The sequence below is a fragment of the Esox lucius genome, chromosome 8 (genome assembly GCF_011004845.1).
Source record: "Esox lucius isolate fEsoLuc1 chromosome 8, fEsoLuc1.pri, whole genome shotgun sequence".
NCBI classification, from domain to species: domain Eukaryota; kingdom Metazoa; phylum Chordata; class Actinopteri; order Esociformes; family Esocidae; genus Esox; species Esox lucius.
Window position 1 is genome coordinate 23,313,177 of NC_047576.1, and position 72,089 is coordinate 23,385,265.

At 43.4% G+C, this 72,089-nt stretch overlaps 1 long non-coding RNA gene across 1 annotated transcript; it reads right to left on the reverse strand.

The window, feature by feature from the left end:
• Positions 1-7,832: 7,832 nt before the first annotated feature.
• LOC117594833 lies at positions 7,833-43,470 on the reverse strand. Its single transcript, XR_004576091.1, has 3 exons — positions 43,340-43,470; positions 8,099-8,234; positions 7,833-7,915 (listed from the first exon to the last, which is right to left on the reverse strand). It is a non-coding gene; the product is annotated as an uncharacterized LOC117594833 (long non-coding RNA).
• Between the last annotated feature and the right edge of the window lie 28,619 nt (positions 43,471-72,089).

Consider the following 72,089-nt stretch of genomic DNA (forward strand, 5'->3'; position numbering starts at 1 on the left):
AATAAGTGCCTTTTGAAAACTAAGAACTAAAATAATACATGACTTTGATGTGGATACAATCAGCTTTGCAACTGAATATATTATAAGCCTATGCCGTCTCCTTCAAATAATTATAAAGAAATTCTATAAGGAAAAAATATGAATTACAATCACATACAAACTCCAAATGATTATTTCATTTAATATGTAGAAGGACTGCAGTGTTGTTTCGACTGAGATTAATTAACTGCAGTGTTCTTTTCTACCGTTCATGCAGCACTGGGTTAGTGTGTGTCCTAAGGCCCTGGCCATCTGACTCTGTTCATTACTGGGGTGGAAAACACCTCCACATACACCTTGGAACTGAGCTCCATTAGAGTAAATTACTTTTTCTACTTAAAAGGTGAGGGCCAGGCACACTCTAATTGGTCCTATTCAAATGTATAATCTTAGCCAATTAGTAGCTGACACTGTGCTCCTGGCAAAGTAATTGGCTTTATCTTTCCGTGTTAAGTTGTCAAGTGTCTCGTAGCAATGGGTAGATGAGGAGCGGTAGTAGGGTGAGCTAATTTCATTTCCATTGACTGTAAATTGGACATGCTTCTCCCAATCAGGGAGATCTACTACTGAGAGTGCTCAACTTCACAGTGGGCGTCTGATGAGATTTGGGATACATCTGTCAATCTGCAGTGGTGTCCCAAATGATTCCCTGTTTCCTATTCAGCATACTTGTTTTATGACTAGTAAAAAAGTAGCTCCCTGTTTTAAGGAATAGTGTGCTTTTTAGGATGCTGATTACAACATGTAGCCATGCAAATGAGTGGACATGAACGATCCTTCGAAAATACAAAGAGAAAACGCATCCAGAGGAAAGCTTTGACTCCTTTTTGTGAACAGATGGGTATGCGCCACAGAGAGAAGTCAACTGTAGCCGGCTAATGCTACATCTTTGACTGCATTCTCAGTTGATGTAATGGGTTTATATTGTGTATTGCACGTCCCCGGAGCAGAGAATGGGAAAAACGATTTCCCTGTGGAATGGAAGGGTTTTCAAGAGGCAGGCAGATGGAGAAAACACTGTTGACATTAAACTGTTCCTCTTTTAAGGAATTGTTGTGACAAGGTGGAGCTCCAATCACTCGGAATAGCAGCTGGGTAGCTACTGTTTACAAAGAGGCCTAAAGCATTGTTTGTTTCCATCAAAATGGAGGCAACTATTTTCTATCTCTCTCTCTCTCTCTCTTTATAACGAAGGTGCTTTTGGAATTAGATTTTTCCTTCATGTCTGTTGTCATTAGAATAATATCTTAACACTACTGTAAATTCAACAATATACTGTAGCATTTGAGTACTATTACCAATAATATACTACCATGCTGCATAACTGTTTTAATTAGATTACTGCTTGAATTTCTGTATGGTGCTGTACTATGCAATACTTCTACTATTAGTGTTATTATAATAAAATCCAACATGTAATAACATATGTATAACTAGAAGTAATACGTATAATTATAAGTATTATTAGTCATTGTGCAATATTCAATATTAATCACAATTTGTTCAGAATTTTTTTAAATATTTTTGTGTACGGTTGTGTTATGCTGTGGATGTAGTCCTGTAAGGCAAGCGAAAACACAACCTGAGGTTAACTGATCGAGCCCTAGAGAAGCCCTAGCTAGGTCTGTGAAGACTGTCAATGTGAGCCTGTCTCCGATGGGACGTCAAATCAATGAGCTGGTCTAGGCTCATAATTACTGCTCCTAACGCCAGAGTAAGGAGAAATCAATAGAGTCAAGTATACAAAGCAAGAGACGGCACACTGTTCGACACAAAGCAGACACACTTGATAACCCACACTCACTCAGCAGTCACAGCACAACTACAAGGCTGTCTTCGCTTACTCAAACACACATATATGAGTAATACACACTCATTGTAATGCAATGCCTGTGAGCAAGTGAATTCACACAGGTGTGTTATAATTGACTCCAATTTTATGATTAAACGAGAAAACAGGAGTCAAATAAATTAAGTACAACTATTTCTCTTGTGTGCATTATTGAGTTACTAGGTCACTACAGTGCAGAAATGGAAAATGCTATGCACTCTAGATCTATATCCTATTTAGAAGCTATACAATTATTTTAACTTCTTTAATTACACTTCAATTACAAACGGCTCACTTTTCTCACCTCTCTTCTGCTCTCCTAAATGTGTCCAGCTGATGACCAACCTTGTGCACTTTTGGCCTATGTTCCATGGCAGCCGGCAGCCAATTCTCCCTATAGGGCTCTGATTAAAGGTAGTGCAGTATTTATTGTAGCAGTGCCATTTGGAACACACATTCCTCTCAAATCATCGGGACCACACTAACAGCAGGAAGCTGATAATGCTGCGTTTCACCCATCTGCTCTCGTTAATGTATGCATCTGCCCATCCCATCCTCACAAGGAGGTTGCTCTGTCGCGTTAAACACAACAAGTGTACCACAAAGAATAAATCATTATGAAGCTATCCTACTCTCCTCATTCGTGTCATTCTCCCATGTGCACGGATAGCGTACAGAGGTTTTGTGTGCCAGAGCCGAAAAGCTATATTTCTCTATTAGTTGGGGTTGGCAGTCAATCTATAGCTGGGTGATAGATTTAGAAGTGCAGGTACTTTATGAAATACTTGTGGACAGCTTTTTCATTTGTACTCCCCTGTTTATAGCCAGGCACTGTATCACTGTAAGAACATGTTGAGGAGAAGGGATTAGGCCTAGTAGGACTGGTGGTTTACAGGAAGAGGGTTCAGAAGGCCCAGTACGTTACCTTCATACTGTACATATCCCCCTGGTAAACTGATACCACATAACATAGACGGGCTAACATTGATACACACATCAACATGCAGATGTTTTCTCGCCATTCTTCCTTTAGGTCAAGAATTTATTCAAAGGCACATTGTCGACAAATGCACTGCTCTCTCAACAATGTATATTTTACATAACATTTTCAATGAATTCTTTTAAACTGCATTTGGGTCTCAGCAATATCTACAGACCTTGAGTCAAGTGAAAATTACCTTAGCCTTGTTTGCTTGTCGACAATGCCTTTCTTATTTGAATCCTGGCCTTATATGTGTGGTAATGATGACTAAAACTACAGCACAGTTACATCTGAGTTGTAGACAACTTGAGCTTTAATGCTAATGACAGTTGTTCTGTCAGTGTACATAATATTTAAAATAATAATTTCCAATTAACAATGCAGATGTATCATTAGCACTTAGAAAGAACGTTGCGATTACAGAAACTGACCCGTCTTGTTACACTAATGGAATTAGCAGGGCTGTGTTACTCATGCATAACTAGTGTCACTGTCATCTAGTAATGTGCTGTGTTTAATCAACTTGGCGCAGCTTAATAACACCTAGTCACCATGTCACTTCGGCAAGTATTCTAACACAAACTGGTATAACACTATCATCATCATTAGCTTGCATAGTCCTTCATAATGTGATGGCATATAATGAGCTATATATTAAAATCTGTATAGATGCTTGCTATGTATATCTATATTTATGTATGTGTGTGTGCATGTCAGAGGCGTCGCTAGGATCACAATACATTCCGGCCCATTTGAGACCCGGATTTCCAGGGCTAATGATGCCGCAAGTGTGTGTGTGTGTGTTTGCATTAAGTGCACTGAAAAACATAGTGTTAGACTAAGAACGCAATCAGTAAATTACATGGCATAAAGCAGCTCACCAGAAGCTACTTAAATAAGACTAATGATTTTAAATTACTTTAATGTTTAAATAAAATAAAAAGCTGAGGGCTTCGGGGGCATATTCACATTTACTAGAGTTTATTGAAACAAAATGTAAATAACACATAGAAAAATCCTGCTCAGGGATTTGCCCAGCAATCCTACAGAAGGCAGTGGAACTGATCTGCACCATCCAGGTCCGAGGGTTCATAATGAAATATTGTTGCCTTGCCTCATCACTCAGCAGTTTGAATGCTTGTGAGATCAATCAAGGTATTTCCAGTGCATTCCCTCTGGCGCGTAAGGATTCTAGACTAGATTTCCTAATTTATTGAGTGGCGTCTCAAAAAACAGAATGGCATCGGATGTGCTTTCGGAGGACACATATCTGAAGTTGCTGCAATCTCAATGGATATTATGAAACTGAAGATAACACTGGATAAAAGTAAAAGTCCACTCTCTCACAGAAGACCTAACGGTTTCTGAATGCCTGTGTTCAAATCAAGCAGGATGAAATTAGAGACAAAAATTATTCAACAAGTAACACAAGTCAGTCAGCCATCAGTGTATGTACAGTAGAGAAGTGCTTAAAGCACACATCATTTCAAAGAACATATTTAACACGGCTAATAACTGAGCGCATATATCTCCCACTGGTCAGCTACTCTAAACTGCTGAAATTATTATTCCAAATCCACATGTCAACAATCACTCACACATTTTTGCCCACCTTCACTGGACATTAGTTCTGCTCTATGCTTACTTTATTGCTCATTATGTCTGTCTAATTTATTAATTTATTTTTCATTGTAAGGCAATCAATCACTGACTTGGAACAAACTGGAATTAGGCAACATGGATTCTGACGTCATCATTGATCCTGTTTGCCCATGTAAAAATGTAGACAAAATAACTCCCTTGAAAACCGTTTCGCTCTATGTGACAGCCCTGCTTAAGGCCCCAGAGCAACAGAGAGACCCTTCAATGCTCTCGTCACCACTCAGCGCCCCATGGCATGGCCTGACACGCCTTCTCATTGACTTCCCCCCAACACTGAAGGTCAGGGCCAAAATAATTTGTATCTGTTCAATAAAGCATTAAAGACAATCATGCCATGTCGGGCCCTCTTTCTCTCTGCCTCCCCTTTTCCCCTCAACCATCCTTCACTCTCAAAGGTCTTGTTAATGTTTCAAAACTGCACATAAGATAGACCAACCGACGATTAATTTCAAAGATACCCACAGGGCACCTTCAGGATCTTTCTCTGGCTCTACTCGTCTTCTGTAGTGTTAAGACCCGGCTCTGCTCCCTCTCTTTCTCTCTTCAAAAAGCAGAATGAAGGGTGGAGGTTAGCGGGGCAGGTGAGGAGAGAGTGGAGGGGCGAGGGTAGGGGGGTGAGTGGGGAAAAAGCGTACAAAGTATACCCTGCAGTTATAAAGAGCAGAGCTCTTTTCAAAAACAGCCTTTTGATGTGTGCAATATGTTGAAGCAAAATGGGTTAAATGCTATTAATGCAACGGTTGTTACTTGTAAGGTTAGGGAGAGAGTCAGAAATCCACCCTAAGTGGTAAATCACTTCAACTTTCTGCTAATCTGACCTGTTTTTGGCCTTTTAGTCAGTCCTAATGAGATCTGAAGACCACTACGTTTTATTACAGTCATGATGCTTTCTCATTTCTCCAAATTGAGATTCATGTTGGATATGATGTGCCTCATAGCTTCTGGGTAGGTTCCTTATATGGCTATATCATTAAACATAATCACTTCTGGGCCAAAAGTTCATAAATATGATGTGTTCTCGCTTGCTGTGCACATTTATAAGACTTTGATAAGATATAAGTTGGTAAATACTTGGCTGCTAAGAAATTCATTTGATTCCAAAAGGGGGAGAATCACTTTGGGAAATGGAAAATGTATGCATTAAATAGTCATGTTGTCTTGTTATGATGTGTTTGCTGACTCATACAAAAGGCGTCTTGACGAGTCAATTTAAGATGCACCAACTAATGAAGTGAAGAAAAATGCTTTTTTATGCATTAAACGCCTCTCTGAGACAGTCAATATCCTTAAAAAGTATAATGATTTTTTATCAGGGCTTGAATGAACCGTAAAACCACCTTTTGAGTTATTGACATTTACACTTCTCTGAGCACAATAACAATTTCCGTCTCTCTGAAAAACAGCTGATGGCTGCTTGTTATTTCCAAAATACTTCCCTTAAAATTGTTAAAAGTCCCTTAAAAAGTGCTGAGCTATAAAAAGCATTGCTGGGTGCATTCAATTTAGATAAATAGTTTACGCCCTGGCGAGTAAATAATTTATTTATTATACTCATTAATAATTAGATACAAATATCCCAAAGCAGTTTTTGCCTTATTGTACATCATTTCTCTAAGTATGTCAGATGAGCCTCATTTATTTTCTAATCTCACACCATGTCTCTGTTGTAAATATGGATACTGGTCTTTCTATTTATTTATTTTACACGGCTGGTTTTAATATTTCATTTCTCAGCAGCAGAAACTTCTATTTGTTTCTGAGTGGGAGCATGATACTATGAAATAAATATCAGAAACTGCAATTCACAGTCCTTAGCATACTGGAAGGATATAAATGATTAAACAGGAACTAGAACTTGTACATAGAGCCAGGGTCTAATTTTTCTGAGCAGTGTGAGAGGGTTTAGCCAAGCAATAAACTAAACCCATCCATTGCAGCACGTTTCTGAGGCTACAGTCTGACGGGTTAGTTTAGGCAGATTAGATGGCTGCAGGTTCAAACCATGTGCTTAGCCATTAGATTAGCCATTTATTGTCAATTGCTTTAGTAAGCATTCCCTCTTGAAAGCTGCATAAAAGATGTGAACATTTTTTAAAGTATATCTACCCATACTACAACACATTACTACCTCTGGATGTGCCATTGAAATGTCTCCTACTATTACCTTCTGTTGATCGCGTATGTTTCATTTTGATATGGACTGTACTGTATATAGACTCTACACAAACACTACTTCGGGAGCGGTTCTTCAATGATAGCAGCTTTTCTGTGAACAAGTGTGCGCTTCACGTTGACACATTTTATGTTGTTCCATTAACCTTCCGAACAATTGTTGGGGTTAGGGAGTAACGGGTCACGTGGGGCATTGGAAAGGGAGGACGTCTCATACAGGTTATTGGGTTATTGAAGGCTTCTTAAAGCGTTAGTTATGCTCAGTCGCCTGACGAGAAATCAAATCTTCCAATGTTCTCTGCTGCCCCTCAGTCTGACGTGTGGCCGGTCAGGTCACAGCAAGACATCAAGTGTGGTGGTGTTGATCACACAGTGCACCTGATTTAGTCCATTTGACTAACTACTGGTTTGGGGAGAAGGGATAAACGCCATTCCTTCCACAACGTTTACCAACCCAACCTAAACAAGCATCCTTGGGTTGTGTCCCAAATGGCACCCTGTTCAACATGAGAACACCACGAAGGGACTAGGGTAGCATTTGGGATGCCACCTTTGGGGAGACAGCTTTTGTGTCTCTCACACAGGGAAGAGGTGACAAAATGACATGAGTCTAGTTAATTTCTGTGGTATTACAGACATTCAAATAAAGTTGGTATATCTCTCAGGAATATTTTTCTAGTTGGAGTCAGTTTATTCAGTTCTCATCACCAAATTTTAAGAGCTGTTAGAGCATTCAAACCATGAACAGAAGTTTCAATGTCAAGCATCTGAAGTGGTGGGCATTACAAGTGACTGGTGAAATACAAGTGAGGAAAGATGTTAATTATACCTTTAAAAATACTATGTTTGGCAGGACATAACCAACACCTATTGATTAATGAGCAGTTAGCTGTTTGTAAGAATATCAATACATTTCAGGTCACATTTAAGAGGAGTCATTAAAATGGCTGAGAGGACCTTGACTCTGCAATCTCAACTAACGCATGAAGGAAACCAGAACCTAAAGACTGAAAGGGAGAGTGACAGGGAAAGAGGGTCAGGGTTAAAAACTGAGGGGAAGATGTAGATAGAGAGAGAGGGACAGGGTTAAGGACTGAGAGGGAGAGGAAGGGAGAGGAGTGGTCTTGGCCTGCCCCTGTTGTCTCCTCCTCTCTCCATCTCTTCACATCAAACTGCTACACCACGCCAAGTAGCAATGTAGCATCAGGCTCAAACACCCTCTTGTTCGTCTGGATAGGACATGGGAGGAGACAGGAGAAGATGGGAATGGGAGAAAAGAGGGGAGGGAGGCACTGATGAGGTTATAAGAATATAAAAAGGAAGCACATGTGGAAAATGGCCCTCTATTCCCCAGATGACCTATCACCCCTGCAGTATGGTGGCACCTGAAGGCAGCGCCAAAAGATACTCACTTTTGGGTTTACTGTTATCTTTTCCAGAGGATTCTGTTCTCCTTCTCTCAGTAGGCAACTCCATCCCAGACCTGCCTGATCCTGTCCCCTTGGCGTTCTAGGAGGGGTGCAGAATCCATTCCCATCATGCATTGCTCTGATTATTTAAGACACAGACAGTTGTGGGTTTAGGGCTGCAGTGGTTTGGGAAAACACCAGGCCTGCTCAATTATAATAGAGATTGGGGTGGAGGACGAAGGATGGGAGGAGGAGAGGGGGTGACTGGCCTAGGGTAGCCACAGGGGAGGGTCCTTTTCCAGGCCAGGCAGTGTAAAGGAAACAAGGGAGGAGAAGGGAGGGGAGCACAAGGGAGGAATCAGGGTCTTTCTGTATCTACAGGACACAGCCTAACGCCATCTCACCTGCTGCCATCATTACTATTTGGAGTATGCCTCCTGCTACCACCGACTCCTGCCACCTACTGCCTGTGTCCAAGATGGCACTCTATCGCTAAATAGTGAACTACAAGCCATACTGCTCTGTTACAAAGTAATGCATTAGGAAATAGGCCCTGGTCAGAAGTAATTCATCATGGTGAATAGGGTGCCATTGAAATTCAGCTCATGACACTCCCCTGCTACAGTAGCTCCTTTCCTTTGTTCCATACTCATTTTTATGTCATCATTATTTATCTCGGTAAGTATGTTGAGCACCTATTCTTATTTTCAATGATTTGCCTAAAAGAGTGAGCTGGGGTGGAGGGCATGGATGTAGCGCAGGATAAACACAGAAATCCCGTTTGCTCTCCTTTCCATTTGTTAATGATCATGTGCCCACTTATTAATGCTTTCCCAGAGTTTTTCCATGTTGAGAATGTTAATACTCTTGATCTAAATTCTAACTGCGTGAGAATCATTGCGAACATCTGGGATAATTTATCAAGTGTGCTCGTCATGTTCGCCTGGATTTGCTTCGCAAGCAGTGCATTTGTTCACCACTTTTATCCAACAGCAAACTCCGCCTACCCGCACTACTGCGTCAGACAGAATCAAACTCCCTCAACCCAGACCAGCGCTGACACTGGCTAAGTTAAGGTGCAATACATACAGACGTTTTTAAACAGCAATTCGTTTTAAAACTGATGTATGAAATTGAAGAGGCACCCAAACAAACTACACTCACGGAAAAGTGCTCAAATGCTTAATGAAAAATGTGCTGATATTTCAGTCAGATTGCTAGCTAGCTCAATGCAGAACGCTAGGCATGTACAGTGGGGAGAACAAGTATTTGATACACTGCAGATTATACAGGTTAACCTACTTACAAAGCATGTAGAGGTCTGTCATTTTTTATCATAGGTACACTTCAACTGTGAGAGATGGAATCTAAAACAAAAATCAAGAAAATCACATTGTATGATTTTTTAATAATTCATTTGCTTTTTATTGCATGACATAAGTATTTGATCACCTACCAACCAGTAAGAATTCTGTCTCTCACAGACCTGTTAGTTTTTCTTATAAGAAGCCCTCCTGTTCTCCACCCATTATCTGTATTAACTGCACCTGTTTGAACTCGTTACCTGTATAAAAGACACCTGTCAACACACTCAGTCAGACTCCAACCTCTCCACAATGGCCAAAACCAGAGAGCTGTGTAAGGACATCAGGGATAAAATTGTAGACCTGCATAAGGCTGGGATGGGCTACAGGACAATAGGCAAGCAGCTTGGTGAGAAGGCAACAACTGTTGGCGCAATTATTAGAAAATGGAAGAAGTTCAAGATGACTGTCAATCTCCTTCAGTCTGAGGCTCCATGAAAAATCTCACCTCGTGGGGCATCAATGATCATGAGGAAGGTGAGGGATCAGCCCAGAACTACACAGCAGGACCTGGTCAATGACCTGAAGAGAGCGTGTTTGGAGGAAGAATAAAGATGAGTACAACCCCAAGAACACCATCCCAATCGTGAAGCATGGAGGTGGAAACATCATTTTTTGGGGATTATTTTCTGAAAAGGGGACAGGACGACGGCACCGTATTGAGGGGAGGATGGATGGGGACATGTATCGTGAGATCTTGGCCAACAACCTCCTTCCCTCAGTAAGAGCATTGAAGATGGGTCGTGGCTGGGTCTTCCAGCATGACAATGACCCGAAACACACAGCCAGGGTTACTAAGGAGTGGCTCCGTATGAAGCATCTCAAGGTCCTGGAGTTGCCTAGCCAGTCTCCAGACCTGAACCCAATAGAAAATCTTTGGAGGGAGCTGAAAGTCCGTATTGCCCAGCGATAGCCCCGAAACCTGAAGGATCTGGAGAAGGTCTGTATGGAGGAGTGGGCCAAAATCCCTGCTGCAGTGTGTGCAAACCTGGTCAAGAACTACAGGAAACGTATGATCTCTGTAATTGCAAAAACAAAGATTTCTGTACCAAATATTGAGTTCTGCTTTTCAGATGTATCAAATACTTATGTCATGCAATAAATTCCAATTAATTACTTAAAAATCATACAGTGGGATTTTATGTTTTAGATTCCGTCACTCACAGTTGAAGAGTACCTATGATAAAAATTACAGACTTCTACATGCTTTGTAAGTGGGAAAATCGGCAGTGTATCAAATACTTGTTCTCCCCACTGTAGCTAGATACTGTGTAAGCAACTAGCATCTTTTAACTAACTGAAAAAGGCTACTGGAATACAAAACAATTTAATATATTTCCCATGCCAATACAAATACAATTTCATAATGTTTTTTAGAGGAGATTTAAAAAGCATGAGCAACACTGTAGTGCTGAGGCAGGCAACACGGCAGGAAAAGATAGAGAGTGGTTAGTGTTTTGGTAGTTCAATTAATATATTAAGTGCAAAGGCCTACATACTGCTCTGGAAAAAATACAGAGACCACTGCACTTTTTTCTTTCCTTTCCAAAAAAGTTGAAAAATAATCTTTTGAGTGAGGAACAGCAGCATTCAATTTGTCTCCTTATTTTAACCTTTCTGTTCCTCACTCAAAACCTTCCTTTTCGACTTTTTTGGAAGGGAAAGAAAAAGTTGCAGTGGTTTCTTAATTTTTTCACCTAATGCATTAAAGTGGGTGAATAAAGGAAGTGTACAGTAATCTGTCTTGGTACGGTGAGCAGCAGCACCACCGTTCCATAAACCTTCAGTTCCTATCATCACATGAACGCATCCCAGACTTTTTCTGTGTCACGTCTTCAATCATCATGCACACCAGGTCCCTATCTACTCATTTGTATGTGTTTAAATGTTTCCCCTCTGCTCCCCACAGGGTGGATCATTGTTATTGTCGTGTTTGCTGTTGTGTGTTGCTGTTCAATGTACGTTTTTCAGAACCATTTGTAAAGTATTTTTGCTGCTTTAGTCAGCCATTTGCTTTCGTGTGTTTTGTTGTGCTCTGTGTTTGTTTGTTTCTTGTATTAAAAAGAACTACAATGACTACCTCTGCCTGCACCTGGTTTCTTGCTCCCGCAACACCGCATTCATTGCATAATCAAATACTTATCCTTTCAAACCGTCCTTACTGAGAGTAGAGACATGTTGATTGAATATTGATTGTTACTGGTTTCACAACAGATCCCCCTTTTTACCTACCTTTTTAACCACTAGGTGATTGATGGAGGGGGAATGTACAGTACCTAAAATTGTAAATAAGTTGGGGCATCAGGGTCACAGCAATGAGTGTGGAAAGAGGGAACTGGTGAAAATCCAGGTGCCAGTGGGGTGAAGGACATGTATGTATTCATCATGTTGACGGTACATGTGAGGATCATCAAATTCCTGAGCCCACTCTGAAGAAGGTCAAGAAAGTCACCCTGCTTGTTTCCCCCGACCACTCAATAACCTTCGTAATACCATCCAACTCGGCAGGAAATCAACGTTCGTTTTATCTTGAATCGCTCGGTTTTGTTGTTAAAATCTCATACAGACTGACAAATAACAACTCCTTACAAGTTAATAAGCTCTACCACTTGTGACCGAGCTTGTTTGTGGCAGGGCTCTCTACACAGCTAACCATGGCAGACCACTCCACACGTCTAAAAGAACAGCAGACCTCCTGTTCTCGTGGGTGTTAGGCTACTGCTACCAACATGGAACAATGCAGTAAAGCCACCTTAAATAAGCAGATACTTTAGCCCAGGCCCTCTGTGCAGCCCAGGATCATTATTTTGAAGCAGAAAAACCCAGTTTGACAGATAAACCAAGGCCACAGAGAGGCCCGGCACCACTCCGCCACATAACAAGCTCTCAGAAGAGATACAACACAGACTCATTACCATGGCAACTGCATCAAAACACACTTCCAGGGAGGATTTCTTTGTTTTGTTACAGGAAGGGTGATGATTCTATTTGATGGCAGCCTGAGCCGTGCGCTAGCAAGCGAGACAACACCAGGTTCAGGGGTATTAGAGCTGAGCAGCGCCAGGCCTCTGTGATTAGTTAAATAGTCCAAGGCAAAGAAGCCTGCCTGCCCAAACTGGGAATACTACAGCCAGAGCAGGATCAGTAAAGGAGTCTGAGTAACTTAATGGGGGTGTTATATTGTTATACTGATATTACTTCAGGCAAGAAGGGAAGCGGGGGGCCTGAGCTGGGGTGAAAGAGTGGTGGGAGGGAGTGAAAAACTTCAAACCTGCCGACCTCGGACATACTATGTCTCCCTGTACGCACAACAGCCTTTTCAATCTCTCTCCCATCCTATCTTTTTCTCTAATGGCTCGTTCAACCTTCTCACCTTCCAGGCATCATTGAGCGTGTGTCTTCTGTTTTCTTAGATTAGCTTTGTTTTGACAGCAGACAGAGCCATGAAGAATGCTCATTATTGTACTGAAGGCCTGGATACAAATTGGTTTTGATTAAATAGGATACTGTCAATGCGTTGTCACATGACCGGCTTGCCACTGACGCTTATCCAAAACACTGTAGCCCACCTGGTGTTCAACCTTGCCAAGTTTTACTGCAGAACTGCAAGGAGAACTGCCCCATATACAGCTAAAGGAATGCTCAATCATTACATCCACATAGAGTACATTTAAAAAAAATTCACCCTAAAATTGAAAATATACTACACATAATTGTAGTTTTCAAATTATTTGTACATTAACATAATTCCTGAGAGGTACGGTTGGGGTTATGGCTTTGATTCCCACTTAAGACAAGTATAAAAATATGTCATCACTGATTTAGATAGGTTGCAGTGGATTTCATTGTCCATGCTCTTATTTCTAGGCATCAACAAATGCAATAAAAGTGTTGTGCTGCATGTATGCCTGCTTGTTTGTAATTTAAAAACATGTATTCATTCAACACAAACACAAAATCTAAACTGCACCAAAGACCTGTGTGCCATTCGTTCACTGAAGGAACTGTATTCAGTAAACTAGTGTAGCTCCCATCTACATCATTAATCATTTACATTCAGAACTCAGTAATGAAATCAGCTGCAGCTTCTTTGATTTCAGTTAGGAGGTACAGCAAAGATCCTTCCTTATCAATCAATCTGTTCCATTTTTAAAGCAGGCTATAGAAATATTTGGCACCTGGTGCTGGGGGATCAGGGCAAATCAAATTGTATAAATAATTAGTTTTAATTAGCAGTGTGTGGGAGAGGTGTGATGTGTGTCTTCATAGTTGCGCTCCTCTACTCTCTTCCTGACTTTATCAGCTCTGCACATCAGCGGCTGTGAGAGACCACGCTCTGCACTGTTGAAGTTCAACTTCTACAGAGAACGAGAAGGGGGGGGGGGTTAACAAGAGCGAAGGGGTGGGGTTAAACTTTTTGGCGGTGACATCAAGCTAATTGAAACACACACAAGAGAGCAAACATTAGGATGTGTGTCCGTTTATTGTAACAGTTTAATCACACTTCCTGGGTTGCACAGAGGTGTTCAAAGCACCTGTCCATTGAAACAATTGTAAGTGCATTATGGGGTGTGATTCAGGGCATAAACTGAGCGTAATGAATCTCCTTGCAGAGAACAGCACACACAAACATGCACACACAAATACACATGCCATCACTCACACAGAGCCACTCTTGCACAAATTGTCAAGACACACACACAGACCTATATACTGTATTTACATACTGTATACGTCAGCTTCTAGTCCCCGCCAAATGGCCGCGGAGGTTAAGGACCCTGGAGAACACGCACCTGGAAAATGCTGGAAGGTTCCGGAATGGGGAGAGTGTGTGCCAGTCATGCACGGCTGGGTGCCAGAACATTTGAGAGACAGCTGGGAGGGCCAACTCCACCCCTCCACACCTGCCTTTCAGGAAAGCTGAACAGAGCAACTATAAAGGGCGGAAGAAGGAGCATAATTTGCGCACTAACAGCCTGTGTTGGGTTTTTCCTACAGACTATGAGACTGACTAGATGGGACAGCAATGCCAGCCGAATTATGCCTCGCAGGCTGTAGAAGCCGACAGAAATTCTGTTTAGTTTCATCTGGAGTTGGTAGCAGAGTAAAAGGTTTCATTATCTCTCTTTTGTTCTTTTCTTGGGAGTTCACTAAATGTTATAGAGTAAATAAACTGCCCGCAGTCTTTGCACCTCAAATTGTCTTTGTGTACTTGCACTGCTCCCGTTACCTATAATAATGAAAAGACCACTGCACCTTTTTCTTTCCTTTACAAAAAAGTTGAAAAATTTACTTTTGAGTGAGGAACAGAAGTGTTCAATTTGCAGTGGTCTCTTAAATTTAACCCTTCTGTTCCTCACTCAAAAACTGTATATACACCGATCAGCCATAACATTAAGACCACCTGCCTAATATTGTGTGGGTCCCCCTTTTGCCGCCAAAACAGCCCTGACCCATCGAGGCATGGAATTCATTAGACCTCGGAAGATGTGCTGTGGTATTTGTTAGCAGCAGATCCTTTAAGTCCAGGAAGTTGCGAGGTGGAGATCCATGGACCGGACCTGTTTGTCCAGCACATCCCACAGATGCTCAATTGGATTGAGATCTGGGGAATTTGGAGGTCAAATCAACACCTTGAACTCAAATCAGCCAATCAGCATTGAGGATCTTAAATATAACTGATTTAATATACGAGCAAGCATACACAAAAAAAACGGCAAGATCAACATACATACAAATAAAGTGATGAACGACACATGCACTGCTAGGCAGTGTATTATATTTCAGGGGGTTGCATCATCATAGATTATCTAACGAGCACCAGTGACACTAAGCCAACAAATAACGCTGGGACCTGCAGGGGTAAATTAGTTTCCTGCCTCACATCCAAACCAATGACGGGTACAAAAGAATACATCTCCCACTGTTCATCTCATTTACAGCAGCTGGGGGCCAACAGCATCACTAGCTTTTTTAATGAGAAGCTGTATATTTGTTTTAACCCCCCCAGCATGTTTTCACAGATTCATCTGGCTAGAGTGGATAATTTATCTTATGTTTAAAAAAAAATCTGATTAGGCCTAACACTTTGGCCCTCTTTCTGCGTGATGAATAGTACGAGTCATGTATACAGATTTTGATTTATCTTCCTGACCTTTTATATGCAAAGGAGAGACATTCTGTACCATCATAATGTGACACGTCAGAAAAAGAGGTCAGGGCTATGAGAAAACAGAAGCAGCTCCCCCCTCCTCTCTGCCTCTCCTTTTTTCTGTGATGACTATTGTTTTGCTGTGGCTAGGTCCATTTATGGAATGGTGAACTGTGTTCTTATGAGTTCACCATATTTATTTGTTTCCTTTGATTTGAAAAAAAAAAATAATACATGACTTTCTCACTTTCAAATAACCAGAGAAAACAGCTGAAGGTTTCAATAATCAGATCTTCAGTGGAATTGGAGACATTGCTTAACTGTTCCCCAGAATTCCTGGCAACCAATTGCTGCATTTTAAGAGCCTGATACATCAGGCAGAAAGATTTTTCTGAACGCTACAGAAATGTTTATGGGTAGTTCAGTTATTCCCTTTGAGTAGTTTTGAATGTGCGACAGAGTAACAGCCATGGGCATATGACTGTATGAAGAAACTGGCAACAGGTCTGGGGCTTTCCCCCCTGATAAGTTTAGCATTTTTAAGACAGTTTCTATGTTGTTTCTTAATTTATGTGACCGATTTGGAGCAGATAACTGATTTACCTCCTTCCTTGATTCTCTCGGTGAGGCAAGATCAGAGGAGTTCACATTAACCTGTGGTGTCCCACAAGGGTCACTGCTAGGTCCTATTCGCATCGCATCGCATCATCTTCCGCTTAATCCGGGGCCGGGTCGCGGGGGCAGCAGTCTAAGCAGGGATGCCCAGACTTCCCTCTCCCCAGACACTTCCTCCAGCTCTTCCGGGGGGACACCGAGGCGTTCCCAGGCCAGCCGGGAGACATAGTCCCTCCAGCGTGTCCTAGGTCTTCCCCGGGGTCTCTTCCCGGTGGGACGGGACCGGAACACCTTCCCAGGAAGGCGTTCCGGAGGCATCCGAAACAGATGCCCAAGCCACCTCAGCTGACCCCTCTCGATGTGGAGGAGCAGCGGCTCTACTCTGAGCTCCTCCCGGGTGACCGAGCTTCTCACCCTATCTCTAAGGGATCGCCCAGCCACCCTGCGGAGAAAGCTCATTTCGGCCGCCTGTATCCGGGATCTTGTCCTTTCGGTCATGACCCAAAGCTCATGACCATAGGTGAGAGTAGGAACGTAGATTGACCGGTAAATCGATCCTTGAACTGCCACCTTAACGTGGTGGAGGGGTTTGAGTACCCGAGTGACCCTAGGAGCTATGTTGTCTGGGGCTATATGCCCCTGGTAGGGTCTCCCAAGGCAAACAGGTCTTAGGCGACGGGTCAGACTAAGAGCGGTTCAAACCCCCCTTAATGATGAAAAAAATATTGAGTACCGTGACGTCGCCCGGTATGGCGCAGCCGGGGCCCCACCCTGGAGCCAGGCCCGGGGTTGGGGCTCGTATGCGAGCGCCTGGTGGCCGGGCCTTCCCCCATGGGGCCCGGCCGGGCTCAGCCCGAACGGGCGACGTGGGGCCGCCCTCCCGTGGGCTCACCACCCACAGGAGGGACCATAAGGGGCCGGTGCGAAGAGGATCGGGCGGCAGTCGAAGGCAGGGGCCTAGACAACCCGATCTCTGGACACGGAAACTAGCTCTAGGGACGTGGAATGTCACCTCGCTGGCGGGGAAGGAGCCTGAGCTAGTGCGTGAGGTTGAGAGGTTCCGATTAGAGGTAGTCGGGATCACCTCTACGCACGGCTTGGGCTCTGGAACCACACTCCTTGAGAGAGGATGGACTCTTCACCACTCTGGAGTTGCCCATGGTGAGAGGCGGCGGGCTGGTGTGGGTTTGCTTATAGCTCCCCAGCTCTGCCGCCATGTGTTGGAGTTTACCCCGGTGAACGAGAGGGTCGTTTCCCTGCGCCTACGGGTCGGGGATAGGTCTCTCACTGTTGTTTGTGCCTACGGGCCGAACGGCAGTGCAGAGTACCCGACCTTCTTGGAGTCTCTGGGAGGGGTGCTGGAAAGTGCTCCGACTGGGGACTCTATTGTTCTACTGGGGGACTTCAACGCCCACGTGGGCAACGACAGTGACACCTGGAGGGGCGTGATTGGGAGGAACGGCCCCCCTGATCTGAACCCGAGTGGTGTTCAGTTATTGGACTTCTGTGCTAGTCACAGTTTGTCCATAACGAACACCATGTTCAAGCATAAGGGTGTCCATCAGTGCACGTGGCACCAGGACACCCTAGGCCGCAGGTCGATGATCGACTTTGTTGTCGTCTCATCTGACCTGCGGCCGTATGTCTTGGACACTCGGGTGAAGAGAGGGGCGGAGCTGTCAACTGATCACCACCTGGTGGTGAGTTGGATCCGATGGCGGGGGAGAAAGCTGGACAGACTCGGCAGGCCCAAGCGAACTGTAAGGGTCTGCTGGGAACGTCTGGCCGAGTCTCCTGTCAGAGAGATCTTTAACTCCCACCTCCGGCAGAGCTTCGACTGGATCCCGAGGGAGGTTGGAGATATTGAGTCCGAGTGGACCATGTTCTCCACCGCCATTGTCGAAGCGGCCGCTCGGAGCTGTGGCCGTAAGGTCTCCGGTGCCTGTCGAGGCGGCAATCCCCGAACCCGGTGGTGGACACCGGAAGTAAGGGATGCCGTCAAGCTGAAGAAGGAGTCCTATCAGGCCTGGTTGGCTTGTGGGACTCCTGACGCAGCTGACGGGTACCGACAGGCCAAGCGGGCTGCAGCCCGGGTGGTTGTGGAGGCAAAAACTCGGGCCTGGGAGGAGTTCGGTGAGGCCATGGAGAAGGACTATCGGCTGGCCTCGAAGAGATTCTGGCAAACCATCCGGCGCCTCAGGAGAGGGAAACAGTGCCCTACCAACGCTGTTTACAGTAGAGGTGGGCAGCTGTTGACCTCAACTGAGGATGTCGTCGGGCGGTGGAAGGAATACTTCGAGGATCTCCTCAATCCCGCCGTCACGTCTTCCATTGAGGAAGCAGAGGATGAGGGCTCAGATGTGGACTCGTCCATCACCCGGGCTGAAGTCACCGAGGTGGTTAAGAAACTCCTCGGTGGCAAGGCACCGGGGGTGGATGAGATCCGCCCTGAGTACCTCAAGTCTCTGGATGTTGTGGGGCTGTCTTGGCTGACACGCCTGTGCAACATCGCGTGGCAGTCGGGGACAGTGCCTCTGGGATGGCAGACCGGGGTGGTGGTCCCTCTTTATAAGAAGGGGGACCGGAGGGTGTGTTCCAACTATAGGGGGATCACACTTCTCAGCCTCCCCGGGAAAGTCTATGCCAGGGTTCTGGAGAGGAGAATACGGCCGATAGTAGAACCTCGGATTCAGGAGGAACAGTGTGGTTTTCGTCCAGGCCGCGGAACACTGGACCAGCTCTATACCCTCTACAGGGTGATGGAGGGTTCATGGGAGTTTGCCCAACCAGTCCACATGTGTTTTGTGGATTTGGAGAAGGCATTCGACTGTGTCCCTCGTGGCATCCTGTGGAGGGTGCTTCGGGAATATGGGGTCCTGGGTCCTTTGCTAAGGGCTGTCAGGTCCCTGTACGACCGAAGCAGGAGCTTGGTCCGCATTGCCGGCAGTAAGTCAGACTTGTTCCCTGTGCATGTTGGACTCCGGCAGGGCTGCCCTTTGTCACCGGTTCTGTTCGTAATTTTTATGGACAGAATTTCTAGGCGCAGCCAGGGGCCGGAGGGTGTCAGGTTTGGGGACCACACGATTTCGTCTCTGCTCTTTGCGGATGATGTTGTCGTGTTGGCCCCTTCAAGCCAGGACCTCCAGCATGCACTTGGACGGTTTGCAGCCGAGTGTGAAGTGGTGGGGATGAAAATCAGTACCTCCAAATCCGAGGCCATGGTCATCAGTCGGAAAAGGGTGGCTTGCCCACTTCAGGTTGGTGGAGAGTGCCTGCCTCAAGTGGAGGAGTTTAAGTATCTAGGGGTCCTGTTCACGAGTGAGGGAAGGATGGAACGGGAGATTGACAGACGGATCGGTGCAGCTTCTGCAGTAATGCGGTCGATGTATCGGTCTGTCGTGGTGAAGAAAGAGCTGAGCCGTAAGGCGAAGCTCTCGATTTACCGGTCAATCTACGTTCCTACTCTCACCTATGGTCATGAGCTTTAGGTCCTATTCTCTTCCTGATATACAATAGGGAGAACAAGCATTCGATACACTGCTAATTTTGCAGGTTTTACTACTTACAAAGCATGTAGAACTCTGTATCATAGGTACTCTTCAACTGTGAAACAAAAATCCAGAAAATCACATTGTATGATTTTTAAGTAATACATTTGCATTTTATTACATCAGAAAAGCAGAACTTAATATTTGGTACAGAAACCTTTGTTTGCAATTACAGAGATCATATGTTTCCTGTATTTCTTGAACAGGTTTGCACACACTGCAGCAGAGATATTGGCCCACTCGCAATACATGGCCCCATCCATCCTCCCCTCAATACGGTGCAGTCGTCCTGTCCCCTTTGCAGAAAAGCATCCCCAAAGAATGATGTTTCCACCTCCATGCTTCACGGTTGGGATGGTGTTCTTGGGGTTGTACTCATCCTTCTTCTTCCTCCAAACACGGCGAGTGGAGTTTAGACCAAAAAGCTCTATTTATGTCTCATCAGACCAGATGACCTTCTCCCATTCCTCCTCTGGATCATCCAGATGGTCATTGGCAAACTTCAGACAGGCCAGGACATGCACTGGCTTGAGCAGGGGGACCTTGCGTGCGCTGCAGGATTTTAATCCATGATGGCGTTGTGTGTTACTAATGGTTTTCTTTGAGACTGTGGTCCCAGCTCTCTTCAGGTCATTGACCAGGTCCTGCTGTGTAGTTCTGGGCTGATCCCTCACCTTCCTCATGATCATTGATGCCCCACGAGGTGAGATCTTGCATGGAACCCCAGACCGAGGGAGATTGACCGTCATCTTGAACTTCTTCCATTTTCTAATAATTGCACCAACAGTTGTTGCATTCTCACCAAGCTGCTTGCCTATTGTCCTGTAGCCCATCCCAGCCTTGTGCAGGTCTACAATTTTATCCCTGATGTCCTTACACAGCTCTCTAGTCTTGGCCATTCTGGAGATGTTGGAATCTGTTTGATTGAGTGTGTTGACAGGTGTCTTTTATACAGGTAACAAGTTCAAACAGGTGTAGTTAATACAGGTAATAAGTGGAGAATAGGAGGGCTTCTTAAAGAAAAACTAACAGGTCTGTGAGAGCCGGAATTCTTACTGGTTGGTAGGTGATCAAATACTTATGTATTGCAAATTAATTATAAAAAAATCATACAATGTGATTTTCTGGATTTTTAGATTCCGTCTCTCACAGTTGAAGTGTACCTATGATAAAAATGACAGGCCTCTACATGCTTTGTAAGTAGAAAACCTGCAAAATCGGCAGTGTATCAAATACTTGTTCTCCCCACTGTACATGCTCCCACTTGGCCAGATCTTCAGACATCAAAGTGTTTAATTCCACTGCTATACTGATGACTCACAGGCATATATTGAAAACATACCTGACACAACATCTGCCATGTCAACCTTGTCCAACAGTTTGGATGCAGAACAAATTCCTCCAACTCAATAGCAGCAAGACAAACACAATGCTTATAGGCACTCAACAGCAAATTACCAACTCCTACAGCATCTGCTGTGTCTTTGACGGCCACATCAATCCCCTCTCCTCAGTCATCACCAGTCTGGGTGTGAAATTTGACCCTACTCTCTCTTTTAATCCCCACATTAGACATATCTGTAAAACATACATTTTTCACCTTAAGAAAATTTACCTCCAAAGACCTTCTCTCGCCTTCTCTGATGCAGAAAAGCTTATCAATTTTTTTGTTTTCTCCAGAATTGAGGATGGGAAAAATCAGCTCATCCAAAACAGTGCTGCAAGGATCCTAAAACAATCTCAATACATCTGCCCACATCACACCTCTCCTTGCTGACCTTCATTGGCTTCCTGTCCATCAAAGAATTGACCTTAAAATGTACTTATCTGACCTGCTCTTCCCCTATGAACCTTCAGGCCCCCTATGATCTAGCAATGCCAATCTGCTAAGTGAACCAAGAACCCGGTACAGAAAAATGGGAGACGGTGCCTTTTCTTCCATTTGGACCTGACATCTGGAACTTGAAATCAGGCCTTAAGACACACCTCTATCGGTTGGCCTACCCTTCTCTTTACTCAAATTAAACTCTACATTATTATATAATATTAGTTCTTTATAATATTATAAATAAGTAATATTCTGCCCAAGTCAAAGACGTAGCGTTAGATGTAGTGTCCAGGACACGACTATTGGTGACTCTATTACTTTCTCAAACACTGTAGATTCCGGCTCGGCCTCTGTTCACTACCTAGATACTCTTTGCCTAGTTAAAAACATTGGGTGTTTATTCTCCATTTGTCATTTCGTTATAGTAGACTAGTTGCAGCTGTCAGCATAATCTCTACCCCCCTCCCATGAAGTTTCTTGCAGGCTGCTCGATTTGATCTACCTCGTGAAGAGTGAATGTCTCTTACTGAGTGAGTGAGTGAGTGACTGACTGATGACCCCTTGTTAAATAGCATAGTGGTTAGAGATGCAGCCCTTCAAAAGATAGGTCCTGTGTTCAAATCTTGTCACAGTCAAAACCAAATATGCATTAGGATTTGTTCTGGTTAGAAAAAAACGTTGCTGGCTACAACCTTCAGTAGCTATGTTATAGTAAGCCCAAAATAAAACTGCTTATGGTTATAATGTGACTATTTCTGGTGGATTTTCAAAGTACACATCTGTGCTTGCTTTTTGGATCAGGATAGACAAAAACTTTTCTTGCTACAACCTGAAATTCTTGAACTGATGTATACTTGGTCTTATACATGAATATGCATTGCCATCACAAACCTTCAGCAGCTATGTTATAGTAAGCCTAAACTAAAACTGTTTACGGTTATACAATATTACAACTATTTCTGGTGGATTTTCGAAGTACGCATCCATGGATGCTTTTTTGGGTTAAATAGGCTTGATCAAAACCCATTGGGCAGTAAAAGCGCATGGGTTTCCACGATTCACTCGTCTTTTCACTTGACAAAAAAGTTAGTTATCGATTCATAGTTATTCTATAAATGCCATTCACGAATGAAAGAAAAACAAATGTTTTTGTGCCGTGAAATAAAATAGCTTTGGCAGTGTAATCTTCAGTCTCACTACCAATTGCTAAATTCTTATGACTATTTTAAGTAGTAAGTTAGTAGATACAGGTCTATTACTGGCTAATTAGATGATGAATCATCCAGGGGCAAAAGCCATACAGTTCATAGATGCTATTTGTGGTGGAGGAAAACTTAATACGAAACGATTGTCAGTTTAAAATAACGTCTAGCGAAATATTCAAACTGGCGTGATTTTAATGCTTGAAAAAATTATCTAATGTCGAGATGCTAAACGGATATTTGGCAAGTGTATAACTTCGTGGCATGGGGGTTGAAGACACAGCCTCTCACGTGGGTTTAAATGCAGTGAGGGAATCACATTTATTGCTTTTAATTGAGGGCCGGCTGAACTAGGCTTACCTGGTTCCTTTTCTGGTTACATTCACAGTTGTCACGAAGTGCCTCTATAAACACCCAGACTGAAACCCCAAAGGCCAAGCAACAATAGGGTTGATGCACGGTGGCTAGGAATAACTTCCAAATAGGGTCAAAACCTAAGGAGGAACCAGGCTCTGAGGGGTGGCCAGTCCCCTTCTGGCTGTGTCAGGTGAAGATTGTAAGAGTACAAATTGTAATAATAAAAAAACGCATCTGGGCAGAGTATAGAAAAAACACTCCAAGACAGATGCATGACCAGATGGACAAGGACAGGCTCAATCTGGTGGGGTCAGCGGCAGTACCATGAACAGACCTTCCGAGAGGCATGGGCTGAATCTGAAAAAGGGGGCGGAGTTGTCAGCTTACACGGACGGACGATCTGTTGGAGTGAGTGACGCACGTAAAAAAGACAGATGACCCATGCCCATCGGTGTGCGACGCACGACACCAAGGTGGATTGGGCACATGTCAACAGGAAAGGGCCCTACATAGCAGGGGGCATGTGTTATGCACAGGTTGAGCCATACCTGTGCACGTGCCTGGTCAAGCGGAGTGGCAGCTGGAAACGTCAGGTATCGTCAGCTATTTGATCTGCAACACAACCAGGAGGACTACGGACAGGAACAGGTATGAGTGCTTCGGGCCCAATAGTCCTGAGGTGCGGTCCAAGGTCTCATGTCCTCCTAAGTTTAAACGGAACAGGACACAAGGAAAGTTAGATAGCCCTACTCCCTTACTCCCCCGGCACAATAAAACAGCCTCAGGGCTGAACTAAACCTGAATGCCCATCGCTATGACTCACAAAAAGAAGGTTCCGTTCATTAACTGGCTAATACCATCCCTACGGTGAAGCATGGTGGTGGGAGAATCATGTTTCTCCATGCCAGGAAGTGGGAGACTAGTGAGGATTGAGAGAAAAATACAAAGAATTCCTTGAAGAAAACTTACGACCTTGGAACGTGGGCAAATATTCCTTTTTCAGCATGACAACAACCCTAATCACACAGCTTAGACAACACTGAAGTAACTTCAGGCCAAGTCTGTGAATGTCCTTGAGTGGCCCAGCCAAAGCATTAACTCGAACATCTATAGTAAGACTTGTAGTAAAAGACTGCAGTTCAATGTAAGATATTGAGAGGACCTAGCAGGAAGAATGACACAATCTGTCCAAATCCTGTTGTGTAAAGCTGATAGAGACAACCAAGAGGACATGATGCAGTGATCACTGCTAAAGGTGCTTCTACGAAGTGATAAACAAAGGCTCTAAATACTTGCGTGCATAAAGATTTTACTTTTCCTTTTCTTCAATAAATTGTCATAATTTTCAAAAACATGTTATTTGTTCTGTCATTACTCAGTATTGTGAGTAGACTGATGGAAAAACCATGAAACTATACATTTAGTTAATGACAAAATGTGTATGAATACTTTTTGAAGGCACTGTACATATTTCAGAGACCTCCCACCATCTTATATATTAGTTTTTAACTCTCTCAAGACACCTGTTTTTTTGGGCGAGACAACTTGATGTCATCAAATGCATTTCTCCATAGGTCATTGAGTGTTTGTGATAGAAACATACTGTGTCAGTCTGTCTACTGTGTCTCATGAACCCACCTATACTGTATAAGGCATTAATGTATTACATTTTGTAGAATGTCCCATTTTGTTGTGTTTTATCGGACTCATCATGGAAGAATAAGACACAGAAATGTCTGCAATTCTCCAAACAAGTATATTAAAACTTCCGGATCCTGGGGAACACGCTGGTGTTTGCGGTTTATGGCTGTGATTTTCACAGCTGGATAACATACATTTGTTCAGAGTTGTCAGCAACTGTTTTCTAGGAGGAAAGGAATTGTCACAAAAAAATCCAATGCCATAACAAACAGAGTATTCAGACTCAGTAGAGAATCTAAGACATGAGGGTTTTGGTTTGCCAGTACAACGGGCACAATACTAACTGTCAATTTTGAAGTTAAGTACTTTCTAAAAAGGTAAGTTTGGTTGCTGTAAAAGTGGGTAAAATGTGTAAGGAAGCATTACCTCTGTATTCTTATTTATTTTTTCTGATTGAGTCAAGATGTGCACTGCAAAACAATTTCCCCATAAAAGTGTTTGGACTAGCTGTTTAACAAAGTAAAGAATTTGTAAAAAAAAAAAAAGATTCTTTATAGCAGTCACTGCTATTTTATTTTATTTGGATACAGACTGTTTAGAGTCCTCTAGAAGTGGCTGTAATGAAGTTCTTCACAATTTGGACATCCCAACATTTTGGAGAAATCCCCCTGTGTCAACTTCATGAATGGGTGTATAAAAATGACTTGCATGGCTTACAGCTTTGAACACAAACTGCTAACGGGTTTATTGAAGGTGGATCTGTCTGTCTATGGGTGTGTAACATGACGTAGTATCTCAAACTAAACAGATTTTGATGGAATTTCAGTGAATTCTATATTATCTTGCCAGAGACATCCAGCATTTACAAAGATTTGACTGATTGGCCGGATGGTGTCACTATAATGATCCATTCACTTTGGTTCACACTATGTAGGTTGCTTTGTCACAGAGGACAGATTTGCTACATTTGGTCCACGCTGTCGCAATGGATTTTCAATCATTTTTTATTTAGTGAAAGATGAGTCAAAACCCTACTCTGTCATTGAATGATCAACCTGTACGAAACTTTGTGTGGCATCTGTAGGCAAATGTATTTCAAAGCAATATTTTTGAGACTACTAAAACAACAAGGCTACTGTTGACCAACAAAGAATTGACAAAGCTTAATCGGGCACATACATGCATGAAAAATCATCCACGGATTCTTGCATTTTTAAACAATTTGGTACACTTGTTTCAAACACTATCAAGACATATGCAATAATATAGACCACACAAACACCATTGGCCCAATGTCAACTAAATGTGTGTTACTGGTGTGTCTTGCCAAAATGAATCTGCATTTACTCAACAAAACTACAGTGTCTGGCCATCTAGGTCATTATAACATTATACTGATTGGACAAAAAGGGCATGAGGGTGGCGGGGCATGTTTTCTGTTTTAATGCTTAAATTTTTTTTTGGGGTGACGACATCAGTTTACACCTCTTCTCTACTATCACTTACGTTCCCTAACCAAAAATGCAGTATACTTAGTGTGTTATTTTGGAACTACTTAGGTTGTACTTTAGTATAGTGTTACAATAGTATTTAAGTACAACACCCTTTCCAGAAAATTTGTGACACTGTGTAAAAAATAAACAAAAACAGAATACAGTGATGTGCATATCATTTAAACCCTACAGTATATTCAATAGAACTTAGTACAAAGACAACATATCAAATGTTGTTCACCATACTGTGAAAGACTTGCACAGGCAAATAGTCCAACAATTTAAGAATACGTTTCTCAACATAAAATTGCAAAGAGTATGGGGATCTCATCATCTACAGTACATAATATAATTAAAAGATTCAGAGAATCCGGATAAATCTCTATATACAAGGGACAAGACCAAAACCCACTATTGGATGGACGTGATCTTCGGGCCCTCAGGCGGCACTGCATTAAAAACAGACACGATTCTGTAGTGGACTTCACCACCTGGGCTCAGGAACACTGGTTTTCCCAAAACAATGCAATTTCTCAGTCTCAACATTTTATATGATGCCATTGTACAATTAAATATAGGGTTAAATGATTTGCATATCATCACTGCATCCCACCTTTTTGGGAAACGGAATTGTACTGTTTAATTAGTAATATGTATACGTCAGTGTTATAAAATGGACCTACTTATTACTTTAGTAAATGTATAATAGATGATAGGAAATAGCATTTTATTAAACTTAAAATATACTGTTAATGTATTTTCGAACACATAATATATTTATTTAAACCTAGATGCAGAGAGAAGGGACTTATGTGTTTATACAGTATGTGTGTATATGTTGGGATTTTAAACATTAATATATGTATTATATATTTATTTATTTTCCTGTGATACTTCAAAAACATTTGTGGTTCTTAAGATGTACCCCTCTTACTCCAGAGAACCCTATGAGTGTGATTGTGTGTATGTGTGTGTAAGTGTGTGTGTCATAGTGTAATTAAACATGCATGGGTGTTTTTTTCACTGTGTTTTTTTCCACTTGCCTAGGTTTTGACAGGACTCAACAACAAGCCCAGGTGGATCCAGGCGTGCAAACATGCTTGTGAGTACAGCCATGAAACCGACACATTAGCACCTAGACTAGATGAATATGCACACGCCACTGGGAGCTTGGCCAGAACACCAAAGCATGCAATAAAAAAAGAAGTCAGTGAAGCAGTTCGGTTCTGTGCAGAAACGCATACCCTGTCCACAGATAAGGCTCTTCAAAAATAGGTACAGCATTGTTATTGCAGTCCAACCCACTGAAGGCACTTAATTCATAGAACCTCAACACTAGTAACCTTAGATTTCCACTATTTTGCAGTTCAGTATAGAACTCCTCTAATTTATTCCAGTAAAAATGACTGTATCTTTCAAATGGTTAGCATTATTACATGTAGCTTTAATAAGTCACTACTGTAGGTCGCTCTGGATAATAATTTTTGGAAACTGGGTTTGGCCTCATGACAAAGCTACTAGTTCATATATGAGAAAATAATTTCAACCAAATTCAAAGGCTGAATACTACAACATTGGAACCAAAATCTACAAATGTGTTTACTAAATAATAAATTAAATGACAGTAAAACTATTTTTAATCTATTGGAAATTATAAAATAACCAAGGCCATTAATGTTTGAGTAAAATAGAGAAAATCAGCTTGTAATCTAAATGTTGTAATCAAAGCCATAAAAGTAGATAAATAAAATATACCTTTCATGGAATAATCTAGTGTCAAAGTATGTATTTTCTTTCCAACAAAACGGTTGATGTATGCAAATAGTTAAAACATACCCAACCAATTAAAACATACTTTCGAGCAAGAGGTCGACCCAACGCAAAAAGAGTTTAGGTTTTCCTGCTGGCTACTTGTATGCAGCTTCATTTACCCGTAAGAATTACCTGAAGACTTACCCAAAGTATTCCCTGCAGGTAATGAGTGCTTTGATTATGCCTCGGCAGCTTTCTTAACTCTTCAGCACTAAAAAGATGTCGGCTGCTTGCCTTATTAGATGCCTTATTAGTTGTCTGCCTACTGAACACCCTCTCCTCAAGTCAAGATGTAATTTCTGCCTTATTTTGGAAGGGTAACTTCTTCAGGCATTACCTTTGAATATTTTTGAATCATGGCCCAGAGACTATTATTACTTTTAATTTATTCTCCTAATTAATATGAGGGGGGCTTTTAAGGCCCCTATTTGCCACTTGTTGCACACCCCTGACTTAAATTGTCTGTTTCAATCCACAATGTCTACAGTATGTATAAAATGGCTATTGAAAAAAATGCATCTTTCATTCCTCGCGCACAGATTGCTAAATGATTTTCCATGGAATTTCTGAGAAATGTAAAATACCATTCTGAAACATTTGAGTTAGCTGGCAACATTTATGAACACTGAATAAGACATTTTATTTGTAACTGACATTTGATTTGTAAAGAAACATAATATGTTCTGTGGTTAATAAGAACCACATCACATTTTCTTGACAAATGTTTTTAGCCGAAATTCTAAGGGTTAGCATAGGACACTCAAAAGATTTCTTGCCTCCACCTAGTGAGGTTTCTAGACATTGCAATAATATCCGACTAGCTTCCATAAAGTCACCAATAGACATATTATAACCTGTTCCTAATAAGTCTATTGTAAGTGCTAGAGTTTTTAAAACATTTAGTATGTATTGTATTTTATGTGTTTTTTTGTAAAGGAAATTAACTATGTTCAAAGTTTTGATAACATCATTTTCTGCTGAATCATTTTCTGCTGAATCCTGCTTCACAGCAAATAGAAGCCAGTTTAACAAATAAATATACAAAAGTGCAGTTTCATGAACAGATGAGATGAAACAAATCCTTTATGGGAAGGCAAAAGCGTGGCATCAAATGATCCAAAGCATACCACCTCATCTGTGAAGCATAGTGGAGGTAGGCTCATAGAATGGGCATGAATGGTTGCTTCTATAAGGGGCTCACTCATCTTTACTGACAATGTAAAGAATGAAAGAAGCAGCAGTATGAAATCAAGTGAAGAATCATCTGGGATACCAATGTACAAGAAAATGCCACCCGACTCATTGGGCAGCACTTAACAATGTGACCAGACACTGCCAACACAACCCAGGACTGCTTCACAATGTGACCAGACACTGCCAACACAACCCAGGACTGCTTCACAATGCGACCAGACACTGCCAACACAACCCAGGACTGCTTCACAATGTGACCAGACACTGCCAACACAACCCAGGACTGCTTCACAATGCGACCCAAAACACGCCACCAACACAACCCAGGAAAAACATTTAGACGGGAACATTTTAGACTGGCCAAGTCAATCCCCTGTTTCAATCTGAATGAACATCCATTTCACGTGCTGAAGAGGAGACTGAATTCAGATACTCCTCAAAACAAATAACACCTGAAAATGGCTGCAGTAATGGCTGTGCATAGCAACTGTCATTGATTCGCTGCTGTTGTTTCATGCAAGGGATTAAAGTGATTAAATTCTAGCTTTTATGATTGTTACATTTGCTTTCAGGTGAATTGTCCCAATACTTATGCTCACTTGACATGGACGGATGGAACTCTGAAAGTGCTGTTATTCGTTTTGGTAAAACGTGTTGAAACAGCCAGAAATGAAAGAAGACAGTGTGTACTCCACTTTTGCCTAAAATTTGTCTTTTAATCATCTTTTCATATGCCTTGAGTGTAAAGCAAAAATTGCTAATTTGACTATGCTGTCCCAAAACTTATGGAGGGCACTGTACCTAAAATTCTATCTAGATTCTTCCAAAAGGCTAGCTAGCTAAAGTTTAGCACACGTTACAAAAGTAATTCATGAAAAATGTAAACAGCTGCATAGGCACCACATCCTTTAAGTTAAGGAAAGAACTAGCCAGTCTTGAGAGCACGTTTAATACAATATATTCTTCAGGTAATATAGTTTGAAGGTTTCTATAGTACTGTCATATATACAAACATAAAACAATATATATCAGAGACACATCACACATGACCATAGAAGACTTGAATGGGTTAAAAAACTTTCCTTTCAGTGGGCCACTTCAGGAGGACACATACGAGATATTGCTCTCACCACATGCACAACCTGAACACAAAATGCAATCACGTCTTTCAAGACCAGTGGAAGTTCCAACCCACACCCTCTGCTCTTCATTGCTAATAAATAGAAGGTCACTTGCTTTTTTGCCTGAAAAGAAAAAAGCTCTTATCTTGGAAAATATTTTTCAACAATCACTTGGTTATACCTCACTGGGTACTGTTGCTGAAAGCAGTTACTCAGATTCTCCTTAATCTAAATATGCTCTTCCTTGATGCCAGACAAGTCCTGTTACGGAGTAAAAAGCTCTAGCTAGAACAAGCCACTAAAGGCTTCCTAGCCTGCTTCGCGTTCTACACTATGTCCATATCATGCAGCCTGGACAATCACTTTCCATTGTTTGTTTATGAGAATCAACCTTGTTTGTTTGTCTTGGTTCCATGCTTCAACTGTCCTTGCCTATCTCTGCCAATAACCGCCGCCATTTACATCCTAGACGCAGTTTGCGTTACTGCAAAAAAAAAGGTAAAAGACCAGGGGAAAATGTCAAAGACCAGCTGCAGCACACAGCAGCATATTCGCTTTTTTTCTATGTAAAGCTGCAGTAATACTTGCTCAGCAATACCTTTTAGAAGACAGTGAGAAAAGGGACAAACGATTGCTAATTATTTCTCCCATGGGAAGTTCAAAAAGCTCACTCAATACGGCTCAAGGATTGGTTTACAACCATGTTTCTGAGGAATGCGCCAATGAGCCAGTTTATCCCCAGCATAAGAGATTTGTTGAAGCCTGGCACCAATGAGATGCAGGGGGCTCAGTGTGTTGGCTTGTAGGGGCAGAGTCACGCTTCTCTCCCACATTCTGTTCTTGGTTCTGGACCTGGACTCAGTATGGAACCACGCGTTTGTATCCATATGCACAGTGTTTGCAGAATGAGTGGTTTCACCTCCCTCCATTAGCTGTCGCTCCCTAAGGGCTGTTACGGACGCGACCGGTTCGGCACTGGACATTTTCCATGTGCCTGAATTCATTTCACCAACTTAATTGGAGGCTCCAAGTATCCCCATCCTGCCTCGGGGCATTGGCTCCTTGGAGGGTACCTTTAAACGTTTTAACAGGGTGCTCCAATGGGCATGGTCATGCGCGGCGGAAGACTCATTAAGGTTAAAGTGGTCTGAGGCACAAAAAGTGCAACATATAAAATACCTGGAGCTCCTAGACATTTTCCTGACGCTAAGTCATTTTCAACTGACTTGCTTGAACCAGCATGTGCTAGTTTGCAATGACAACAGGAAAGACGCATGTCCCCTGTCCTCTCACTGTTGACTGCTGCTTGTTCCCATCTTTGTGTGGAACAATGTGCTCCTTTGGCTTGTGATTAGTCTCCACCAGGAATAGCAACCTGTTTGGAGATCTACTTGCCAGCCAAGAGCCATGTTGTTCAGAATATAGGCTTTATTCTTTAGTAAAGTCATGGATTTGGGAGTGGTTTGGAAAGGCTGGTGTGAATAAAACATACATTGTCTGGTGTACTTCAATTGGAATCCAGGTTGTAATGTACATCTCTATTAGAAAAACTTGGCACCTAAGAGCAATTTATTTCAGGAATAATATAAACTACTAGACAAGTGGCATGGATAAAATCCCCAGTGTAGATTAAAGATCATAATGAAGTCAATTCATTTGTACCAATTTTGTAAAAGCTTTGTTATGTACTGTGGCTCACATTTGACGTCATATTTTTATGTACAGTATCTCACAAAAGTGAGTACCCCTCACAAATATTTGATTATATATTTTTTTTTATGTGACAACACTGAAGAAATGACACTTTGCTACAGTATAAAGTAGTGAGTGTATAGCTTGTATAACAGTGTAAATTTGCTGTCCCCTCAAAATAATTAAACACACAGCCATTAATGTCTGAACCGCTGGCAACAAAAGTGAGTACACCACTAAGTGAAAATGTCTAAATTGGGCCCAATTAGCCATTTTCCCTCCCTGTTGTCATGTGACTCATTAGCGTTACAAGGTCTCAGGTGTGAATGGGGAGCAGGTGTGTTAAATTTGGTGTCATCGCTCTCACACTCCCTCATACTGTTCACTTGAAGTTCAATATGGCACCTCATGGCAAAGAACTCTCTGAGGATCTGAAAAAAAGAATTGTTACTCTACATGGCCTAGGCTATAAGAAGATTGCCAAGATCTTGAAACTGAGCTGCAGCACGGTGGCCAAGACCATACAGCGGTTTAACAGGACAGGTTCCACTCAGAACAGGCCTCGCCATGGTCGACCAAAGAAGTTGAGTGCATGTGTTTAGCGTCATATCCAGAGGAAATAGACGTATGAGTGCTGCCAACATTGCTGCAGAGGTTGAAGGGGTGGGGGTCAGCCTGTCAGTGCTCAGACCATACGCCGCACACTGCATCAAATTGGTCTGCATGGCTGTTGTCCCAGAAGGAAGCCCCTTCTAAAGATGATGCACAAGAAAGCCTGCAAACAGTTTGCTGAAGACATGGATTACTGGAACCATGTCCTGTGGTCTGATGAAACCAAGATAAACTTGGTTCAGATGGTGTCAAGCGTGTGTGGCGGCAACCAGGTGAGGAGTGCAAAGACAAGTGTGTCTTACCCACAGTCAAGCATGGTGGTGGGAGTGTCATGGTCTGGGGCTGCATGAGTGCTGCCGGCACTGGGGAACTACAGTTCATTGAGGGAACCATGAATGCCAACATGTACTGTGACATATTGAAGCAGAGCATGATCCCCTCCTTTCAGAGACTGGGCCACAGGGCAGTATTCCAACATGAAAACAACCCCAAACACACCTCCAAGACGACCACTGCCTTGCTAAAGAAGCTGAGGGTAAATGTGATGAATTGGCCAAGCATGTCTCCAGACCTAAACTCTATTGAGCGGAAGGTGGAGGATTGCAATGTCTCTAACACCCACCAGCTCCGTGATGTCGTCATGAAGGAGTGGAAGAGGACTCCAGTGGCAACCTGTGAAGCTCTGGTGAACTCCATGCCCAAGAGAGTTAAACAAGGCAGAATTATTGTTCCATCACTATAACAATATATATAGAATGCCAGTTTCGCTGAGAAGCAAATGAACAATCAAGGCATCTTTGTAAGCGCTGACCATATATTTCTGAAGTCAAACCTGCCTATTTGTCTATATTTTACAGTGCCGAAATAGAACATGTTTTCAGTAATTGGTACTAGAAGGTTATATGTGCTGAAATCATTGCTCTGAGATTTTGAGCATAAAAGATTTCACATCCCACATCTCAGAACGATTTTGAAGTGATTTCTTCTTTCATAACCCCACATTGTCCTCATCTTAAGGGTACATTTAAGATTTAAAATCCTGATGTAATAATAAACAGTTTTTACAGGGGGTGCAATCACAGATAGAACAGTAAGGTTCTGAAATGTTAATCTAATTTAAGCAATTAATTATCTGCACCCATATGAGGTTATATTTATTTGAATTTCATAAAGGAGAATTAAGGTAAGAATCATTTAATTATTAAGTAAGGAGAATAATCTTCTTTCTTTCTAATCATACTCCCAAATACTATACATTTTTAATACACATTATGGCATTTTATTGAAAGTACAAATGCATATATCTTGTGGAGAACAAACAAAGCTTATGAAGCTTAACTCCTTGAATATTAAAGGCTGTCACGGCGGAGGTTGAGGAAGCAAGGAGGAACCGGAGAAGGCGCGGCGGATGAAGGTTATTTTATATAGGAATGGAACAAAACACACAGCACGAGCGTCTTACATGGACGCATACATAAACACAGTGGCAGCGCACAATCACACACAAAGACAGGGGGAGCAGAGGGAACATATATACCGGGGGAAACAGTGATGATGAACAGGTGCACTAAACGAGACACAGGTGAAATGCATGATGAGACGGTGGTGTCAGAAAGCCGGTGACGTCGACCGCCGGGGCCCGCCCGCTGCAGGGGGAGGTGAACCAGCAGAGGTCGTAGTCGTCACAGTACCCCCCCCCTGACGCGCGGCCCCAGCCGCGCGACGGCACCGGCCTCGGGGCCGACCCGGGGGGCGCGGAGCAGGGCGATCCGGCCGACGCTGGTGGAATTCGCGGACAAGGACGGGAGCCAGGACGTCCTTCACCGGAACCCAGCTCCGCTCCTCCGGGCCGTACCCCTCCCACTCCACGAGGTATTGGAGGCCCCCCGCCCGGCGCCTCGAGTCGATGATGGAGCGGACCGAGTACGCCGGGGCCCCCTCGATGTCCAGAGGGGGAGGGGGAACCTCCCGCACCTCACACCCCTGGAGGGGACCATCCACCACCGGCCTGAGGAGAGACACATGAAACGAGGGGTTAATACGGTAGTCGGGGGGAAGGCGTAACCGATATGTTACCTCGTTGACTCTCCTCAGGACTTTAAAAGGCCCCACAAACCGCGGGGCCAGCTTCCGGCAGGGCAGGCGGAGGGGCAGGTCCCTGGACGAGAGCCAGACCCGGTCGCCCGGCCGATACACCGGGGCCTCCCCGCGGTGGCGGTCTGCATTGGTCTTTTGACGGCGGACAGCGAGCCGGAGGCGGGATTGTACTGCCTCCCATGTGCCCGCTGCCCGCCGGAACCAGTCGTCCACCGCAGGGGTACCGGTCTGGCTCGGCGTCCACGGCGCCAGGACCGGCTGGTAGCCCAGGACGCACTGGAAAGGTGTCACGCCCGTGGAGGAGTGGTGCAGAGAATTCAGTGCGTATTCTGCCCACGGCAGAAACTCTGCCCACTCCCCCGGCCGGTCCTGGCAGTAGGACCGGAGGAACCTACCCACTTCTTGGTTTACCCGTTCCACCTGCCCGTTGGACTGGGGATGGTAGCCCGAGGTCAGGCTGACCGAGATCCCCAGGTGCTGCATAAAGGCTTTCCACACCCTAGACGTGAATTGGGGACCCCGGTCAGACACGATGTCCTCGGGCACCCCATAGTGCCGGAAGACGTGTGTAAACAGGGCCTCCGCGGTCTGTAGGGCAGTAGGAAGGCCGGGCAGAGGCAAGAGGCGGCAGGACTTCGAGAACCGATCCACAACGACCAGGATGGTGGTATGGCCCTGGGAAGGGGGGAGATCCGTCAAAAAATCAACAGAAATGTGGGACCATGGTCGTTGTGGAATGGGCAAGGGGTGCAACTTGCCCACAGGTAGGTGCCGGGGTGCCTTACTCTGGGCGCACACCGAGCAGGAAGAGACGTATACCCTCACGTCCTTGGCTAAAGTGGGCCACCAGTACTTACCGGCCAGGGCGCGCACTGTTGGCCCGATGCCAGGATGACCGGAGGAGGGAGATGTATGCGCCCAGTAGATGAGGCGGTCGCGGACAGACGCCGGCACATACGTACGGCCCTCAGGGCATGTGGGCGGAGAGGGCTCGTCGCGCTGCGCTTCGGCGATGTCCGCGTCCAGTTCCCATACCACCGGTGCCACGATGCATGACTCCGGGAGCACGGGAGCATCATCCACCGGCCTCTCCTCCGTGTCATGCTGGCGGGACAGCGCGTCAGCCCCGACGTTCTTACTCCCCGGCCTGTAGGTGAGAGTAAACACAAACCGGGTGAAGAACATAGCCCACCTTGCCTGGCGAGGGGTCAGCCTCCTCGCTGCCCGCATGTACTCCAGGTTCCGGTGGTCAGTCCAGACGAGGAAAGGGTGTTTAGCCCCCTCTAACCAGTGCCTCCACGCCGACAGAGCTCGAACCACGGCCAGCAGCTCACGATCACCTATGTCGTAGTTCCGCTCCGCCGCACTGAGCTTCTGGGAGAAGAAGGCACAGGGACGGAGCGTGTTACGACACCCCGTCCGTTGGGAGAGGATGGCACCGAGCCCACAATCGGACGCGTCCACCTCCACAATGAACTGGAGCGACGGGTCGGGATGGGCCAGGACCGGAGCGGTGGTGAAACGGTGTTTCAGTTCCACAAACGCCCGCTCCGCGTCCACGGTCCACCGCAACCGGGTCGCCCCCCCCTTCAGAAGGGAGGTGATCGGAGCCGCGACCTGGCTAAAGCCCCGGATAAACCTCCTGTAATAGTTAGAGAAGCCTAAGAAACGTTGCACGTCCTTAACCGTGGTTGGGGTCGGCCAATTACGCACGGCATCAACGTGAGGCTCCTCCATAGCCACACCTGCGCTGGAAAAGTGATATCCCAGGAAGGACACAGACGACTGGAAAAACAGACACTTCTCGGCTTTCACGTACAGGTCATGCTCCAGCAGTCGAGCCAGCACTCTGCGCACTAACGAGACATGTTTTGCGCGGGTGGCAGTGAATATCAGGATGTCATCAATATACACTACCACTCCCTCACACAACAAGTCCCGGAATACGTCGTTTACGAAGGACTGGAAGACGGAAGGAGCATTCATCAACCCGTACGGCATCACTAAATACTCGTAATGGCCAGACGTGGTACTAAAAGCAGTTTTCCACTCGTCTCCTTCCCGGATACGCACCAGGTTATAGGCACTCCTGAGGTCTAATTTAGTGAAAAAGCGGGCCCCGTGCATCCTCTCCACCTCCGCAGAGATCAAAGGGAGAGGGTAGCGGAACGGAATGGTGATCTTGTTCAGCGCCCGGTAATCGATGCACGGGCGCAAACCACCGTCCTTCTTTTTCACAAAAAAGAAACTCGAGGAGACCTGTGACTTGGAGGGCCTAATGTATCCCTGTTCCAACGCTTCCGCAACGTAGGCGTTCATAGTCTCCGTTTCGGTGCGGGACAGTGGATACACGTGACCCTTCGGGAGTGCGGCTCCATCAATGAGGTCTATCGCACAATCCCCCAGCCGGTGTGGTGGCAACACAGCAGCCTTGGCCTTGGAGAAAACCGTAGCCAAGTCCCTGTATTCGGGGGGAATGGGCACGGCAGGCGCACTGTCTGGACTCTCCACCGAGGTCGAGCCAACGGAAACACCCAAACACCTACCCTGACACTTCCGCGACCACCCCGACAGACGTCGACTAGACCAAGAGATGACAGGGTCATGTAGGGACAACCAGGGGAAACCTAAAACGACGGGGAACGTGGGTGAGTCGATCACGTGAAATGAAATGGTTTCACTGTGTCGGTTGTCGGTAACAAGGAGGAGAGGAACAGTGCAACTAGTGACCAGCCCTGACCCTAGCGGCCGGCTGTCTAGAGCTCTCACGGGCAGGGGGGTGTCGAGGGCCTGGAGGGGTATGTGTGCCCGTAGGGCAAAGGACCTATCCATGAAATTCCCGGCTGCGCCTGAGTCTACCAGCGCCTTACACCGGGCAAGCAGCGAAAATCCGGGGAACCTAACAGGAACAGTGCACATAGAGAGGGAAGAGGTTAGTGGCGAATGTGCATGTGCTACCTGGGGTGATGCGGAAGTGCCCTGCCTGTCGCCTCTTGACTCAGGGAGGGAGGTGCGGTGTGGTGCAGTAAGACGGCCTCGTTGCCTCCTGGAGGCACTCCGCACCTGTCCTCCCCGACGTCTGCCCGGCAGTGCAGCCGCTCCCAATTCCATGGGGACGGCGGTGTCGGGTTGGTATGGTCGATAGGGTGGAACGGACGGGCCTCTTCCGGGACGTCCTCGGGCAGCCAGCAGGTTGTCAAGACGGATGGACATGTCAACCAGCTGATCGAGGGAGAGGGACACGTCTCGACAAGCCAGCTCCCTCCGGACGTCCTCGCGAAGGCTACAGCGGTAGTGGTCGATCAGAGCCCGTTCGTTCCACCCCGATCCCGCTGCCAGGGTCCGGAACTCCAGTGCGAACTCCTGCGCCGACCTCGTCCCCTGCCGAAGGTGGAACAGCCGTTCACCCGCCTCTCTTCCTTCGTGCGGGTGGTCAAACACGGCTCGGAAGCGGCGGGTGAACTCGGCGTAGCTGCCCTGGGTGGGCTGCTCGGTGTTCCAGACGGCGGTGGCCCACTCCAGGGCTTTTCCGGAAAGGCAGGAGACGAGCGAGGTGATCTTCTGTGCCTCGGTCGGCGCAGGGTGCATCGCCTGGAGCGCGATGTCCAGTTGCAATAGGAATCCCTGGCAGCGGTCCGCCGCCCCGTTGTAATCCCTCGGCAAAGGGAGATGCAACGGCCCCATGGCTGGTGGCGAGGCTGGGGCCGGCGGAGAGACGGCCGGTGTTGCGGGGTGCTGCTGGCTCAGCTCTAGGCGCTGCACCGCTTTCAGAACATTGTCCATCGCGGCGCCTAGGCTGGCCAGCATTGTTGAATGCACCTTGACCGCCTCCGCAACACCGACCTCGCCTGTAGCTCCTTCGGGCTCCATATCCTTGCTGCTTTTCTTGATAGGTGTGTGATTCTGTCACGGCGGAGGTTGAGGAAGCAAGGAGGAACCGGAGAAGGCGCGGCGGATGAAGGTTATTTTATATAGGAATGGAACAAAACACACAGCACGAGCGTCTTACATAGACGCATACATAAACACAGTGGCAGCGCACAATCACACACAAAGACAGGGGGAGCAGAGGGAACATATATACCGGGGGAAACAGTGATGATGAACAGGTGCACTAAACGAGACACAGGTGAAATGCATGATGAGACGGTGGTGTCAGAAAGCCGGTGACGTCGACCGCCGGGGCCCGCCCGCTGCAGGGGGAGGTGAACCAGCAGAGGTCGTAGTCGTCACAAAGGCAATGATTTGTAGTTGAATTGGATATTTTATTTCCTATTTCCTATTGATTGCAATTAGCATTTATATTTTAGCTTTCTGTGAGAAACAAGTTACTTTAAGGTTTTATGTGATTTTGCTTCATTTAAAAAAGTAGCAACAAAAAAAAACGATATATTAAATTTGCTGCAAATTTTCTTCACAAAAAAAATCTGATTACCCTTTTGCTAATGACCATGGAAACAAATCTGGTATAGTGGTTAACAGCTGGATGGATCATAATGAGGGTTGATTTGCACAATTTCATCAACATGTTTTTTTTTATTTTTTTGATGACTTGTGATGCTAGGAAGAATTTCCCTTAACATTGAGCTGAAGCCAATTTCTTACTATGGTTATGACTATCGCAACAACCATAACTGCAGATTGTGCAGGTGTTTAGGCTTGATGTTTAGCAATGTGTGGCAATTGGGACCGGCTCTGTTCCAAAAGCATAACTTCACTTCAGTAATTAATACATTAGAGGCATAGAAACATAAGCCAACATACAGGCTGCTAACAGTTCATAAAAAAAGATGCCAAACATCACGAAACAAACAATAACACAAAAAAAACATCCAGGGAGGGGATATAGGGATGATGGGTAGACCAGTGATTCGAGAGAGACTGGAAAACAGAGGAGTGATGGATGTGATGGGGGCCACTGGAGAGGCAGGGAGGGGAGACGAAATGAGGTAGAAAAAAGAGAGACAAAATAGAAAGAGAAAGGTTACATTGGGAGGAGAAAAAGAGAGATGGAGACAGAGAGACGAGAGGTAGTGGTGTGCAGTAACGGGTCCCACCAGAGGCAGTGTAAAGTGAAGCTGAGTGAGTGGTTGAGGTGAGTGAGCAGCAGTCCGGGAGCGTCTCAGAGGGCCATTCCTGACTGGACACGGGAAGGCTGGGAGGGGAGGGTGTGCTTGTCTGGTCCCCCGGGTGACCCAGCCCCAGCTTCGCCTGACATAAGTACCTCTCCGAAGATGAACATCACCTCCACTGCAGCTTAGAAGGTCGGGAAAATGCTCCCATTGCACGTCTCCCTCCCTCTTCATCTTTCCTTCCCTCATTCCCTATGCAACATTTTCCGAGAGAGACAAGCATATATCAGCCATAGTAAGTCATTCTTTCCCTCATTGAAGTGGTTATCGGCAAAGGTAATGCGTGTCTTCATCTTCCACTTGCTCTCACTTTGTTTATCCTCCTCTACTAACCGTGGACAGTCTTGCCAGCAACGCCCAGCCTAAAGGTAGCTTTTACACTCCTTTACTCTTCCACTTGGTGGGACATGGAGACCACTCGGGCACCGCGGCAGTCCTTTTTCCACATGACTTTTCCCTTTAAAGCCTTTCCAAAATAAAGCCCTGTTACTCACACATGGATTGTGGGTAAATTATGGATACGGCGATGAAGTTGTGGGATATCTTAATGACACCCAACACGTCTCCGGGTAATCATCCCCAGCCACCATGAATTAACTAGCGCTCATAATTAAACTGCATGGAGGGAAAAAAGAACAACTTTGGTCTTTAATAAAATATCGCCAGTGGCACCGATTTACTTACGCAATTACGCTTACTGATTGTGTCAAGTCTCCAGTCACACACTCCTCTGGTGGGTATAGCTGCTACTGTGGCTTCAGACCAACATTAAATTGAGAGAGATTGTAAGAGAAAGGCAAAATCGAACAAATACAATTTCATGCTACTAATAGAAATTGCCAGTTTTTTTATTTTTCAAAAATAAATTGGGATAAGATTCCATATCACTACTCTCCTTATCAACATCCAGGATCTGATCAATCAAGTGTGTTCTTGTGCTGAATTTTAGAAAATAGAAAATAATTTTAGATATACTTCATAAAAATGTTGCACCCATAGAAATGTGCATTCAGATGTTCAGCTTTTTATACGGGTAAACAGAAGTCAGATTAGACTCTTGTTGTCAAGTTTGAGAAGTACCTGCAGCTGCATCTCTTTACTCCAATAGGCTATAGGTAAATGATTCCGGTTTAGATGTTGAGTTGCTCCATTTCCTTAATGTAAATATGATGCTGCCTGCTAGATGATACTAGCTTGGCTTGACGTGAGCTGTGCTGTACTGTGCTGTACCCAACCCAGGATGTTCCTTAGCTCAGTGCTCTCCGTATGCTTTTGGGGCCTCATCAATTTTTACTCGTACAGAGGATGTGGCACACGCCAGAGGAAACATTGCAGCAGAACTCTCAATCTACATCCATTTATCCACATTAAACGAATGCTTTAGGGCTTCCTTCAGAGAGATAGGAGTCTAATGGCACTGTCCTAAATAAGTTTGCTTCAGTGTAGCAGTGTAGTGGTGTAAACTTCAGCAGCACATCCAACATTCATGTCCCCCTTTGATGCTTTTATCACCTAGAATATGGTCCGCCCAGCCAAGCATGCTGTCACTGCTTTATCTGCCACATCCAGGCAGATCTCCCAGCCCACCCAGGTACACCAAATATCAGTTATACACCTAAAGACACATAATGCTTTTTGAAATTCCACATTAGCAACAACTATGGATTTGCTTATGTGAATCAACGAAGATATATTTATGAAATAAAAACAATATATTAAACGCATAACTGACAGGACTCGAAGCCCTAGTCGGACGCAGGTGACTGAATGAGAGCAGATTTTGGGGGCGGTTGGAGGACGTTGAGGGAAGTGAAGGTGCATCACAGTGAACCATGTGAGTCGCTCACCTACGGTACAGTTAGTCGCAGAATAGTGATAATGTCTGCTTGTCTTGAGGGAGGGAAAGGTACATGTGCTAACTGTAATCAGAGGTTGTTCATGCCATGTAGAGGAGCAGTAACAACCCATAGCTCCCTGCTGGACACACTGCGGCTACATTAGTGGATAATGTTCTCCAGTGCGGGACACAATTTTTCTTACGCTCGGCATGCAAAAGTAGAGGAATCTGTCACTGCGAATTAACCACAGGCCTCACCGCAGAGCATACACAGGCTATCATCTATAATTGGAGTTCGGGAAAAAAAAAAAAAGAGCGGGTGAAAGGAAGAGTACTGGGAAAGAAGGAAAGGCATTTAAAAAAAGAATCTGTCGGTCGGTCTCGCTGTTGTTAGTTAGGCTACATCGTTGAGGAGGAGGTTTGTTTGAGACATAACGAAGCTTTTAGCAACTGTCAACCGGCAGGATGGAACGACGCAGGCGGGGCTGTAACGCTGTAACTGTCCCCTCCACAGCTTGTTTTATTTAGTCCCTCTCTGAGTGGTTCTAAAGCTAGTCCTGGAAGAGAGAGGCCTGTCTGGGCAATTGCTTGACTTGCCGTGTACTGAGTGCTTCTGCTGCCTGCTCTACTGTCTCTGAAAAATGACGAGTTTACCTGATGATATCGACAGCTCTGCTGTAAAATCTCTTGACATAAGAGGTCAAAAAGACCTGTGTTTTTTCTCTGCCCCCTTGGGGTTCGCTACCCATCTAAAGGGGAGTAAATCTCAGAGCGGAATCACTTTTCTGACAATAATTTATAAATTATGCACAGCCTGTGTTTGAATTGAGAAAGGCTTTCATATCTCTTCCATTAACTCAGATTAAGATTTCATAGTGATGCTTGGGAGATGCTAGCAATATCCCTGGCTTATTTTAATGAAATTTTTATCAGTGCTTTTTCTGTAGTAGTACACTCCTATTGGAATGTGTGTAAATCTGAAGCTTGGCTTTGCACAAGAACTCCCCTCAACCTGACTGTATTAGTGCACAACTTCTGACCAGGGACCATAGCGCTGTGGTCAAAAGTAGTGCACTACTTAGGGGATAGTTTGGCATTTGGGATGCACCCCCTGACTGCCAGTGGCTCCCAACGTTTCAATATTTGATGGGCTCTTGCTAACTCAGCCGTGAGATTCCAGCTGCAGAGATTTAACTCTAATGTAAAAATTGTGAACGGATGAAAACTGGGATGTCATAAGTAATACATCTATTCCAAGTGGGGGCAAAGCTACCATCCGCAGACAGACAAAAAAGGAGAAATAGGAGGAACAGAAAAAAATAAAAAGGTTAGGATGGAACAACTCTTTCTTCTCCTTTATGCTCCCAAAATGAAATGACTTGAAGCTATACGGCTAATATATAACCCACCACCACCTGACCCCTCCAGCATTCCAGGTCTTCAATTGACTCTTAATTGTGCCCACTCTGTACTCCATTTTGTGCAGCCATCAATAAAAAGGGTCCCTTAATGTCCTGCTCCTAAAGAAATGGGCATCACACCACTTACTGTTTATAGGCCAAATCCATTTCTTCAAGGCTCTCGCATCTTTTCCCCCTTTCTTCCTTTCTCAGCCTCCAAACGGATTTCAAAACATTTGGAAAATCTGTCTATTCAACGCCAGTGTCCTGATGCATTCATCCTCGGGAACCCAGAGAGGTCAGACAGGAAGGGTATGATGAACATCAGCTTGTTCTCCCTCTCCTGGCTGCTTCCCAAATGGCACCTCATTCACTACGTAGTGCAGTACAGAAACTGTATTTGAATTAGATAATCCTGTTGTTGGAGGGATTTTCACGCACAGCTGGAAATGGAAATGTACAAATAGTACAATTATTTCTGGTGTATTTGAGGTTTAAAAAGGCTTATTATGTTCATAATTTACTCTTCCTGTTGCTGCAAGATTATATTCCTCCTGTTGCAAACTGGCTCAGATTAGGATATGGCATCTGTAACTTTGGTCCAAAGTAGGGCACTATGTGGGGAATTTGATGCATTTTGGATGTAATCTATAGCTCTGAGTCATCGGTTGTCCAGTGAGTGTGGAGGAGACTTGGTAATGGCCCTGCTAACAATGCACTCTTTGTGCAGGAGAAGTGAAGGAGAAGAATTGGGCTGCCAGGGGGCGCGAGGTTGAAGAAACACTTTTAGTACATAACAAAATATATATGTTTTTTCATTCCATTATAGAAGTGGGCTCTGCTGGATGTATTTGTCATGACAGTAGTTTAGTGTCCCTCCCTCTTTCCCTCCCCTTTACCCTGTTAAAAGATTAAACCACTCTGATTGTGATAAGCAAAGCCGCTGTCTTCCTTTGTAAGGTTGTGTCTTTATAGTCAGTGTGCCCCTTTTTAGCCAACAGTTTTTTACCAGTGTCAGTTGTTTGTCACACACTTTGATGGGTGTTCCAGGGGAAATAGGGACTAGAAGTCCATGTATCTAACTCTCAGTGGAGCGTACAATCAGAGGAGTGTGTGTTCTACAGTGGCATAAGCTTTCCTCTTACTGTATTTATGGGGTTTTATTACCAATAATAACATTGGTCCTTTGGGAACTGGAGGCTAAGTATGCCCCCTAGCACTCAAGCCCTTTTACACAGAAAGAAAGACTACCCTCCCATCTTGCTAACATAATACAAGCCTCAGTAGCTGGTTGTTTCCTAAATGGCACCCTATTGCCTATGAAGTACACTATCCTTGACCAGGGTCCATAGGGCTATGCAGGAAATAGGGTACCATTTGAGACAAAATCTCTCTCTGACTTTGTGGTAAGACATGCACTAGTACATTATGGTCTGATGGTTATCTTTTAATGCTGATGGAGAAAAAGAGAAAAGATCATCGCATATCCATATGAATATAAAAATAGTCAACTGTACAGCAGGTAGATAATGTTGTTATTGTAGTTATTGCACAACATCTATTGGCTCTTACTTTCCTGTATGCTGCAAATAGTTGAATATGAATATCATATTTGATGCTGTGTACTGAGATGGCATTTAAAGGTCTGATGTTAAAGATTTAAGTGCTGCTACAGTTTATGTCTCTGAAATCTATTAAGAGAGCTTGAGTATGCTCTCTATTGCTCTCTGTAGCGCTCTCTTCAATACTCCAGAGGACTACTTCTCAGAACCATTTGAGTGTTTTTCTAAACAAGACATCCATGACTTTACCCTCATTGTTATTCTTTATCTGCTATATTCAGGCTGCCGTTTTTTAAAACAAACCAACAGATCATAGACATGGGGCTACTTTAAAGCAGATAATCTCAGTCTCAGAATTATGGTGTCGTATTGGTTTTATGTAATATATTGTATATTTGTTATGTGCAAACATAGAATTCGAACCCAGTGAACTCCAAAAGGCATGTATGTTTGAGTTGGCAGACAATTAATTAGTCCATCTAGTCATCCAAAAGGAGTGGAATTGGAGAGAGAGAGGCCGGTTGAGTGAAAGTCCAATTCGGCATGCGTGTGAACTCTCTCTCTTTCTATTTTTCTCTGACACCCTTGTTATTTAAAAGTCATTTCCCTCATTAACAGAGAAGGACACTCATCTCCTCTGGGAGCAGAGGCAGCCTGATCACAGCTCCAGGGGTTAACAGAACGGGCACATGCAGTTCAGCTATCAATAACTGTAGCTAATTGTATGCTTTGTAATTAGAAGCATAATCAATTACCAAATCGTTTGTGCTTTGTCCTGTTGCTATCCCCTACGAGGGAAAATTAGGATGAGATTAAGAAGGGGGTGAAAAAAAATGAAAACCTATTGTGCGGCACAAATTATTAGGATGAGTTGAAAAATAATAATAATTCATAATAATTCATCACCTAAGCTTTTGCATTTTTACTATGAAAATTACACATTGGGCTTAATATAATGGAGATGGAACCGAAACTTGATGGTTTGACCTCTACATTGTTGAACTGCTTAATCCTCATCGGTCCATTCCTATCTTAATTAATCCTCATAGACTATTGATGCTGAAGCAACTGTTAGACTTTGTAATTAGTATTGCAATTTAGACCGGATAATCTAGGAGGGCATCCCAATTACTTCAGAGGAAATAGAAAGCTGTGACAAGATAATTGTGAAACAATCATTACAGGAAAGAGAAATCCATGCATACATCATACACTCCACCGAACAATAAATAAACAACAAAAGAGTAATTTAAGAAGAGAAAAATCGGAACAGTCTTTTGAATGTTTCAAAGCCGGCATATTTAATTGATTGCTGCTATCAATAGCAAACCAATCTGTTAAGCTGCCTATGCCTATATAACCTGACCTGATTCTTCAGCTGTCACAATCAGTGAACAAATCTGCCATCCATGCTCCGTTTATCTAATCGGGCCAGGGCATTTACATGTCTCTGTGTTTCTACGTTGATAGGGCAATTAATAAAATATATGTTAATAGGATCTTAATTGTTGTACAACAGAGGGTTGACAATGCTGTGGGAGAGAGGAGGGTTGTGGGTTGTCAGTGATATAACGTGTGTATGGCCAGCCAGCCAGCCAGTCAGTCAGTCTGTAAAGAGCTAGAATAAGCAGCATTGCCCAGAGCCGAGCATATGGTCCCCTTTCCAGGCTTAAACTATATCGCATAATGGGCTACCAGAGCCTGCTGTTAATTTTTGAATTATTAGTGATGTCACCAACTCCTTTGTTTCCTTTCAAGACAATGGGTGCCGTCTTGCTTTTGCTCAGAAGATAATCCACAGAATTAAATGTGAGATTTTGGATCATTTTATTGTACTGGTCCCACATGGGAATCAAACACGCAAGTCTGGCGTTGCAAGTGCCAAGCATTAAAAACAGAGACAAAAAAGTATTGGTCAAAAACACCAGAATAAAACATTATAATGCATAACCTCATTTGCCAGTACTGAAAGCATCATCAGTTTAATTGTGAGTACTTTTGACAGTAAATTTGTGCTAATACATTCTTGTAAATCAGCCATTTAAAGTTAATTAGAAATGGCTTAATCTTAAGGTGAGTGAAATCTGCCATATGCTTATGCGGTCTATTGGGGACAGGAGATGAGGAAGAATCAATTTCGAAACTAAACCTGTTTCCCGTTGCCATTTACGCTGCCTACTGGTGTATCTGGGAGAATAGTGTATGATTATGAAACCAAGACACCGCAGCAACACTGATGCTGTTCATATATCATCATCACACACAAAAAAACATGCCCTTACAAACAAACACTGATACAGCACCAACGTTGGTTTATTTCAGTTAAAGTTAATACTCCAGTTCAAACCCCTGGGTCAGACGCCTTATTACTAGTAACATTACCAGTAAGGGAAAGGATGAAAAACAAAATTAAAAACAAATTTGATCTACATGACTGGCACAAATTAGATTTCCCCACAGTAATTATTAATGAAAGAAATGATTTCTCTGATGGATTGGGACTGACTCGTTGAGCAGTTTATCAGATGCATTAACCAGACCCAAGCCCTGGGTATTGTTTTATTTAATACTTTTTCTGGATGTGGCAGCTAGCACAGAGTGGGCCGTACGGCGGTGGGCTGTGTGTTTTCTGGAACAGCAGCGTGTTGCCCATGCAACGGCCTGAGGGAGGCAGCAGTGAACAAATAAGGGCTCGGCAGCGAGGCATCTCGCGCCTCTCTCCGTCTCCGAGTTTTAAAGTGGCCATTTACATAGAGAAATCTAATTACCCCAATGATAGAAGAGAGTATTTGATCTCCATCTGCTTCCCAAATGGCACCCTATTTCCTCTGAAGTGCACTACTTTTGACCACAGCCTTCTGAAAAATCTTACTGCACTATACAGAGAATAGAGGTTCAGTTTGGGACACATATTTTCAGAAGTCCTGAGCAGAGCTGAACACATTATTAAAAAATTGCTTTTATGATGTCTTAGATGAAGGTAGCTTACTGAACAGAGGATCCAAGCATGTGAACAATTTAGTCTTTCTCTCTCTCTCCTTTTTTAATTATTTTTCTTCCAACCACAGAAAGAAAGGAACAGAGATTTGTTTTGTTTGTGTCGTGGGAGATCAGGTGTGGTCTTTTGATGGAGAATAAAAACCAAGGAGGGGACTCTTTTGGACCATTGTGAAGGAACAAAGTCACTCCATAATTTTCTCTCTTTCTTCCGCTAAAGAGGAACTAAAGAGATTGGACAGCCTTGCTCATTCCTTGAGTTTTCTCTCTAACATTGTGGAGCCACTGTGTGCATACCAAATGTCACTCTATTCCCTCCATAGATTATTATGGGCACTTGTCAAAACACTGCACTATGAAGGGCATAGTGTATTATTTTGGTCTCTGACTTGGCACAGTTCAGACTAACTCCAGGCTAACTGGGTATTAAGTTGATTACCTCATAGTGAATCAATTCTTTATGTTCCCATCAGGAATACAACAATAAGGAAGCATAATATCATTAGATTGGCTTGTCAGCAACATAACCTTAACTACCTACTTGACACAAACATTTGGCTAAAAGAGATTAGAAAGAACGTAAAGTAATATATATACACACATATACATATATTTGTCATTAGCGTTAGCACTGTGAATATATACATTAATTTATTGGTATCTTATTGAGAAAAGATAAGAAAACAACTGCATGTATTAACCTATGCTTTATACTGGTTTATTACATTTTTTAATTCTGAGATAACAATGTGATGAGTATAAATATATCTTGGTCTTTCTTGAAAATAGTTATTCTGTAGTAAATGCTGTCCCTTGACTTCGGCACCATGTGAAAATATGTAAAATGAAAAACAAAAACCAAGACAAATAATAATTTCCATCTTTCTTTTGGTGTTATTTAATAAGAAAATGTATGTAAGTCATTAATAATACTGTAAAACAATCTGTGTATTGTATAAACGACTGGAGGTTAGCAAACTGGCTTGTCCCACTGGTGATGTATATAAGTGTAAAATAGTTTTAGTGTTAATATACGTTTTGGGGATTTTGATATATCTCTTTTTATGCGAGCCAAATTATAAAATTTATTGTATAAATCAATAGAAATGTGTATGATCTGAGCCCCATCTCAGTTTGTCATTAGCACTGTGAAAATCATTAATTGAAAAGATGTATGGACCGTATCCATTCTGGTATGGTGATCGTGCGCTATTTCAAAACATATTATCATACCACTTCAAATTTTCGGGAATTATTTTCATAAATTGGTTATCTATCAAAGTTTCTAACAATAACTTCACAAATTATTTTTATAGGATAGAAAACTGTAGCTTTGGACAAGTTTGGCCTCAATTTAAGGAAATCAGAATATGCCTAAAATCTCTCTGTGGTGTGAAAATAATTGGTGTTACTAGTCCTACTGATGGCACAAAGTTATCATAATGGTACAAATTCTTACTAAGAATTTACCAGACACATTCGTTCATTTAGAATGGGACATGCTTGCAATACATAGCTATATTAAAAACATCTAAATAAAATAGATTGTCCAAATGCCACTGTTTTTCCAATAGAAACCATCTTATACATGAAAGACTTTTATTACTTATTGTGCATTTACTGCCTCAGCTATACAGACAGAACCGTGTGTGTGCCTGTCTGTGTGTGTGTGGGTGTGTGTTTGCGTGTTCCAATGATTTATGCTTCTCTACCCTTTGTTACATTATAGCAATTTTCAATACCACACCAATTTCAGCCTCCATAATCTACAGGATGTTTTTTTTCATTACACAAATGACCATCAAGTGTTTCCAACTTGCCCTTATTTCATATGACAAGATTAGGGCTTTCTGAAAATAACTGCCGGAAAGGTCTACGCTCTGTGCAGCTTTTTGTTCCCTCTCTGCCTGAAATGATAGGTAATTTTAGTTACTCCATGAAGATATTTTAGCCCTGACCTTTCCTGTGCAATAATATATAAATTGATGAGCACAGATGAGAGCAGATTGTCTGGCGGAACCCCTAACTCTCTCGCCTTCATCCCAATCTCAGAGGACGACAGGATGGCAGTTCTAGCAGGCTGGGACGTTTTCATATGGTTGTTTTGCCATGCAGCATGACATTTCTTCACTGGCAATTAGACCTCGATCAGTCGAGGAGATTTAGACTGTTTTCTTATTGAGTGCACTACTTTTACCAGGGCCCACTGGTGCTCATAGGGCTGTAATCAAAAGTAGTGCACTTTATCAGTGAATAGGGTTCTATTTGGGAAGATTTGCTGCTGTGAAACTAGGATTCCATGAGTGGGACAGGACTCTTGTTCTGGCTTCAAAATGGATGCAAAATTGACAAAACTCCTGAGGAGAAAAAAATCCTTTCTTTGATCTTCACAGTCTTGAAATAACATCGCCAAAAGCTCCCAATTCTGTAAACTTCCCCCACACATAAAGGACCACGCTCCCTCACCAATTTTCACACCGCCGCCGACAACGGACAGAGTGCTGCTCCCTGCTAAATTGGAGACCACAAAGGACAATGCAGCTGTAGTGAGAGACTCTCAAGATAACCTTTCACAAAAACACAAAGAACAAAGACAAAAAGGTACTTTAACTGTAACTATTGTCCCCTTGTCCTTTCAGTCTATCCTGCTTCTGGAATAAAACAGCAATTGTACCCAAAGATACTGTGGATTTATTTTCTTAATACTTCATAAAGGACATGTTCTAAGACAAATTTAGTGCTGTATACGGAAAATGTAATGCATTCTGAACTATGGTATCTATGTTGCTGTCAGCAACATCCAGCTGTGGATTGTGAGGACCAGACCAGACATTGTGTTGCTGGCCCTTTGAATACTGTATTGCTAAAGCAGCATGTGTCTATTTTCTCTAGGCCTAACGTCTTCATAAAGGAACACTATACCAAGGTGACTCCACAGCAATCCACACACACACACACACACACACACACACACACATACACATTGAAACACAAGCACACACACACTCCACAGCTAACAACCTGGATGCCTATAACCAGCGAGGAACCTGTGTAAAAGGTGGAGGCTCGCTCGGCTCAGACACTGCAGGGCTGTACGTCTCAAAGACTCGGCAGGGAGGAAAGACTCTGTCCCCCTGAATCCATCCATTGACACTCCGTGTGGTAGATTGGTAGACTGCTCATTTCCATTTCCTGCTTTGGTCCTGTGTATACTTTCTCACTTTCTCCACCAAACTCTAATTACGGTTAGGCCCTCCACTGCCACCAACAGACTCCCGTGACATGTGAGGTTTTTCTGTCCACAACAACAACAAAAAACAAGGCAGAAACCTACAGTAAACTAGCTGCTACCTTCACACAGACAGACTGAAACATACAGTAAACTAGCTGCTACCTTCACACAGACAGACTGAAACATACAGTAAACTAGCTGCTGCCTTCACACAGACAGTCTGAAACATACAGTAAACTAGTTGCTACCTTCACACAGACTGAAACATACAGTACACTAGCTGCTACCTTCAAACAGACAGACTGAAACATACAATAAATGAGCAGCTACCCTCTCACACTGCACTTCAAAAACAAATCACACAACCACCGATGTGTAGGTCTGGTGGTCCACATGTCTGTAGATCCCTGTTGGCTTCTCTCCCCTTCCTCCTACCTTCTGCCACCTTAACCCACCAGTGGATGTAATCTGGAGAAGTCATTATTTCTTCTACTCCTGTCTGGGGGGGGGGCTTTCAGTACCTGTAATGAGGTATTAGAAACACACTTACACAAAATTACTGAGCTTTCACAAGGACATTTTTTAAACTCAGGGTCTGAAAGCCGATCATATATGTTAATCATTTTATAACTTGCAACCTAGGGCTCCAGCCAGACCTCTGAACTAAGAGCTTACAGAGGTCCCGCACTCTCTCTCTGCCAGGACATTGGTCGTTATGTTTTTCTGACCAAGCAGCAGAAAATCCAATTATTAGCCACCACCCAATTACTTTCCCCTTCGACTCAGTGGCTCAAATCCAAGGTCGGATTTGTGGATTAGCTTGCAAGGTTTACTGGATAGCTTCCTAAAAAAGAAAAGCAACAATGTTGAATTCCCCCGTCGACCGCTTGCTTCCACTCTTCCGGGATTTGGAGTCAGAGGGCAACATAATCATTAAGAACAGGGGTGATGAGGGATGGCGGAAGAGAGAGAGAGAGAGAAGGAAGACAAGAGAGAGCCGTATTTCTGTGGGCAGCAGATCAGTGTAAGCTAGGGTCAGGAGGCCAAGTAGGGCCTGTCAGGGGAGTCCACACTGCTAATAAAGTCATATTGACTCAGCAGCCATATTTAATGCTGGGAATCACTTTGAGGCCAGACGACACTCCATTTATAAGTCAATCAGAGAGAGGCGGTAAAGAGTGACCACGTGTACGTTTGTGTGTGCGTGTTGTCATTGTGTAAGGGGATTGTCACTCTCACCTCCAGAGCACAGCGTTGGACATTGACCTCTGCCCCTAGCTCATCCTGTCTGACCCCTGACCTCTATTCTGACAGACAAACCCTAACAGACTCGGTTCAGAGGTGGTATTGACACAAACGACTGTATTATTTGAGTATCAAGGTCTCACTATGTTAAGGTGCTGTCAATAAATGGGGATGCTGTAGACATAATTACGTTACGCTGGTAAATCTACACAGACTGTTTTCATTACTGGGCTGCGGATGTACCTCAGAGAATAAATGAGGATGTGTCACTGCCAAATGTATTATGCAGCTGGTGCAATGAAATGTCCCCTTTTAGGATTATAAAAGTACTATTTTCTTATCATATTTGTTTTAAAACAATCTGTGTGAAGATACATCATTATACCTAGCTGTCATTCTTTTATTATGTAGATACGTTTAGGTCTGCTAAAGTGGGCCACAAACCATCCAAGAATGAACCAACCAACATCTCATTAAAAGAAAGACTTCAATCTAACTATTAATGAGATCATATCGCCGCGGAGGATGGACGATATGCGCCTGCTGCTCAATTCTCAAATATTCCTGAGTCTAAAAGCTTTGTAAGCTTCATCAAACTAACGTGGTCGGACAGCCACCAAACACTGTCTATTCTCAATTCTGCATTATGTCAATGTGTAGCAGCAGGTGAAGTCTTTTGGCAATAATAGCCTGGAAGGGAAGGTATGCCAGTCTCTATTAACGTGTGGGGATTACATTTGACACCCCGCTTTATATTGGTGTGCCTGAAAGTCTTATTGTGCTAAAGCCTGCAGTAACCTGAGGTATCTATTTCATTATTGCCTAATTAACCTGCTAATAGCCACATCCTTACCACCACTGTCTGCACGTCCTCACGCTACCGTCTCTTTAAATTATCCAGAACTGCATCTGCCCAGAGATTACCTCCTTCCTCACAATCTTCCAGTAGCCAACCACTGCAATCAAACCAAAATTATTGTAATGCATTAGCATGACACATACACCAATGGGAGCATGTTGATTACTGCTATCTGGATTCACCGTTACTTACAAATAATGGTATCTAATTAATGTTAATTCGTTATTCTTACCTCCTTGACCATAAATAGTGTTAGGTTCCGAGTTGTAAATGGAATCTGTGTTCAGAACACGTCTGTGCTGGTTTATCCCACAGGCCGAGCCTGACCACTGTGCAGATGATGGAGAGTGAAGGGGAGATGGTGGGGGGAAAGATGGACAGACAGACGGAGTGAGAGAGTGACGAAGAGAGAGAAAAAGTAACGCCACACTCCTCGCGGAGACTAGACACTGTCATCATTATCAGTAATTACTAGTGAGTGTTGTGACTCTGATTCATACCCAACTCACAGACCTGGCCCCTCTTGTCAGTCATCATCGAGAGTTGAACTCTGTCAACCGTTTCTACTCCACAGTCTCCACCATAAGCAAACTTATCGAAATGTTTGCCATTAGACTAGACAAACTAAATCTTCAATGTTTCCGTCTAGGCAAAGGTGTTTTAAGGCAAAAACCTGGAAATGTAACTAGTCTTCCACTGCAGTGATTTGCTACCAGCAAGTCCAGTCTTATCACGGTGCCTGTCACAGAAAAGAAATTACTGCAGCGGTTCCATAATAATGGGGCGGAGAGGGACAACCCCCTAACTATAACCTGCTCAGGAGGTAGTTACAGAAGCTGTTTTCCCCTGTCTCCCTCCAGACACACAACCACTGGAGCATTTAAGTCGCTAGACGCAAAGCCGCGACTCAGACAAGTGAATTTACGTGTTAAGTTGCTGCGCCCCCACACCCCCTACCCCCTCCCCTTTCCCGCGATGTCTCGGAAGACCCACCACCACCAATGATAGTGAGCTCCATTAGGAGTTTCAAGTTGAATTAAGGTGCTTGGGGAGCACACATTAACACATGTGCACATGGGCTCTGTAGTTAAATGTCAGAATGGGAAGGAGGCCTGTGTTACTGTGACTTTATATTCCATTAGCCCACGCCTCATGTTACCCTGCTGACGAACTAAATAAAACATACAGACAGGCCCACAAAACATGAATCATCTATTCATAATAATAGAAAATTCATGGGCTTGGCTTGAGTAAGTAAATTACACCAGGAGGAGTTCCTAGGGAGTTACATTACTGGGACAATGATGACAAAGAATGCATTATAGGACAAAGGGAAATAGAGGGATGCAGTCGTCCAGAAAATGCTGAAATCTGAATGAAATGCTGCGGGCAGCTCCGTGTGGCATGGCTTTCTCAAATCACCTTGTATAAAACTCTAATTCAGTTGGCTGGTTATTAATTCATAACCCATTAGTAACATATTTCCTGTACAAAAGCCTATGACAAAGGAAAAAAGAAGGTAGTGTGTTTTTCGATTAGGCATGTGGAATTAACATTTTAACATATTCGATTAAAAAGAAGTTTTTAAAGAAATGGCTGAGAGCGAGCAAGGTCTTAAAAGATGCAAATGGCTAAATCCTTTTAAGGAACATTTGCAAGCAGTTCAAATAGATACAAAGTATTTTTGTCCCATCCCGTAACGCTAGCTAAAATGTCACACTAAATCATGTACGCAATATGGACCCATTGTGATAAATAAAGACATGCATTTAATGGTTTTATTTATGGCCCTGCAATATGCAAAACATCTGGCTACAGTCCACACAAACTAAATTATACCAGTACTTTTAAGATGTCCTTCTGATTGTTTACGGTGTGAGTACTTTAGTCTTGGTGGTTTTCATATCATCCAGGACCCCACTGGGTACAATATGAAACAAGGACTAATACAGCTGTCATCAATGTCCTGAAATGGGGTGCATTTTGCCAGTGACTTGTTACAGCATTAGAAGAAATGCATCTTACCTAGATGAAGGTCAGCATGCCTTGATCGAGTGCCTATATATGATCATGTTATTTTTGTAAAATCAAATTAAAACAAGTAGGTACTTACATGTCTTTTTAAGACCATTTATATCTAGCAAATATAAATGGTTTGTTAGTCTGTACATGACCTTTGACCCGCAACCTGGAGTGACGGGGGGAGTTGTTGTCTCTAGGGGAGCACCTCTAGCAGGTGTTAATGGAATCTTATTTTCCCACATAAACGCATTCCATTCTCTCCACACATTAATTATTGCCAACAATCTACGGTTTACACAACAACATTGGGGGAATCGCAGCACAGCGAAGCAACGGAGCCCCCTCCTGAACCTACGCAGGATACAGTTCGGAGACGGGGGGCGGGGACGGGACGCAGCGTAGAGGATGGATTCAATCGTGAGGAGAGGGAGGGGATAGGGAACGTTGAGGCGAAGGGAAGGAGGGGGCACGGAGTGAGGGGAGATGGAGGTGGAGGTGTCAGAGAGGAAGGGGGGAACAGGCAGGGGGGGTTGGGACAGGGAGCACCAGGGGAGAGTCATGAATAAGTCACACAGCCTCTGGACCTTCCTCTGAAGGAGACTGAGATCTGACTCTTTCATCTGGTAGCCCTGCAATGTCCTAGAGAGATGTGGGGAATCCACATCCAGCTACAGTATCACATAGTGTGTGTGTGTGTGTGTGTGTGTTTGTGTTATGGCTGTAAGGGTGTGCATGTAAAATTACAACACCTGGCATCCGAGACGTCAGGTACCACCGTTGTTTCAGAGCTAAACTTTCTTTTTCAGTTAGCAGCCCCTACACCAACCCTGTGGCGCCAGGTGAGCCAGCCATCTTCACAGACTACAGGTGAAGTAATGACGGCAACCAAGAGCCAGGAGGAAGAGAAGCCCACAAGCAGGGCTTCTGTTCTGATATGTCAAGTCAAGGGATAGGAGACGAGAGCCGATTATGTTATCATCATCATAGCAATGGTTATTGACGTGATGTTTCATTTAATTAACCGTAATATGTACAGATTAACTAAAGAGACATTCTTGTTTGTGTGACGACAATCATGGGTGTCGCATATTACTATGTCTCTCCAAACAGAACAGTGTAGATCTGTATGTATTGTTATGAGTCTGAGAAAAGATCTGAGAAGCATACTTAATCTCTTGCCTTTCTTTTTTTCAAACCACAGCAGCAAGACGCTGGACGGCAAGGATGAGATATTTAGCATTTGTCAGGTAGGAAGAAAAAGTCCAAGCTATGTACCCTCACATTCAGAAATAACACAAGTTTTTAAACTATTGACTGCACTGAAGCTGCAGACTTCAAAAGATCTCACTGACCTGTTTGCTGAGAAGCCTCAAACCAAGTTTTTTTCACTCCATCTCTCTTTCTCCTCCTCCCTTTCTCCTCCTCTCCTCCTCTCCCTCTCCAGTACTACATGTTTCATTATTAATATGTTTTTTTCTCAAGTTTCTTTTTGACCCAGGACATTAAATAAAACATTGTATGGTTCATGAAAGATTATGAAAGAGCAGAGCGTAAGCAGCGGGAGGTGTAAACTCAGCACAATTCATTCTGCTATTTAATGTCAATGCCAGCAACCCCACCTCCATAGCCTACAGGCATATTGGCGGAACTACCAATGGATGCTAAGCTTTTTCCGACAAAGCTCCGAAGATAAAGTGTCTCCCTTTTATCCCTTCTGCAAATCAATTCTGGGCCTTACAGCAAAATCCCATAAAATAACTTCAAACACCACTACTTACTCCGAAAATTTGTATTATGGCTATATCTCTTTGAACCTTTACCACTGAAGTTTTGGAGGAAAAATGATTTAAGCGTTATCTGCTAAGACGTTGGCGTGTCAGCACTTCACCTCAGTTTTTCTTGACATATCAACCTGCTACCTTAAGTCTGTCTCCCTTCAATCTCTCCTGTCCGTCTGAGTGTTTGTGGTTTGATTGCTGCTAACCACCCAGGTCTGCTGATAAATACAAATGCTGCTTGTTAACTTAATGGCTGCAGTAAGTGAGCGTTAGCAGTTAGCAGGTACAGTGGGGAGAACAAGTATTTGATACACTGCCGATTTTGCAGGTTAACCTACTTACAAAGCATGTAGAGGTCTGTCATTTTTATCATAGGTACACTTCAACTGTGAGAGACGGAATCAAAAAATCCAGAAAATCACATTGTATGATTTTTAAATAATACATTTGCATTTTATTGCATGACATAATTATTTGATCACCTACCAATCAGTAAGAATTCCGGCTCTCACAGACCTGTTCATTTTTCTTTAAGAAGCCCTCCTATTCTCCACCCATTACTTGTATTAACTGCACCTGTTTGAACTCGTTACCTGTATGAAAGACACCTGTCCACACACTGAATCAAACATACTCCATCCAAGATCTCACCTTATGGGGCATCAATGGTCATGAGAAAGGTGAGGGATCAGCCCAGAACTACACGGTAGGACCTGGTCAATGACCTGAAGAGAGCTGGGACCACAGTCTCAAAGAAAACCATTAGTAACACATTACGCCATCATGGATTAAAATCCTTCAGCGCACGCAAGGTCCCCTTGCTAAAGCCAGCGCATGTCCAGGCCCGTCTGAAGTTTGCCAATGACCATCTGGATGATCCAGAGGAGGAATGGGAGAAGGTCACGTGGTCTGATGAGACAAAAATAGAGCTTTTTGGTCTAAACTCCACTCGCCGTGTTTGGAGGAAGAAGAAGGATGAGTACAACCCCAAGAACACCATCCCAATCGTGAAGCATGGAGGTGGAAACATCATTCTTTGGGGATGCTTTTCTGCAAAGGGGACAGAACGACTGCACCGTATCGCAAGATCTTGGCCAACAACCTCCTTCCCTCAGTAAGAGCATTGAAGATGGGTCGTGGCTGGGTCTTCCAGCATGACAAGGACACAAAACACACAGCCAGGGCCTAGCCAGTCTCCAGACCTGAACCCAATAGAAATTCTTTGGAGGGAGCTGAAGGTCCGTATTGCCCAGCGACAGCCCCGGAACCTGAAGGATCTGGATATGGTCTGTATGGAGGAGTGGACCAAAATCCCTGCTACAGTGTGTACAAACCTGGTCAAGAACTACAGGAAACGTATGATCTCTGTAATTGCAAACAAAGGTTTCTGTACCAAATATTAAGTTTTGCTTTTCTGAAATATCAAATACTTATGTCATGCAATAAAATGCAAATTAATTACTTAAAAATCATATAATGTGATTTTCTGGATTTTTGTTTTAGATTCCGTCACTCACAGTTGAATTGTACCTATGATAAAAAAAATGACAGACCTCTACATGCTTTGTAAGTGGGAAAACCTGCAAAACCGGCAGTGTATCAAATACTTGTTCTCTCCACTGTATGTGGGTGCTTCTGGTGCTAAAGCTCCAGCTCCACTGCTGAAATATTAATCTCCTCTCTCTTCTCACATCTCAACAAATCGAATAGTGTCTGGGCTAGTATGGATGGTTACGGGGGAACAAATGTGTCAGATAATTGGATGACAATTAGATGATTGATTACAAAACTATGATTGGCGTGTTTGTGGAGCTGTGGTCAAGATACATGCGGGAATAACAGCTGATAACACGGACAAGCAACTCATATGAAAAGGTGAAACTGTATTTGACTCCTGTGAAAGGCGTTACAATGTGGTATCTTCATCAATTCATCAATCAATAGTAACACCTGTTAAGACATGGTCATTTGTGTAAAATTACCAAGGCAGAACCATTACACCCACTGTAATCCGATCATAGCGGTAATCCCAATCTAATCCTGATTTACACAACTATCAGTCTAATGATGAAGGTCTGGTAATCCCAGCTCTTTGGCTGGATGGGCATCTTGGATGTGTAGGCCCTTACATTGTCATGGGTGGACTGATGAGGGATATACTGATCTACTCTCTTGACTAGGCCCCCTACTGCCTCTTATCCCAGGGACTAAAGGTTGAGTTCAGTAAGCTGGAGATGATGGTAAGGTTCATTCCTAGGTAGGACAACTTCACTTGTGTGAACAACTGCACTGATAATGGTCCTTAACCACAAATACTCCCCATCAGCATGACACAGACATGGAGGCTAAGGGGCTCAACTCATCCTCACTACAAGTCATCTTCCTTGTCGAACCATGACCCGTCTTAACTCTCGCTTTCTCTCCCACAGTCAAACTACCCATTGATCCGAAAGGTCGTTAAGAGGTGAATGAAGAGCACACAACGATACTAGAGAGTGTTGACAACAATGCCTTCCTTGACATATCAATCAACCCTATCTAGGTGTTCTCTTGAGGGGAATACTACAGCCGTTGCCATTGACAACAATCTTGTGAACGAGCATCACTATTTAGGTTGGGACTTTTCAATTATGCAATACTTTTTCCCGCCAACTGACAAGTCCCAGGGGAGGCCAAGCAACAGTCTGTGCATAATACTTTGATCAGGGAGGTCTACGGTAGTCTACATATGGCTAGACTAGGAGACTGACTGCTATCTGAGACAAAAAAAATCATAGCACATCAAATGTGACTGAAGTACACAAGCTATAAATGCCAATCGTGTTACCAGTCAAACTATAAAAGGCGAGGGAGGGGCGATGGAGGTGGGAGGGGCGATGGAGGTGGGAGGATAAGATGGAGAAGGGAGGGAAGGGGGATGGAGGGGAGGTGAAGGGCTGAAAAGTGTCATTGTTTTGTTCCAACGTCACAGAGATCCAACCAACAAAACACCCCATCTGGTGACAGTGGACTTAGGTTGCCTCCCAAACGGCACCCTATTCCATAGGCAGTGCACTACTGTCGACTGCAGTCGAATGGGTTCTGGTTAACTGGAGTGCACCCTATAGGGAATAGTGTGCCTTACTGAACAAAGACAAAAATAGCCCTCCCCTCACATCCATGCCTCACCCCAAGCTTATTGTCTTTTGTTGACGTCTAATTCAACTCTCCCTATGTGCTTACACAAAGCCATACTGCCATAGTGGGGATGTACTAACACCATATAAACATCAAGAGAGGTTCAACAGCTGGGCATCAGGGGACACAGGTTCCATTTAGTTAACTAAGGATTACAAGTCTATTGGCTAATGAATTAGCTGGGCTTACAGTAAAAACAACTGTTAAACCCAAACAAAGCTTAATACACTATAGTAGCATAGTCGCATCATGCAGAACCAGGGCATGATATTGAAACAATGATCAAACAACAATAGAGAACAGAAATAGAAAATAGACGACATTTTCATGCATTTCTTGGGGTTCTAAATATTATATTTCACTCTAAAGCAGACAACGCTTATGTTGAGAGTTGAAATGAGCATAGCCGCCAAGCATGGCACAAGCACAAACACAGACACACACACAGACACACACACGGCACAGAACAAAGAGGTAGCAGAGCACTCAGCGAACATTCTCAACTTCAACGCGCAACACCTTCGGACAGCAATTCCCAGGGTGCCTCCTGCTACAAATTAAATCAATTTAATAAACTCAGTCACGGAATCAAGCACTACACCATTTCATCTTCAGCTAGGACACAGAATTCAAGCCACCCGCTGGCTCTAAAATGCTTTGTCACTGAAATGAAATGTGATGTACAGCCATTTTCCATGCGTTTGCCTCTCAATTATAGATACTAAGCTTAATTAATTCAGATGGATCCCAAAGACTGAACTTCTGTTCACTCCTCTTGCTGTTTGGGAACAATGAAAAATATATTAGGGTGTGTGTGTGTGTTAATGTGTGTGTCTCTGCATGTGCAAGTGTATATTTATACACTGATACTGTCTCACTCATGGCAAAAAACACTTCTACCACCAACTCCCAGTGCCACTTACCAGTTCCCTATTTACCAATGCTGCATTCAGCAATGTTTCACATCAAATCTGGGTTCAATTAGTAAGAATGAGACCAAACAAATGTACTCTCCAGAGCTGGTGGTATAATTAATACCAAAGCATGTATTATTTTGTTTGTCATTTGGAATGACCAGCACTATTTTCTTAGCGAGCATCATTTTTCTAATGGATTCTAGTGCACACTGCTCGCATTTCGCCTATGGTGAAATGTTCTGGCACACTACACACTAAACCCTTCATGAAGAGTGCTAAGTAGTGGGCTTAGGTTTAGGATTTTCTCTTTCCTCTGTCAAGCAGTATCTCAGGGACAAGGCTCAGGGGTACTGTATGATTTCACTCCAACACACCTTTAAGTGCTGTTTGTTGTCAGAGAAATCTACTACTTGGATGAAAAATTCAGCATGGCAAGTTCTGAGACCTTTTTGTTTTCATTGCTCACTTCTAAATCCTGTCAGATGAACATGCGCAGTTTAATAAGAGATGCAGATTGACTGGAATGGAGATACCAGACTGGATGAACAGCTTCCATCTATCCAAAGGCCTTTACATCCAGCATCGCGTCCTGCTTAGCATTAACTTCATTGCGGTAGCTTCAGTTAAACTGTCATACTGTTTCATGGCCAGGTTAAGCCAATTGCATGTTTACACGCAACTTGTGCATTCATTATTATAATCCAATTGTGGTCAAATCTAAAGTCAAGTCAATGACACCCGTTCCATACTACGTTCACGTAAACCAGCAGTGTAGACCTAGTTTCATGCCATTCCCTTGATCCTGACACAACCGGGGACCTAGTGGTTTCAGCAGCGGGAGGGAGAGTTGTCTCACCAGGCCCCACGTGTTGCACTGTGTAACATGAAGGGTAGAGAGTGGAGTCCTGACGGGGGGGACGGGGGGGGCTGTGTAAACACTGTTGCAGGGAGCATTACAGGGGGCACACATGACGAACCCTCTGAGATCTCAGACGCACACACTGACACTGTCAAAGACATGGAGGAACGGCCTCACAGATCAGCCGTTATGGTCTCCTCTCCTAAAAAGGGCTCCAATCACACAAGCTAATTAGGCCCAATGTAATTGAATCTGACAAAGGGGGGTGGTGTGCTTATTGAAATGTGTAACTGAACGTGAATTATCTAGCCAGCACCATTCAAGCATCATGTTGTATCCAAAGCAACATACATTTATGGGTGGTCCTGGGATTCAAACCCTTTATCGTGGTGTTGCACTGTTCTGACACACAAACCTTCCTTGAACTGAGCAGGGGCAAGTAAAAAGATTCCATTTGTAACTTACCTCCCTCTGTCAGTGGGGGAATATATGTAAATGTAAAACTGAATAACTGTTCTGTCTTTTACATCTGCTGGAAAGTCACCTAAATGCTCTAAACGTCAGATTTTACTAAAACCAGCAAGTTCTCTGTCACTTTCAGGAAAACCGTAGCAGGAGAGAGATGTAGATAACGAGAAAGCAGGAGAAAAGACAGAGAGAGAACCAAAGAAGCCTGTGACGGATGGAGAGAGAGAGGGAACAATTCCTTTGAGAGAAGAACAGAGTAGGAGAGACAAATGGCGAGAGAACAAGAAAGAGAACATGAGCGCTTAGAGTGAACGAGAGAGGCCTAGGAGAGAGGCCTGTGAAAGAGACCGAGGGAGTAGAGGCCTGTGAGAACGTGAAAAGCTAAGCAGTTTATGGCTGGTTCATCTCAGACATGGAAGGAAGCCACAATACAGTACTGTCTCCAGCACCGTGTGGTTCGGTGTGATGTGACGGATAATGATTGCCGGTAGACTCTCTAACACTCGGTTGTTCTCATTGAGAGACCGCAATCCCAGTGTTGCCTGTCACTCTCTTAATTGAAACAATTTCCTCCACTGTCAACGCTTTCCACCACCCTCCGCCACTCAGCCCCTACTCTATCTCCTATGAAATCCATGAGGTGCGGCTCAGAGGCTCTGAGGCAGGCAGGCAGACGCCAGGCTGAAAAGATCAGACTTCGGGAGGAGTGATCTACGGATGGCAGGAGAGATAGGAAGAAAAGGCAACAGCGTTTACACAACGCCACGGAACCATCTGTTTTCCTGCCTGCGTGGCTGGCTTTGGCCCAGGCTTCCTTCCTGTGACTGGGAACACTGAGAGACTGAGAAACAGAGGGAGCGCAACGCGAGCAGCAGCGCCACCGCCGCCGTCGTCGCTGGCTGTGATGTCCTCATTTTAGGAAAGTTCCGTCGAGCGCCGCACAATCCCTCGCGCCACTTAGGGAGGAAACAGCCCACTTGAGAGCGAGGCTTTGAAATGTAGAAATATGAAGGCATCGTATTTACCCCCCCTCTCCCCCCCCACCCACCCACCCACCCCTTAGCTGCAGATGGACGGATGAAAGTGGAGAAGGGCGATGAAAAGAGGGAGAAGGAAGGAGCGGGACGATAAGGGTCTGGGAATTAACAATGACATTACATGAGGAGGGGTGTGTCGGCGCAGTGACACCTCGTTCCACCTGCCTTTGTCTGATTACCGCAAACAGCGGCCCACCACATCAGCAGAGGTGATCACAGAAAGGCGGGAAAAACACAACTGTCAGTCTTCAGCTACAAAATTCCCACTGTGTCTGTTCCTTAAAACCAGACGTTAAGAGAGGTGTAGAAGAAACGCGGGGCAGAGGAGAAGGGAGAGAAAGAACTGAGGGAGGAGGACGAAGAGAGAGGAGGAGAAAGTGGGTGAGAGGAGAGGCTCACACATGGACAGCTTACAGGGGATACCAACTAAAAGATTATGTTAATCTTCCTTCCTTTATCCCCCACGAAATGTTTCATACTACGCCTTTTATGTGTGGAGGAAGGGATGTGAACCTCTTCAGCCAGTGACAGTGGACACTTTCTGTGTGGTTTCTGGGTAATTAGCAGCAGTAGCAGACCCTTTCTGTTTCTCTGCTCAAGCTTATGGTCTTCTTAAGGGATTTCTCCCCCCTCAAACCCCTCTGTCTGTCTTCTGCTGCTGGGGTGTCCTGATTCCCAGCCCTGGCTCTGGGTCCCTGGCCATATAACTCCCCGGCCGAGCCATATCCAACCATCTGTTAGCACTAGGAGGATCAGAACCTTCTGAGGCTCCCAGCAGCAACGACAATCAAATGGACAGCTTAAGTTCAGACAGGTGACTGCATTAATTACACCATTGAGAAGTGAAAAGCAACACAGAAATGAAACCCAATGCATCTGTCGACAGATTCCACTGGTGTTCATATCCAGGCCACACAGTGTACCCCTAACCCTTGTCATTCATAGCTACTGTGGGTAGATGTTGTTAAAATCGTTGAGGTATCTTTTTTACTGTATGTTATGTGGGTCACCTACAAACATTAAAAAAAATTATGTCGTAGCTTATTGAAATTGAATAGCACACAAGCAATTATTAACACACAAATTCAAGCACAAACAAGCCTGCGCAGAAGCTCACACTCAAACAGACACACAGTCAATGCTGCTGTTTTGTTGTACAGCTAAGTTGATACACTTCTGGGATACAACTCCCAAAACAGTCATATTTGATATTGTACTCTATATTGTATACCACATTGTATACACACTGCCTACTATCTTAATTATATCATTTTGTTTTACTTAACATTATTGGTAATTGTACGCAGATTGTGAGTGCGTATAATTTTGAGTTAACAGTCCAGAAGCAGGTTAGGCAGGTTCTTTATAATCAAAAGTGATTGCGAGTGGTTGTGTATTGGATGGAGAAATGACTCCTTATTTTTTTCCCATGAAGAAAAGCAGAAGCCACTGCCTGGCTAAGGCTTGGCCAACGACACCCGAAAACACTCCTCTTTAAAGCCTGCATAGGGGATAGATAGCAGCAATCCCACATCTAAAGACCACCGGCGGCTTACGCTCATCATATCTCCTGGGCCTTTTCAACAAGAGGTCAGAGGTGCTTCTCAGATAAATTGGTGTACAAGGAGATCAGAGGGGTGGAGCTCTTCAGGACGACAACATAAAAAAAAAAAACCATTGAAATGGAAACCGATACATTTTTTGTTCCCGAAGAAGAAGAGGTGTTAAGTCTCGTCGTGGCTGTTTTGTTCTGTTTACTCCTTTCTTCTTTGATGTTTTTTTTTTGTTTTTGGGTGGGGGAGGGGGAGGGGAGGGGGGGGGCAGGGGTTTAACTTAATAATGTTTTTTCAACGAGTAACACCTCTTCTCTCTCCACTCCAATAGATGAAGCCCCTCTTGTGTTGTTGTGGTTTGGAGCTGCTGTGCCTCATTGTCCCTGTCACGGGTGCTTTGTCTTACACACAGGCCCCAGCGCACCCCACTGCACCCGCGCACCACACGGGGGGGAGGAAGGGAAGGGGGGTGGGCATCAAAGCCAGGGAGAGATGGACTCAACAGCACTGGATTAAGGTCTTCTGCATGATAAAGTGACTACCTAGGGGTGGAATTAACTTAATATCTGAAAGAATGTTATTGAGAGGGTATAAAGTGCCAAAAGGCTCCGTCATTCTCTTCGTAATGTCCTAATCCTGGCCAGGACACTGAGGAGCTGTGGGGCTGGCTGGGGCTGCCTTCCCATCTGGATTGCCTTCGTCCTTTAAAGCTATTTAAACTTCTCCCTGAACTCAATTATTGTCCCAGAGAGACCAAGATGGCATGTTAAGTTACGTGAAAGGAAAGATCCGTAGTAGTGAGCAAATATAAATCTCCCCAAAGAGGTGTAGACTGACGAATGGCGCCAATTTGAGCGAGTTGAGCTAAACAGATTAAGAAAGGGATGTATAGGCCTGCAAAACAACATGACAATGAGTTAAAGGGACGAGGAATCTCACTTTCAAAGCATCCTCTAAACTGTTAAGCAATCTAATCATGCCAGGATCTGAGGGACTGTGCCCTGGCATATATTTCTCTATTTACACCTCACACAGTGCTGAGACCACCGGCCACCGAAGGCCTCAGATAGCAGGCATCAGGATGAACATAGAGACGAGCCTTGATCCCTTGAGCAATCTGACTCTTTATAATACTCCCATTTAAAGGCTAATATGTTGTCTTCTGTTTTAATTGTTTCAGACACACTCCCTTTTGAATCCATTTTGATTCCCTGGACGCTGCAGTTCAAAACCACTGTTTGTTTTTTTCCAAATTGACAAGCATCACTAACAGTAAGACATATAGAAGTGTTTGGCTCTGAGAGAGGAAGACAAATACAAAACATTAATTCCATTAAAAATGGAATAACACTAACTCAAAGAGGTTGGGATGTTCAAATTGAATTAATTGACTACAACTCATAATGTATCTAAAAGCAAAATGTACGATGATCTGACATCAAAATGTTTTGGTGAAAGGCCGCTGTTTCTGGTTCAACTAGAAATATTCCGGTAAATGGTATTGATTAGCCCTCAGAAACCGAAATGTAACAGTGAAGTTAAATTGAAGCTGGTATTCCAACAGCCAGACAGTTTAGCCTAACCGGAATTGCATCTAAAAAGGTTGTCTGTCCCCGTACCAAACTGACGTGCTCCCGCTGACCTTTTACGAGGAAGTTCTATCAACGATAGATTTACTAGTGCGTAAACAACCATACCAAAGGGCTTAAAGTGTGACATACAAGAGATCCATTGTTATCACGATGTTCTCTCATGTCTAGTCCAGTATTCTTATGCACCAGAAGAAACAACTTCTATCTTGACTGAACTCACAGGTGCACAAGCTGCCACAAGGACAAGGTAAGGCAACCTAATATGATTGTGCTGGCCAATTGCACCACCCTCCATTGGACCTGCATGCTAATCCGCGAGCCTGATTCAAACACTTGTCTCCCAATTATGCAACAGTGAGGCATTGACTTTACAACTGTGCCATTCAGGGAACCCAACATATATATTTGCTTTAATATTTTGTTCACCTGCCCCGACTTTGGCCTTTGAAATGCTCATCCTGATTGTGTGGATGGAAAAAAATATGAAGCTATTTACATACACAGCCCTGATTGGTTGATAGCATAGGTCTAAAGGTCACCCATTACCCAGATAACATTTTACAGTATGTAAGGGATGAACACAGACTCTCATTACATTGTCTTGGATATAATGGACGATGCAACCTTTGCAGAGTTAATGTTTCCAAGGTAGTGTACAGAACAGAGGTAGAAATAATCTGTTTTCATTTATATTTGCATTTTATTAATTAATTTAGTATTTTTCATGTTACAGTTGCTGTAGATGCCACCCAATCATTTGTTTGATTAGATCGAAAGGTCTATCTCTATGAATATAGAACTAATCGAACAACTGAGTAACCAAAACATGCAAAAACATACAGTAACCACTTGTAATTCAGGGGAATATAAACAAAAACATAAATTCTAATGGTAAATAGTTGATTATGTTGTTATTTGTGCCTTTCAAGTCTATTAATTCAAGAATTTGTCCCACGTGAAATATAGATATAGGACTGACAAGAATATTATCAGCGAACATATATTTATAAAGAATGAGGACATTGCCACTCTATTAAATCAGTTCAGTAATAAGCCATTGGGATTTAACAGAGTGTGGTTGAAATGTCCAGAAAGTGTAAGGAAATGTGCGCAGTGGCCAGTCGGACATAGTTTTCTGCTCATTGGATGGTTTAGCCATCATCTCCTCTGTGCAAAACCCTACTCGTGCGCACACATGCACACACACATCACAGGAGGTTTATGAAGGCTAAATCATCCAACAAGCAGAAAACAATGTTCGACTGGCCACTGCACACATTTCCTTACACTTTCTGGACATTTCAACCACACTGTTAAAACCCAATGGCTTATTACTAAAATTACCTAAGCAACATGATCTGCCCTATCCTCATTCTTTATCAGTATATTAATACATGTACATGAACTTTCTTCATTTGCAGAAGTTCAAACTGTAAAGACTACATCTGGTTGCAATTTTGTTAAAGGCCCTGTGCAGTTTTGTTTACATATTATAAGGTCAATAACACACAGATATTATTTTTTTTAAACATGGAAAAAAATTATTTATATATATATATATATATATATATATATATATATATCTCATTATTATAAAAAATTTTACAGCTCCAGAAAAAACAAATTGACCACGGCACATTTTTCTTTCCTTTCCAAAGAAGTCAAAAAGGACGGTTTAGAGTAAGGAACAGAAGTGTTCAATTTGCAGTGGTCTCTTAATTTTAACCCTTCTGTTTCTCACTCAAAACCTTATTTTTTGACTTTTTTTGAAAGGAAAGAAAAAGGTGCATTGGTCTCCCTGTGAACATGCCAGGCTTTTGTGAGGTAAAAGAACGAGACAAAGATAAATCATGTTGGAACTTTTTCCACTTTTAATATGACCTATAATGTGAACAATTCAATTACAAAACAAAATTAAATCTTCGAGTGGGAAAAATGAAAAATAAAAACCTTACAATAACTGGGGATGTGGCTGTGTTCAGAATTAACCAATCACGTTCAAACTCATGTTAAATAGAAATCATTATACACCTGCTATCATTTAAAGTGACTCTGATTAATCACAAATAAAGTTCAGCTGTTGTAATAGGATTTCCCTGACATTTTCTTAGTTGCATCCCAGAGCAAAAGCCATGGTCCGCTGTTTCGACAGCTTCCATAGCATCAGAGGGATCTCATTGTTGAAAGATATCAATCAGGAGAAGGGTATAAAATAATTCCCAAAGCATTAGATATACCATGTAACATAGCGAAGACAGTCATCCTCAAGTGGAGAAAATATGGCACAACAGAGACATTACCAAGAGCTGGATGTCCCTCCAAAAATGATGAAAACACGAGAAGAAAAGTGGTCAGGTAGGCTTCCAAGAGGCCTACAGCAACATTAAAGGAACTGCAGGAACTTCTGGCAAGTACAGGCTGTGTGCTACATGTGCCAACAATCTCCTGTATTCTTCATATGAATGGGCTATGGGGTAGGGTGGCAAGACGGAAGCCTTTTTTACAAAGAAAAACATGAAAATGTGTTATGGTCTGATGAAACAAAGGTTGAACATTTTGGCCATAATTCCAAAAGGTATGTTTGGTGTAAAAATAACACTACTCATCACCCAAAGAACACCATACACACAGTGAAGCATGGTGGTAGCAGCATCATGCTTTGGGGCTGTTTTTCTTCAGCTGGGCCTTCAGTTTGTTTTTCAATTGAATTGTTCATGTTATAGGTCACATTAAAGGTAATAAAGTTCTGACATGATTTATCTTTGTCTCATCCTTTTACATCACAAGAACCTGGCATTTTATCAGGGGTGTGTAAAATTCCACCAGTCTGTCACATTGCTGTTGGGTGACTTTATGCCACTCCTGGCAAAAAAAATCAAGTAGCTCTGCTTTGTTTGATGGCTTGTGACCATCCATCTTCCTCTTGATCAAATTCCAGAGGTTTTCAATGGGGTTCAGTTCTGGAGATTGGGCTGGCCATGACAGGGTCTTTTATCTGGTGGTCCTCAATCCACACCTTGATTGACCTGGCTGTGTGGCATGGAGCATTTTCCTGCTGGAAAAAACAATTTTCAGAGTTGGGGAACATTGTCAGAGTAGAAGGAAGCAGGTGTTTTTCCAGAATAATAATTGTATTTTGCTTGATTCATGCATCCTTCACAAAGACAAATCTGCCCAAAACTAGCCTTGCTGAAGCATCCTCAGATTATCACGATCCTCCACCAAAATTCACAGTGGGTACGAGACACTGTGGCTTGTAGGCCTCTCCAGGTCTCCGTCTAACCATTAGACGAACAGGTGTTGGGCAAAGCTGATAATTTTACTCATCAGAGAAGATGATCTTACTCCATTCCTCTACGGTCCAATCCTTATGGTCTTTTGTAAACTTCAGCCTGGTTCTTTTTTTATTCTCATTGATGAAGGGCTTTTTTCTAGCTTTGCAAGACTTCAGCCCTGCCCCTAGGAGCCTGTTTTGAACCGTCCTCACCGTGCACTTCACTCCAGCTGCTGTTTGCCATTCTTTTTGTAAGTGACTTGATGTCATCCTACAGTTGTTAAGTGACATTCAAATGAGTTGACGTCATCTCGGTCAGTGAAAAGTCGTTTTCGACCTATGCCAGTCTGTAGATTTGTTGTCCCCAATGTCTGTTGCTTGACCTTGTTCTTATGAACCGCTGTCTTTGAAAGCTTCAGGATGTAAGCAACCTGACGCTCACTGTATCACTCTGAAAGTAAAGCCAGAATTTAACCCTCAGTTTTCACACTCAAAGCTTTTCTTTTCAACTCTTTTGTCATGCTGAATGGTTATTTCTTTATTCAAATTATCTTTGAGGTAGTACATGCAATGTTTTTGCCATCCAGCTGCTCCTATTGCTAGAGGATAGTGATGAGCACAGCAGTGGATTTTATACTTTTCCTTGTTAAATTAGATTTGGTTCAGGTAATCACCTAGTCAGTACCTCATTAAGTAAAATGAGGTGTGCCTGTGTTGGAATTTAACAGACACTGAAATGGAATGGCTGCCATACATCTAGAGATGCTGATTTCAGAAAAATTAGGAGTGGTCTCTTAATTATTTCCAAAGCTGTATATATTCTATGCTTAAGTCCAAGGGTTGGGAAGAATCTAACACAGGCACTTCACTGGTTAAAGATAAACTGGCAACCCTATCAGAAACCAACACAGCCCTTATTTCAATTAAATTAATACAACACTATTATCCCTGCTGAGATAGGGACTCTGGATAGCGGATGACAACGCAACGTCATGTCCATTGTACACTGTTGCCTACTTTGATCATACCATAGAGAAATCATGTGCAACTTCACATTCAGTGAACCACATGAACCACCGTTCTCATCGCAACAGTTCCATATGTAGACTAAATGTCCATTCATAGCAGACCATGGTCAGGAGAAGTAGTGTAGTCAATGCAAGCTATCCAATGCCTCTGTGCTACACAAGCATATCAAATCTACTTAGGATAAAACGAGCGCTTGCTTCCTCTGAAAAGAGCCAAGCATCTGAATGAACAAATCCATAAATGGATGCATTTGCGTAGAGAACCCTGAGAATGACAAAACCACTCTTCCAAAATGGCCTATATGTGTTGAGTTTAAAAGGCAGTCATTACTCACAATAATGGGGTGGGAAATGGAGCTGTAGGATTTAGAGAGCAGTCACGCATAATAGTTAGAATGCCACGATACTGTTTAACAAACTGAATAATTGTAGAAACAATAACCTTTTAACTTGTTCTGAATTAAACTAAGCATGTGTGAAAGTTCTTCAACCGTGTGGTGATGATATGCAGTTACCATGGCCTTGCGCTCTCAGTGGCCTTGTTTGATAACAGCTCCTCACTGACAGTAAAGACAAGAAAATAATGAAGGAAATTGCCTGCCAACGCTACAGCGTTCTGCAGTCCAGTTCTACTGATGTTAAAATACAGTGGATATAAAGTCTACACACCCCTGTTAAAATGCTAGGTTTTTGTGGTTTAAAAGAATGAGACAAAGATAAATCATGTCGGAACTTTTTCCACTTTAATGTGACCTACAATGGGAACAATTCAATTGAAAAACCAACTGAAATCTTCGAGGGGGAAAATAAAAAATAAAAACCTTACAATAACCTGGTTGCAGAAGTGTGCACACCCTCATATAACTGGGGATGTGGCTGTGTTAAGAATTAACAAATTACATTCAAACTCATGTTAAACTCATTACACACCTGCCATCATTTAAAGTGACTCTGATTAATCACAAATAAAGTTTTCTTGGTTGCATCTCAGAGCAAAAGCCATGGTCCGCAGACAGCTTCCAAAGCATCAGAGGGATCTCATTGTGGAAAGATATGTCAGGAGAAGGGTAAAAAATAATTTCCAAAGCATTAGATATACCGTGGAACACAGCGACGACAGTCATCATCAAGTGGAGAAAATATGGCACAACAGAGACACATTGCCAAGAACTGGACATCCTTTCAAAATTGATGAAAAGACGAGAAGAAAACTGGTCATGTAGGCTTCCAAGAGGCCTACAGCAACATTAAAGTAACTGGTAATTTCTGGCAAGTACTGGCTGTGTACTACATGTGAC